This window comes from Diadema antillarum, unplaced genomic scaffold (assembly GCF_040938485.1).
Source record: "Diadema antillarum isolate AM-2024a unplaced genomic scaffold, OU_Dant_1.0 seq00000870_RagTag, whole genome shotgun sequence".
In the NCBI taxonomy this organism is placed as follows: domain Eukaryota; kingdom Metazoa; phylum Echinodermata; class Echinoidea; order Diadematoida; family Diadematidae; genus Diadema; species Diadema antillarum.
Genome location: NW_027271736.1, coordinates 354,133 through 426,221, shown reverse-complemented (window position 1 = coordinate 426,221; position 72,089 = coordinate 354,133). Strand labels below are relative to the sequence as shown.

Genomic DNA, 72,089 nt, shown 5'->3' with positions numbered 1-72,089 from the left:
TTAAATTGACCTTTAAAAGGGCGTAAATGGACGGGATAACCTATAGTTGTTATAATCGTGCAGGTGACATCCAGTGATCTTGTATAATATATAAACAAGCTCGTGTGAATTTTTGTTTCATATTGAATAATATGGAGTACATTGAACATTCATGACAAGATCCAAAGTTCTGTATTGAATTGACAGCAATGATGAAAGGTGTAAAAGCAAATGCACTATCAATGAAATTTTTATTAGAAACGGACAAAGCAATGGGAAAGTGCGTGAATCTCGAAATTCAACATGATTTCGTGAGACAATGAAGACGGACTTAGAAACAAGGTAACGAATCGACATTAAATTAGCTCTCATGATTATGAAAATAACATGTATATTGAAGGTTTATTGTCACCTCGTCTACAGCCACTTTGTCTATTTTCCAATTGGTCTACTGGCATATCGTCTATTACCGATTAGTCTAATACCCATTTGGTCTACATCTCGTTTTGTCCAGTACCCATATTGTCTAATAGCCACTTTGCCCACTACCCGTATTGTCTAATACCCAACTCGTCTAAGGAGCATTTCGTCTACAAATCAATTGATCTAATAGCCAAATCGTCTACACTCACAATGTCTATTTGCCATGTCGTCTAATATTTATTTTGTCTACTACTAGTTAGTCTACTCCCACCTCGTCTACAAGTCATTTAGTCTACATTCACTTTGTCTAGTTATCATATCGTCCAACCCTAGTTTGTCCATACCCAATATGGTCTATACCCATCTGGTCTACTCCTAACTCGTCTACTCCCAATTGGTCTACTCCCAACTGGTGTACTACCAACTGGTCTACTCCCAACTGGTCTACTCCCAATTGGTCTACTCCCAACTGGTGTACTACCAACTGGTCTACTCCCAACTGGTCTACTCCCAATTGGTCTACTCCCAACTGGTCTACTCCTAATTGGTCTACTCCCAATTGGTCTACTCCCAACTGGTCTACTCCCAACTGGTCTACTCCCAATAGGTCTACTCCCAATTGGTCTACTCCCAACTTGTCTACTCCCAATTGGTCTATACTCGTCTATACCCAATTGGTGTACTCCCAACTGATATAGTTTTACTCTCAACAATTTACCCAAACTGATCATTTCCATCTGGTCATGCTAATAATGAATATACCACTTTGTCTATTGTCCAGTCCGTCTCACTGTCATGAACTATTCATATTAAACCCTGCCCTTGATTAGCACAAAAATCAATATTAGACTATTCTAGTTGTTAATTATTCCGCACATGCTGAATATAAAGACATACTAATCAATAGTGAGACATGACTATCCAGTCTACATTCTGGCCGTAAAATAACTAAATAATGATAAACTAGCTCAGTTACAATCCTCCATCACAAACGAATTGTCAGTCATACGAAACAGAATTACATTTCGACCGACCACCCAGTCCACCCGTACCTCCGTGCGCATGCATGCCAGTTTGCAGGCACAAAACCCTTGTTGGTCGTAAAGGAGTCTGCGCCAAGACTACTATATGCACTGTCCCATAGGCCCTGTGTTGTAGCTTCTCCCAACAAGGGTTTGTACAACCTTTGGGTCCTTTTCATGTTTACAAGGCGGAGCTTCATTCTGAGAGGATTGTCATGGTAACCGTGATTGACATGTCCTATGGGGGCCTGTCTGGCTGACCCCCACTGAGATAAAGGTCAACCTGAGTAGAAAGCCAGATGGTGGTTTGAACTGTTATGTAACACCTCGGAATGTACTTTCTAGAGCAAGAAATGCTCCCTTCTGTTCTGTCTGCAATGAGTGACCACCTCCTTGCATGAGGAACCAAGGAACATATCCCTGCCATTCCCTTTCTGTTTATTCGTTTTCTTCTTTTCTCTCTTTTCAAGCTCTCACTAGATCTTTTTTCTTTCTGTCCGTCTGTCTTCTCTTCATAATTACTGAATCATGTCAAGACCAACATGATTTTTCCCTCTATTTTCACCTTTCTCTCAATAAATCTCTTTATGAAAGAAATACTAAAACAGGCCTAAATCATTCTCTGTTTTTGTACATTGAAAATGCACTCCCCATTTGCATTAATAGCTCAACAAGTTTGTAGGTGTTTTTTTTTCTATATCAGTCTACCTTACATGTATAGTTTTCTTGGCCTCTGGCGTACCACTTATACAATGTGTCATAAACTCCTTCTTTCATATTTCTATAATATTTCATGAAGGGCTATACATGCCTAAGTCTTAATCAAGATTGTACCTAACTATAACAAGCCTAAACTTTATCTGTTTAAGAAAAAAGATAATAGCTATAAATAAGCTTTTACATTAATTGTATGTGACATTTAATTGTGAATGCGAGTTTACTTATCGTCGGATGCCCGTGCATTGGCCGCTAACGCAATACAATTTGTATTGCGTTAGCGGCCAATGCACGGGCACCCGACGTTATGCATGGTGCCTGCTTATCACGCATTTCATCAAATTTGCCTTCTTGGAAGTTTGATGATAAATCTACTAAGGCTTATTCATCTACAGTAATAAATTACTATACTTTATGATTGGTGACTTTTCCCTTCAGGCCTACGTAATTTCTTGCTCGTGCTATTGCTAATGTGTTGTACAGGTACCAAAACAAAATCTCAACGAAATACTTACCAATAGGCCCATAACGAGCTGAGATATAAGATTAGCTAACCTGGATCAATCCATTCAAGTAAAAATCTGACACCAATGTCAAATTTATAATTGTCATGCATTCAAACTGTTTAGCTGAATTAGTCAATAAATATAGGCGTTCATGTATCTTACAAATATTGTGGATAATATTATAGAGCTTAATAACAAAGTTATGAATTTTTGAAGTTTAAACTTGCTCTTTATCTAACTTTCCTCAAACGGTCACTGATATGTTTATTGTTCTAATAATGTTGCTGAATTCTCTCAATCCACATGTATTTCATTGTGAACTTGACTTTTACGATTTCATCAAAATATTTCTTGCGATTGTTTGATATTTCAATTAAACAGTGTTATAAAGCCATGACCACATAACTGTAGTATGTTGTAATTTTTTGAAGAGTAACAGAAAAGAGATAAGATATGTTTTGATGATATCATAAAAGTAATGTGTACTGCGCAAGTTCACGTTGATATCATGTGGACTGAGAGAATTCAGCAACATTATTAGAACATATCAGTGACAGTTTGAGCAAAATTAGAAAAAGAAAAAGTTATGAATTTTTGAAGTTTCTATAGCCAGGTCAAAATATCAAGGTCCCACACATACTGTAATGTGGGCTACATTGCCAAGGAATATACGCCTTTTTTTTATTTTTTTTTTCCGAGAATATTACAGTTTAAAGAACAATAGCCTACCTACATTTCTTTCAAAAACAACAACAGAAGTTCATTGAAATGTAAACAAACAAGCAAAAATGTGTTGCTCAGAAAATAATGAGAATGTACCACAGAGGACTGGCAACAACAATACATGCAATACAGATTAGAACTATCACTAAATGTGATTAATACCCCATGGACCTCAACCTGAGGGAGTTAGCTCAATACACAATGTTTTTGTATGCTTTTTATCAGAAATAAAAAGTTGCTACCATGGCAATGCATTATTTAACATTGACAAAGATGTGTTTTTCAATATGCATATCTAAAATCTATAATGGTTCCCCAAAATGTGCCAAATCTAAAGCTATAGCAACATTCTCAAAACAGGAAAATAGCATTTTATAAGCAATAATGTTTTTGTATGATTGATTTTTATTCAAAAAGTTAATGATTTCTGTGGCAAATACTGTCTGTCCCTGACGAAAGAAGTGAATATTTTTTTAATGAAAAATGCCGTTACAATGGCAACACGGATTTGCCATACTCCAAAGAAAGAATTTAAGTATCAACATGCTATATAGTGGTCACATGTACCAAATATCAAGTCAAATGTTCAAAGACTGAGAAAGTAAGCTCTAGTAATATATATATATCTCATACACAATATTTGTTTGCACCTTTTATAGAAAAAAGATGTTGCCATGGGAACGCATTGTTTAATATTGACGAAAGAAATACTTTGAGTAATTGAATTTGTATTGGTATTATGTGTCAAATCTCAAGTCAAATCAGGCCTACAAACTGCTGGGTTTAGCTAAATCAACTAGCAATTTGTATGATGTTTAATTAAACAAATGCTGCTTTCACGTCAATACATTGACCAGCAATGACAAGATATGAAGTTTGCATGTCTTCACTTTACAGTAGCAGCCAAATATGCGAAATTTCAATTCTAATGCTCAATAACTGAGGGAGTTAGATCAATCCATCACATAATTCTGTAATTGTAAGAAAATACTCATGTCATGGCAACAGACAGACTGAAAACCACACACACACACACACACAAATGTCTTGCTAAAATGACATAGTAGGCCCTATTAACATGTAAGTAAGAGTGATCATTATAGTCTCTCAAATTGCAAATCAAATGTTCAAAATATGGGCAGTTTGTTCCACAAAGTTTCGTATGTTTTTTTTTTTTTTTTTAATGAAAATGCTGCTACCATGGCAAACACTGTTAACAATGACAAAAGCTAAAATTCTACAATGGCGGCCACAATGTCATGTGCCAAATTTCAAGTCTTTTCTATCGAGGGAGATAGATCAGTTCATGTGATTTTGTATTTATCCATAAAAATATTGTTTAATGGAAAGAGGCATATTGAAAATTCTGCATGTATTATATCTAAGTGTTGTGAAAAATAACATTACTATAGAGTGGTCATAATTCCCAAATTGCAACTAAAATGCTAAAATAAAACTGAGCAAAAAGTTTGATCCACAAAATTGTAAATGAGTCAAAAAATATGAATGATGTTGTAAATCATGGCAAAACATTGGACGACAGTGCCAAATATTACGTTGTTGCCAACATACTGCAGGCTCATTTCCAAAAAGCACTTAATTAGATTATTACATCTACGGCACAGTAGATTCAACTCATTTTGAGTGAACACATAACAACTAAGTATTAGCTCTTTCAGTGTTTTGCAATCAATAAAGATGGAAAACAATTGATCGCAACCAGCAAATGATTTTAACTAGTATAGAATAGAGAATTGCAATCAATTGCAAGTTATGATCAACTGCAGCATCCAGGAGATTTTACATTGATATCTATCAGTATCACAAGTTTTAAAAGATGTATGGATACATTCACTTTGGAAATGTATTGTTTTATCAGACCAATAAATAGGGAAGAATTTACCAAGAGTGAATTTGAAACACTGTCGGAACTTACATAAGGAGAGAGATCAAACTAGGGAGAGAAGTTAATATACAGAAGACCATCTCTGACTCCACTTATTAAAAATTCCTCATAGAAGTAGAAAACCTCTTAGAAGTAAAATGTGTTTCTGGGACTGGTTCCTGCATAGGCACAAGAACTGTTCTTTGCTTTTCGGCATTGATTTTTCCAAAATTAAGGTTTCATTCAGAACCTACACATAATGATATTAAAGGGTATTAGTTTTAGATTGTCATATAGGCCTAGGTTGGTACACTTACAATGAACCTAGGTTTGTGTTTATTTAAGGGCCCATGAGAACACAGTATACCAGCGAGAAAAAGAAAAAATGTAGGTGTTAAAGGATGGTAGTTTTGGTTGAGATGGTGATTCAGCTTTTGACTTTTTGCAAGATAGAAACTACTCGACATACTTTTATCAAACAGGAGTTAAAATTCTATTTGATGAAAGTCAGATTTGGAAATATCCAAAAACAAAGTAAAGCAAAGTGGTCCATATACAAGAAAATTCCCACATTTCATTAGGACCACTTTGTTTTGGGATATCTCAACCATCTCAAATTTGATTTTCGTCAAACAAAATTTAATTCCTCTTAATAGAATAGTATGTAGGCCTATGCTTTTGATAGTCATATAAGGGGAATCTCATTAATTGTTACAAAAAGTTGAAACATGCCTTGAAATCTTGTTCAGAAAATAAATAATGCCCCCAAATATCTCATTACATTTTAGTCATTTCATGGTTTACACGTGAATGAATCCACATTATTATGTCTGCATATGTTACTCCATGGTTTACAGAAGAGCCAGATACTGTATAAGGGGGAAAGATGACTGTAATGACTACTGTACTGACTACTGTCACCTAATACACCCCTTGGAATTTGGTGCACTGGTATCCATGGAGGAAGGGTTGTCTGACCAGTGTTGTTTTTATTTCACCCATGGACTGGTGATATCTGCCTAATCTGTTTCCCTAATTATCCAGTTATTGGGTGTTGCCAGACAAGTCCCAAGAGATGGTGATGGACATTGGAAAGCAACTAATCACATGGATAGAGGGTGGAGTTTGATTTTCACCGTGAGAAACTGTTTTTAGAAGTCTGTAGAAACCTTTGTTGGGAGAGGCTGCAGTGCAGTGGTGCGTGTATTAGTCTTGGCAAATGCAGACTCCTAATACGACCAACAAGGGTTTGTGCCTGCAAACTACATGCATGCAGCGATCTTGGCGGGATCCCGAATGAGGAATTATCGAGTAATTTGATTTTCATTGCGTTTGGTACACTAGTGAAGGTACTAACGATCCGCGCGATGTGGGCGTGTAGTTGGATGGATTGACACCGGATGCTCGCGTGTACTAGTAATGTGTTCCGTTTGTGTGTGTGTGTGTGTGTGTGTGTGTGTGTGTGTGTGCGTGTGTGTGTGTTTAGGTTTACATGTATGTAGTGCTGGGATGTGGTTACAGTAACTGTGAGAGAGATGCAGTAGGTTGTTTTCTATTTCACTGGGAAAAAAGAAACTGGATGAAGTAGACTTAAATAACAAAAAAAAATATATAACTAGTAGTAGACCAGTTGGGAGTAGTCTAGTTGGCAGTAGACGAGTTGGCAGTAGATGAGTTGGCAGTAGACGAGTTGGGTGTAGACCAGTTGGGTGTAGACTAGTTGGGAGTAGACCAGTTGGGATTAGACCACTTGGGTGTAGACGAGTTGGGAGTAGACCAATTGGGAGTAGACCAGTTGGGAGTAGACCAATTGGGTGTAGACCAGTTAGGAGTAGACCAATTGGGAGTAGACCAGTTGGCAGTAGACCAGTTGGGAGTAGACTGACTGGTTATTAGACTAATTGACTATTAGACAATGAGTTGTAGACCAATTGGCTATTAGACAAAATGAGCTGTAGACTATTTTATTCATAGACCTTATGATTAATAGACGAAATGGTCAATAGACATAATGGGTGTTAGACGAAATGTGACTTAGACAAATTGGACATTAGATAAAATGGCTAGTAGACGAAATGACAATTAGACTAATTGGCATATAGACAAAATGGTTGGTAGACGAGTTGGTAGTAGACGAAGTGGGTTTAGACGAGATGGCATTAGACTAGGTGGACAGTGGACAGGGTGGGTGTAGACGAGGTGCCAATTTACCATATTGAATATATATGATATTTTCGTAACAAAATAGAATCATTTCGTAACGAATGAACATTTTGTTATCGAAATGGCTATTACGTAACGAAATGACGATACACTTTCGTCAGAAAAATCATCATTTTGTAAGGGAACAGATCATGCAACGCTTGGCTGAAAAAGGTGCGGGGGGCAACTAATATAGCTGGTGCCACTTCCGGGTTTTATTTCGGCCACTCTTACATACACATGCCAAGTTTCATAAGGACACCTCAAACGGTTTTTAGTTACGCTGTCCGCAAAATTGATTAAGGACGGAAGGACGGACGAACGGACAAAACGAAAAAAAATAATGCCTCCGGCACCACTTCGTGGCGGAGGCAAAAAATAGATTTTAAAGCTTTTTTTTCTTAATTCTTGAGATCTTTCACCCCCCCCCCCCAAAAAAAAAAAAAAAAAACCAAAACAACATATCATCTGCGTATAAAAGAGGATGAACAGACTTATAAAGGTTGCAGTATGTCCTTGCACCAATAAGGAGTTTCTCATATGAGATGTCTTTCATACCCACTTAAGTCATTCTTCCGGTGGCTTTCTCTCCATTGTAACTTTAATACACAAGATTTCGCACAATTCGTAAAGTTGTACAATGACAGAAAGGACCTTTCCATTCACATGGCGATTGATCACTTTTGACCATAGACAGATAGAGAGGTTCTGTCTACAAAATCGAAAGCCTTTTTATAACTTGTGAATGCGCAATAAATTCGGTTTTTGTGTGTGTGTGTATGTGTGTGACTCAAATACCAATCTAAAATGGCATGCAGAGTTAATGCATGACATATAGAAGAATAATCTGTCTAGTTTCCGCGCCGCTGGAGGTTGATTTTCAGCATGCATAGGTGTACGTATAGGTGAAAATCACTGATCTCTATGGAAAGACAAGGTCATTGGTGGAAATATAGCTGTTTGCCGGAGGTCTGCGCTCTCAGAGTGCTTATCTAGTTCAATAAAATCATATCTTATTTTTATTTTTCTGTGCATATACAACATGGTACGAAAAATTTCCAAACGGCTTGAAGTATCTTCCATACGCCTACATCATTTAGTTGCAAATAAAATGAAATTATTAGCTTTCCCTTTGCTGGTTTTGATATTTTGCTCTGGTTCAGGAATCTACTTGTACGGGGAAATCGTATCCCAACATCGCAAGATAAGCTCTTTTACCTGAATGCTTCTAACATATATTAAGATAAAGGTATATTACCAGCTATTTCAGAACAGACAGTATACCAGTGTATCATGCGATATTTAGATTCTTCCTTTAATTCACAAACATTCATACACAAGAAACTGGGCGTTGCACTTGCTGGGCTAACAAGTGAGATTCAGGAGCAGGAGATCCCATTTGCTGTAGTATATATAGTACACTCAATGCTGCTAATGTGGGCGACGACAGAAGATCACTAAATATTTTAGTTGACTGATAAATAGAATGATTCGAACAAAGAGAACAGTCCACATCCATATCAATAGCTACCATTTTGCATGATTGTTGTGTGGGTTGTTCGTTTGTGCGTGCGTGCGCGTGTATCTGTATGTGTGTGCGCGCTCTCTCTCTCTCTCTCTTATGAGCTTGTATCTGTGTTTGCAAGAAGTATCCTGTGGTGTGCCTGGAGTGGGAAATGTTGATGAGGTAAGCGATGGGAGGGGTAATTTTCTATGGATTATGTACAGACATTGATTATGTATATCTTTTAAATGTATGTATACATATACATTAGCTTTTTGTTGGCCCCTGATCAATACTCAGTAATTGATTAAATTGTATAATCATTATTGCTGTGATATGAATGGAATTGATGTGTATTATATACACTGTTTGAACTGTGACGTATGTATAGCAACCAATACCTGTAAACAAAATGCTTAATCTGTAATCGAGTATGGGTGATGGAATCACTATATATATATATATATATATATATATATATATATATATGTATATATATATATATACATATATATCTTCTTCTTTTTTGAAACAAGAAGTCAAAGTCCACTTCATTTCGGGGAAATTACATAAGGGATGATGTTATTGCTTCACAAACCTTGGGGAATATGTTAGACTTTAGAAAGTCACAATTTTCTTCCCTTCGTTCAATTTAGTATAACTTGAACACAGGGTGTAGTTTCCGTTTCAGTGAAATTCGGTATTCGTATCGTTTCGCCCGAAAAACATATGGCTAATTATAAATTAGCTGCGATTAACCAAGGCAAGAGCTCGTCAATGTTGTGAAGAAGGCTGAGATGGCGAAACCGAATTGATGCCCTGCAAGCTCATTTCCTGTGATTCCGTATCCGTTTCTGCATCCTGCCTAAGAAAAACATCAAAGAAAATTTTGTTCTGTCAACGCTTGTTTAGTATGTCATTGTGGAATAGTGAAAGGCATGAACTTAACTGCAGAAAGTAGGGAAATGATTTTCGAGCAGCTGAAATATGAAAATATTGCCCAATATGCCCCAACCGAAGGGGGGGGGGGGTGGTACTCCCGGATCCGCCATGTACAAATCTGAAACTACAATCACCATTATACCATCTCATACCCCTAAATAAGTTCTATTGGGTCTAGTTACAGTGGAAAAGGTTTTTAAAGATTCTTTTATTTGGGGGCTTGAAGGACTTGGGTGGAGGAGCATGGTGCCCATTTGAAAAAAAAAAATTATCACGGTATCACGTAATGGACTGTACCTGCAAAGTTTTGGTGAAAATCAGTCATGTTTTTTAAAATTCAAATTCAGTTCAAATTTATTTCATATTTCCATTTTCTCAATGATGACATTACAAAATTATTGACAACAAAACAAGAGTACAAAATATATACAATCATGTCTTTTGATTGTAGAAGAAAAAGAAAAAGAAAATATACTTGACACAAATGTACATGGTCACATCGTATGAAAATGTCACTAGTAAGTATAAGAAATATGATGGGGCCTACATAAAAGCTTTAAAGCTTGTAAAACTGTAGGTTCCCGAGTTCATAGGCATATAATTTTACACGGAGAACGGATATGTTTGTCTTGACCAACTAAAATTACACCAGTACAAAAAAATAGATGAGTAATAAACTAATGAACCACATAGATATCGCACAAACCAGACTGCATACAAATCTCGCAGTGTTTGAATAACAAAAAAGCTGTATTATTAAAAGATGTATCGGTACCATGAAATCACTTAAGTAACTTGGTGCTGCGGACAAGGACAAAAGACTGGGAGCATAAAAAGGTTGCTAAAGGCTTGGTAGTGTGTATCCACTAAGTAATAACTGTTTTAATTTGCGTTTGAAGGTGAATAAAGATAAGGAAGAAGTGATATCTAGAGGGAGATCATTCCAATATCTGGGTCCAGTAAATATAATTGTCTTCTTTGCAAAAATAGTGCGAGTACGGGGAAGGTGATAGGCGTCACTCTGGCGAGTGGGATAACAGTGGATAGAACGATTCCTTTTGAACATGTGGATAAAAACAGATGGTAATTCATTAGTTGTTAGTTTATACATGAAAATTCCGAGATTATGATAAAATAAGTCTGAAATTTTCAGAATTCTGTTTTGATGGAAAAAACAATTGGTATGGGCAAAATATCCGGCTTGGTTTATGATTCTTATTGCACGCTTTTGAATACGGAGAAGGGAATCTAGTAATGAGTGAATTGCATTTCCCCACGCCAAAATTCCATAATTGAAGTGTGGAGATATTAAACAAGAATATATACTCTGCAAAATATGAACAGGAAAGAAATGTTTTAGCTTATTCAAAATCCCAATATTTCTAGACAAAATTTTACTTACAAAATTAACATGAGTTTTCCAGGATAATTCTTGGTCAATCCAAAGCCCTAAAAACTTTGTGTTATTAACCTGCTTTAAACATAAATCATTTATTTTGATATCATATGGAACAACATTCAAAGAATTACTAAATACCATATAATGAGTTTTTTCTATGTTCAAGGACAATTTGTTCGCATAAATCCAGGATTGCACGGACCTGAGCTCAGTATTCATCATATTTATTAATGCATTAGGGTCTCGATGTGAAAAAAACAAGCTTGTGTCATCGGCGAAACAAATGAATGACAAAATTTGCGATGATTTTGGAAGATCGTTTATGTATACTATAAATAAAAGTGGGCCCAAGAGGGAGCCCTGCGGGACTCCACAGGAAATAGGCTTTAATTGCGAATCATGGCTATTGATATTAACAAATTGCTTTCTTTCTGTTAAATAACTCTTAAACCATTCTAAGGGGGTACCGCGGATTCCATAGTGACACAATTCATAAAACAAGATTTCATGATCTATCGTGTCGAAAGCTTTCGAAAAATCAAGAAAAACTCCAATTGTATGTTCAAAACTATCTATAGCATGAGCTACCTTGTCTATGAAAGTAAGTAAAGCATGGGTTGTGTTGTAATGTTTTCTAAAACCAAACTGAGAATCCGACAGAATGTTATGATTTGTGAGAAACTTTAATAATCGTGTGTAAACCACCCTTTCGAGAATTTTAGAGATTGAAGTCAACAAAGAAATTGGTCGGTAATTATTCACCAAATCTTGCTGTCCCTTCTTAAAGATAGGGACAACTTTTGCGACCTTCATCTTATTGGGGACTTTGCCATTAAATAAGGATTGATTGAAAATGTATGTAAGAGGAGTAATGATTTCGTTTAAAACATTTTTTTAAAGAAAATTTGTAATTCCATCATATCCTGAACTTATTTTATCGTTCAAATTCTTAATAATATCTATAATTTCTTCTTCAGCAATAGGTTCAAAAAATATTGATTGAGAATTCCTATTACCTAAGTATCTATAAAATTCAGTTGATGATTTCGGAATTTTACTGGCAAGATGTGGACCAAGAGTTGCAAAATAATCATTGAAAGATTCCGCCATATTGACCTGGGGTGGTATTCTGAGGTCGTAATTAAGTCTGTAATTAACTTCGTGATTAAGTCGTGAAGTTAATAGGCCCTTAATCATGGGCAAAATCGGTATTCTGAGGACGTAATTAAGGTATGATTAAGTCCCCTGTAATTATCTTAGGTCCCTCCCATCTAATTGTTATTCCATCCAATCAGACGCGTTGTTAGAAGCCAAAATGATGATTACACGCGCAAATATGCCCTCAATGCGCGCTCCTCCACGCCCCCTGTAATTACAACCCAAGAGCTCCGTGCGCACACTCCGGTATTTGATTACAACCCCTCACCTACGCACGCGAAGATCTCAACCTCTTTGCTCACATAAAATGACAAAATTCCTCGAAGATCGGCTATATTTCTTTTTTTCTCTGAATTCTACGGATACCATGATAACAACATTCAACCGCTCCTCGGTTACCGAAGACGGTAAGCATCGTTGTGGCAGAGAAAACACGATGTATTGCGTGATATCGGAGTAGTTAATGACACTCTTTAGTATCATTAAGTTTTCCATTAACTTTCATACTTAATTACACCCTCAGAATACCGATTCGTAATTAACTCTGTGATTAAGTCCTCTCAGAGGTGCACGCGCATTGATACGCGCAAACGCGTAGGTCCTTCCCGCCAAACGCTTGTTGCTATGGTAGTTAATATACCCCCTACTTAATCATGCTCTCAGAATACCAATTCGGTAATTAAGTGCTAATCAGACACTTAATAAGCTCTCAGAATACGGCCCCCGAATCTGGCGGCCGTCCACTGAAATATATTTAGGAGGATCAGTATTGTGTCTATGTTTGAGCGCCTCATTAATCACCTTCCACGTACTCTTCACATCAGATTTATATTTAACAAACTGTCGGGAAAAATAATTTCGCTTGGCTATACGTATTATGGATGTCAATATATTCCGATAACGAACATATCTTAATTTGTTTAAAGGGGATGGATCTTTACGATACTTATGAAAAAAATTATTCTTGCGGTTAATGGACCTGAGAAGAGATTTTGTAACCCATGGTTGTCGTGGTACTTTTTTATAATTAGAATGGTGAGGTCTTCGGAGAGGAACACAAGAATCATAATTAGCAATCAAAATATTCATAAAATTTTCAAAGGCTAAATCAATGTCGCTTTGACTGTATACGGTGGACCAATCCTCTGAACTTAATTTCTCCCTAAGTTTATTAAGGTTGGATTCCGACATTACACGAATACCTGGGTTGTGGGTGTGAGAAGCATTAGCAGTCATAAAACTAGACACAAGGGCGTAAATTGGGAAATGATCAGTGACGTCAGAAACTATTATGCCAGATGTAATGTCAGAAAATGAATCATTTGCAAAAATGTTGTCAATAAGAGTAGATACATCATCAGTTATTCGAGTCGGTTTCCTTATAAGGGGAATAAATGATTTCGACAACATAAGATTAAGAAAATCTGCGCATAAGGGATTATCACTGTAATTAAGGAGATTGAGATTAAAATCACCCATGACAAAACATGTCTTACTGTCAAAGTAAGTGTTCGAGATAAGGCCGCAGAATAACTCTAAAAATTCAGCAGGGTTTGAGCTTGGGGGTCGATAAATCTCCCCAATTATGATATTACCTTTGTTTGAAGTTTTGACCTCGATAAATACACTCTCAAATGTATCTGACATCACGCTGTATTTTTCTAAGAAGACACAGTCTAAATTCTGTGACACATAAAATCCGACTCCCCCACCTTTCTTCCATGTTCTATTATTTGGTATGAGTTTAAAACCGTCTATAGTAAGCAGCGAAGAGGGTGATGTCTCCTTCAACCAAGTTTCACTAAGCCCGATAATATTATATTTGGATTTTAATATACTCACAAAAGAAAGAAATTGATCAAAGTTTTTATTTAAGCTTCTGATATTAAAATGTGAAATAAACAGTTGATTTGCGTGGGTATGAGTTAGTGAAGTAAACTCATCCTCTGTGTGGTAGTGAGTGAATACATTTTGGACTGCTGTATCGCTACAGTCAAAATCCAGTCTTAATTCAGGAGTTTGCATATTTAAGAAAGTGACGATGTCGGAATCCTCACCCTCTTCGCTGTCTACTGAAATTACTGGTGTCATATCAGCAAATGACTGAGGATAAAGGGTGGCAACTGATGCGGCATTCGAGTTTACAGTAGTATTTGAATTCATCATTGTGACTGATACAAGGCAGGTGAATATGAAGACAGGCTGTAAACAGGAAATAACTTCTTAAGAACACATCTGCTGCTTGGTTTTATAGGGAGACAAGTGGGAGAACATTCACCCTGATAATATATGGGAAAAGAATGTCCAATGGCCATACATAAAACAATGCATGCCAAAAATTCAAAGGTAACTGCACCAGTATAGTAAGTAGGGAATGAGGTTGTTGCTAGGCTATATGAGGCCAGAATTGCACTGAAGAGTTCAGAGAAGCGAATGCCAGAGCAAACAGACAACAAATAATTGGGGGTGAACAAAAACACCATAGCAACACATTTATGCCTACACAATGATAACAGTTTGCAGAGGGTAGGAGGCAAATTACGTAGAGGAGTCAGAAGCACCGGGATGACACATTTTTGCATAAACATTGATGACAAATCACTGAGAGGAGTCGGAAGTACCGTGGTAACACGTCTTTGCATGTACAATAACAAATAGCTGAGAACAGGTAGTGAATTGATTTGCGAGGTCAAAAACACCGGAATAATGCATTTTTGGATACACAAGGATGACAGATTGCTCAAAGCTGATGACAAATTGATAGCGGTCGAGAGCACCGGCATAACATATTTTTGCATACACAATAGGAAGTTCATTAACACTGTTATGTAAATTTTTGTGAATTTCGCCAGGAGAGAAAGCACAGTGAGCGTGCATAGAACAATGTAAAAAGGTATACCGAGTACTGGTTCTTTACATAGTGGATATGGTAATACAATTCTCAGTTCAAATCTAAACATACGAGTGGTTATACGTACGTTCATAAGTATGCACTTGGCACAATTGTGAAAAATCAAATTAATATAATATCCAGGTAAGACAGATTTTGATGTTGCGTACATGGAATGTATGTCAAGGCAAAATGCAAACACTGCTGAGCACATAACAAAATCTAAGTTGAAATGAAAATCAATCGCTGTGTCGTGTGCGTACTTAAAGCACACAGAAAGATACATAATCAATAAAAAATTACTTACATACATGTCTTCTTTAGACCGTTTTCTCCAGATGTTACCCGCAGCCACCCCTCCCTCCCTCACCCTTGACAAATCCCTTTGCAATCAAAGTACAGACATTATTGCGATTTACTTCTTTTCGCATTACGTGTAAATTATAATTTTGTTATCATTTTCATGGAATTGTGAAGAAAAAAGACAAAAGGTTATAATAGTTTCAGTCATAACACAGTACAGACTATTTCATGTCGGATATACTATAATCACAGATTGCGATAAAAAGCATATCACATTTTACATGTTTTTTCTCCAATAGCCGAGTATTGGGACATAATGGGAAAAAATAGAGGAATTAAGAAACATTCATTAAGAAACATTCTTCCTACCAGTAAACAGACCAAATCTGTTGAACAGTAAAAAGAAGCTGAACTGTGAGAATCTGGCCTGTATCAATTCCTCCCGCCCTCCCTCCAAGCTGTGTCACACTTCGGTAACGGATTTTTTTTAAGCTCTGTTGTTGTTGTTGGTGGTGGTGGTGGTTTTTTCTTTGTTTTGTTTTTTATAGAGAAGATTTTTCCCCGGGGGTGCAAAGGGGGAGGGGGTGGTGCCCATTTCAATCCTGTCATCTTAGGAATGTTATCTGCCAAGTTCGGTAAGAATGCATTTATGCGGTTTTCATTTAAAGGCTGAAAATGTTGAAAATGTAAGCACGTTCGACGAACAACAAATAATTGCAATAACTCGCTTTAGCTTTAAGCTCAGCTGAATTTTGAGAAAATATGCACGGATTGTCAGATTTTCAGTTAACTTCCCTAAAATATGTTCTTCTTATTTATTTATTTATTTTTTTTTTTTGCTTCACAGAATCCACGTGCATATGTTACGTAAAGCCTTCTTTGATAACATCTATACGACAGGGACAAAATCGGACAGGTACGGGGGTATGGAAGAATTACTTTACGACCAATTAATGTCTCCTATGTTTCAGATTTTCTTAGCCTTTGTTCTATATCATTATGATTATTGAATGCAATTCAACCACTACGTGCCCACAACAAATCAGCTCTCTTGGTCTTTCATATAGAAGCTGGGTACTATTAAAGTAACTACATGTGCTAATCTCATGATAATGAAAACCTGCATCAAGGAGTCGAAGTATGTTGCAAGATACATGTATTATAATACCCTAAAACAGGTACAAGCCACGAGACAGACATCCACGAGTCATACGACCAACGAGTCGTACAGACCATGATTTATACAGCCCGAGAGTCATACATCCCACGAGTCATACAGCCTATGAGTTCGACACTAAGCAAACAAGACCCACGAGACCGACACATTAAGCCCCGTTTTGTATATCTGTCGAACTCGAGGGCTGTTTTTACCTACTGTTGAACTCATTGGCCTTATTTGCCTAGTGTTGGTCTCGTGGGATGACCCCTCTAGAAACATGCACATTGCAACAGAAAAGAGTTTTGTTTAATGCAGATTTCTGCCATCAGTGATATCAAATTTCTGTTGTATCAGTTCAAAATATCATAATACAACCATAAAGTCAGTCACCACTACCACATCAAACTAAAGACCATTGCACAAGCCGACTTACTTTTTGATTTTTGAGATTATCACGATAGCTAAGATTATCACGATGGTCACAAGAGCAGCGCCAAGGGACCATGCCGATATGTTTGTTCTTCCAGTCTGCTTGAAGAGTGAAAATTTGATAACAAATAAATCAGTCAGCTTTCAAGGAAGACGTCAATATTTTTCTGTATAAGAATGCAGAGGACACGACACATGAAGGAATAGAACATCTCTATACATAGGATGAATTTATCAATATTTCCAACAACCGAGACGGAAAAAAAAATTGTCATAGATATTTCATTACTGTACCTATTCAATTTTATCAATTTAGTCCAGTCATCATTACTTTCTATCCAACAAGAGACTTACCAGATATAATCATGCAGATTTATCAATTCGAAAGAAATACATTATGCAGTGTGGATCGTAATAACATCTATGTACAATTAAGTTAGACAATCAAGAAAAGTAATGCATACTTTCCAAAGGTTGATAGAAAAAAACAGTATAACTGATGGGGGAAAATGGTCCATTGAAAAGCAGGGCTTGTAAAACGTGGATCACTTAAAAAGGAATTGATTTCAAGTATGCGTTGAATATGGAGAAAGAATATGTCTAATGTGTGATAAATGTGCTCTTACAAAAGATTCATCTCCTCCAGGGTCTGACAAGGTGGTCGGTTGTGGAGATGAAAAGAAAAGTATGGCTAGAGCATACGGAGAGAGGATCTTGTTTTGGGCCCGCTCGCTGAGTGTGGACAGACCTTGTCCTATATCGACGCTTCCGGCTAGGATGTTGTTACGGTATACTCTATAAGCATAGAACCCGACGTCTGTGTATTCTTGTCTAAACAGGAAATTGTGCATCATAAACTCAGAAATATCACGGACTTCATTTGACAAGGAATAATTATGATTAATGTGCTTGGGGAAACAGTGATAGCAATATCTTCAAGGAGAATGTTAATGGTGTTCTTAAACCCCGGTCACACAGCTTTATGGCTTAATCACGGCCAAAACACGTCAAAAAGTGGTATCCCGTGTTGTTCGCGTTGATGTCGAGTTTAAGACGAGCTACGGTTGATTTAAAGTCGTGACAGGACGCGGGGAAAAATCTGAACGGCGTCGGACGCGGTAAAAAGTTTCGAACTGCTCAAAATTTTATTCCGCGGACAACTACGGGCGGCACACGTGGTAAAGACGTGCAACAAACGTGAAACACACGTGATAATCCGTGTTCCGGCAGTGTTTAAAACTTGAGGAGACGCGGCAAAGACGCGAAAGTTTAGCGGTCTGTCACGGGCAGAGCACGGTCATCTGACGCGTGTTACGCGTTGGTATCATGGGAAATAGCGTGTGTTTAGCGGCTCATTGGTGACAAATGGATTTTTCAGCGTACACACACTATGCTGGACGTGGTTAGCCGTGCTTTAGGCAGTGCTTCAGCAGTGGAACAGCCGCCAACGGCCATACCCCGTACAAAGCACGGCCAAACCAAACGTGTCCAAAAAATTACCACTTACGACCACGTCCTCCAGATTTTCATAACTTTTTGTACGTGATTCGGGCGTGGAGTGCTGTGTGACCGGGGCTTAAATTCATGGTAACCTCTTCAGTCTTGCCACTACCCTACCTATTTCCGATATTTTGATATGCTTTTCCAATACACAATCATTGCATTGAGTCCTCATCCTCTTGATTTTATTTTTTATTTAGTTCGCTTTTTCTACTATATCCGCAACATGCACATATACCAGGCGGTTTGTCATGTAACCGTCTTCTGGAAGATCTCTTCGTCTCTCCAAATGCTGATCAGAGCCACAATCTCTTCTTGTTCCCAGTGCACGCAAAACTTTGCATGCATATAAAACATTCCTTACAAAGGAAACAGCGACAGGCCCAGTGAGTTGTCTTACTACATGTATATACTCCACCCTTATGACTGCTTCCCCCCCCCCCCCCCACAAAAAAAAGAAGTCACACATATTATTGCGATTTCACGCATTAAGTGTTATCTGCGGTGGCACTGCATGTGATAAATGAACAGATAAATGAGAAATCGCTAATTGGGTCGCGATCCTGATTCTGATTCGAAATAAACTGTAAAATTAATTGCAATGAGAATGGTGTTAGTCTGTACAACTTTGTTGCTAAAAAATGAAATAAATAGATATATGATATATATATATATATATATATATATATATATATATAATACTTATATACATGTTTACATTTTTGAAAGGTTCCCGATTGTTCCAACATGGATATGATAATGTGTATTGCAATGAATCACGTAACTGGATTTCCCTTCTTAATGAGATGATTACTCCCAAAGCTATGCTCTCAAAGACAATGAATTCATAGCGATTTACTCTCAAAATCCAATATGTGTTGTTGTTTTTTTGTCACATCCGTATTTACTTCAGAGGCTTCTTTTTTAGCTAAGCTTTTCATAAGATAATCTCAATTCTTAGAGTTACCTTTTTTCGAGAAACTATTGTTTATAGAAATTCTATGAGAATAAAAATTTGTGCTCTGAAACGCTTGACAGTAAATGAAGACAAATAGGTTTACTTTCCAGATGGTGTGTCTGGTGTCCAAACATTCAATGTTTTATCATGCTTGTTCTTGTACTCTGACCAAATCTTATGAACAAGGAGTCGCTTTAATGGACTCAAGCATTCAGTCACCTCCACAACAGAACACTCCATGCCGAAAGCATACGGAGCTTTTGCCAAGTCTCAAATGACCCTTTGTATCCACTTATCTACATGTTTTCTTTGTCCTTTTTTCCTTGGATACTGACAATTTTGAAGATGAATGAGAGTACGCAACAGTTGTTGACAACGTTGTCCACAACATTCAAATTTTTATGTTGTTTATCATATAGTTACATTTGGGCGTATCTTATTTACTATGAACTTTTTCTGACTGTTATTCTATGATTGTTCTATGATTGCATATTTTTTATCATTTCTATCACATATCAAAATACTGTTATACACAAATCAAATTACATCAAATAAAACTCGAAATAAACACACCAAATCAAAACAAATTGAAATGAAAGCAAATGCGATTATCCCGATATGTCAAGTGATTTTCCTGATGTCTATTACCCTTTCAAAAGTAATAAAAATATTGATATCATAAATCATAAAATGAAAACAAAAATAAATCTTACAGGCCCTCATGTGTCGAGAGTACCAGCAATTATTTACACGGCGCCTTATAAATGTAATTTTATTATCATCATCATTATTTAATCTAAGTACTATACCAAATCAAAAGAAAGTGAGATAAAAGCAAAAGTAGTTTTTGGATGAATTAAGTGGTTAAATCTATATAGTTTAAAAGCACATGAAGTTATTTTTTCAATCTCTGTGATTCTCCTGATAGCTTAAAAATAAAATATACTTACCCTGTGGATAGTATATGGAATGAAAAGTTATATAGCACTGCTTGCACCGAAGAGTCACTGACGTTCAATGCTCTGGCAACCAGATTACCGAGGCGACTGCTCAGACCGTCTACATTGTGAAGATGGTCTTTAAGTGGTATTGAGTAGTATATTCCTTTCAAGTCTGGGCAGTTGTGCACATGAGAAATAAAGAAGAATTAAAAAAAACAATGTTGCTTATCTCCCTGTAAGAGTTGACACAAAAATACTATCAACATTTTGACTTTTCACCTTGCTTCACAGTTTAACAAATCATATCAGGACAGAGGATTGTCTTACTGCAGTGTTCTTTTAAAAGGATGGTACAGTTTCGGTTGAGATTTAATGATCCAGGTTTCCAATGGTCTTGTAAGAATGATTCTTTAAGATAATGAGAAACCTCATATGCAATGTGAAGGATTCCTATAATTCTATGTGGAATTCAAAGTCTATCTGATTAAAATTGGTTTGACAATGGCATGCAAAACGAAGCGATCCTAAAAGGTGGGAACCAACTTTTATTAGAATCGATTTGTGTTACTTTGTGTTTGGACTTCTCATCCATTTCAAAACCAATTTTCATAGAATTAACTTTGAACAAACTCTTGGGATTGTAGATTGTGTGCTTTGTAAACTCTTATGAAATGGTTTCTCTCGGATCTCGCAAAATATTACAAGCTGAATCCTCATCAGGTATTCTCACCCAATACTATACCATCCCTTCAATTTCATGTTTGACCGTGTTCAACACTACTCAAGAATGTTCTCACAAACGACACGAAATAGTGAATAAAGATTTGTTTTAACATACTTTGTTTTTGGATATATTATCCATTTAAAAATCGATTTTCATAAGATTAACTTTGAACATCTCTTAGGTTTGTAGATTGTATGCTTTGTAAAATTTCATGACATGGTTTCTGAGAATCTCGCAAAATATTACAATCTGAATTCTCATCTCAACCAATACTATACCAATCGTTCAATTTCATGTTTGACCGTGTTCAACACTACTCAAGAATATTCTCACAAACAACACGGAATGGTGTATAAAGATTTGCTTGAGCATACCTTACCACGGCCATACCGGCAGTTTTGGGACAATGTCTGGAGAACAAAATTCCTCGCCTCGGGCAATAAAATACGGAAGCTTAAAAGTGCCAACCAGGTGACGAGATAAGAAGACGAGAAGACAGGTTAAATACCGAGAAGCCGAGTTATTGGAACTCGGCAAGTCGACATGTTTAGGTCAAGAAGACAAGAAGCCGAGTTGTTGAGTCGATTTGTATTGGACGAGAAGACGAGATGATGAGCTGTCGAAACTCGGCAAGTCGAGTTGCTTTGGACAAAAATACAAGATGACGAGTTCTTGGAGCTCGGCAAGTCGACTTGTTTGGGACAAGCAGACATGAACACGAGTTGTTGAAACTCGGAATATCGACTTGCTTGGTACGGAAGCTTTAAAGTGCCATTCGACTTGGAGACTTGGCGAGATAATTTATCTTGTCAAGTCAACATAATAGCGCTATCATGTTGACTTATCAACTTTATAAGTTGACATGGAGACAAAAATAATCATATCAAGTCGACATCTAAAAAGTTACATGTCGTCATGGTGAAATAAGGTATCTTGCCAAGTCAACATCGAAAAAAGTTACATGTCGTCATAGTGACATAGTATATCTTGCCAAGTCGACATCTAAAAAGTTACATGTCATCATGGTGCATAAGGCATCTTGCCAAGTCGACATCTGAAAAGTTACATGTCATCATGGCGACATAAGTTATCTATCCAAGCTGATATCTCAAAAGTTACATGTCGTCATGATGACATAAGGTATCTTGCCAAGTCGACATTTAAAAAGTTACATGTCGTCATGGTGACATAAGGTATGTTGCCAAGTTGACTTACAAAAAATTACATGTCGTCATGATGCATGGGTCATCAAGTCTCCATTGCATTCTCTGTACATAAGAATTTCCCATTTTCTAAATTTTCTTGAAAGGTACCTTTTTTTCTACCCTATACTCTAAGGAGTTGTTTGACAAAGAGTGACAACTGTTCTAAATATACTGAGAGTTTAAGATGCGAAAATACATACTCTGGAAAATGAGAAATTTTGTGTAAAATGTGAATGGAGAACTACTCTTAAAAATACTGTGATTTCATCAGCATTGCCATTTTGCATAACTGACAATGATGTACTAGATAATGTTAATGAGTGTAGTTTCCTTATTCACTCATGATTGGATCAATTATTCTTTTTTTTAATTCATTGTCTTCCATACAGTGTGTTCCTAAACAGGAAAGGCAAGTTCAAAAGTCAACTGAACAATACATAGTTGTTGTTTTTTCTTGTAATTTGTATAATGGAATAAAAAGTAGCTCTCCAGCTTTAATTTGACACCTTGCTTGCGTCAACGTTGACATGAGTTAGAGAGTTAGGGTTCTTTGAAACTTGGAAAAAGTAGATGTTGTATCATTTTCCTTCAAATAAACCTTACTCGATGTGTAACAAAACCCGTGGCAATGTTGACGCAAGCAAGGTGTCAAATTTAAATTAATGAGCTACTTTTTAATCCAGCACACAAATTACAAAAAAAACCTATGCATTTGTGATATAATTTACCTTTGAGGTTTGATTTCCCTTTTTTAGGAACACACTGTAGAAACACTGGACTGACTTGGGTGGAATTCCCCTTTTATCGAGGACTGCCACATAGGCATGAACTGGGAGATCATTATGCATTAATGCACCCCTTTCAGACACAAACTAAGGGTCTAAGGTAGCTAATGATACAAACTGCGAACAGACTGTATTTTCTGCTTGCAAAATGGGCAATCTCTTCCTTCATTCTCTTCAAGGAATGTGCTGCATGGAAGGCAGAGTGTGTGCCCACATGGAATGAAAAAGCTGTCTTTCTTTCTATCACAGCATATCCCACACAATCCTTATGATTCTTGCTTGATCAGGACCTACAAAAAGGGTGAGAGAAGATGAGGAGGAAGATGATCAAAATTAATACCATGGTATATATTTTACCAAAAAATGAATCAAAACCATCAAATATAACAAGTGAATGCGTGTGTGTGTGTGTCCGTCCATGCGTCCGTGCGTCTGTCCGTGTGTGCTCAAATGTTAGAAAATGCTACTTCTCCGTCATTTCATGGCCGATTTTGATTTTGATTGTTTTATCTGATAGGGCTTGGTGAGGACTTCCAAACGTCTGCACGAAATAGTAAAATTCATTAATTATGCAAATTCATGCAAATTTATTCAGCTTGGATAGATAACTTATGTCACCATGATGACATGTAACTTTTCAGATGTCGACTTAGCAAGATACGTTATGTAGGCATGACGACATGTAACTTTTTTAGATGTCGACTTGGCAAGATACATTACGTCACCATGACGACATGTAACTTTTTTCGATGTTGACTTGGCAAGATACATTATCTCACCATGACGACATGTAACTTTTTAGATGTGACTTGGCAAGATATGTTATGTTGCCATGACGACATTCAAATTTTTAGAAATCGACTTGACATGATAATTTTTGTCTCCATGTCAACTTATAAAGTTGTTAAGTCGACATGATAGAGCTATTATGTTGACTTGACGAGATAAATTATCTCGCCAAGTCTCCAAGTCGAATGGCACTTTAAAGCTTCCGTACAAAGTAACTCGACTTGCCGAGTTTCGACAGCTCATCATCTCGTCTTCTCGTCCAATACAAATCGACTCAACAACTCGGCTTCTTGTCTTCTTGACCTAAACAAGTCGACTTTCCGAGTTCCAATAATTCGACTTCTCGGTATTTAACCTGTCTTCTTGTCTTCTTATCTCGTCATCTGGTTGGCACTTTTAAGGTTCCGTAATAACACCACAGAAGAGAGCGAGGATACCGTTTTAACAGACACAAAAAGGCAGGTGTCCATAACAACCTACAAGTTCAGTGAGCGAACAGAGTGTGAGTACAGTCCAGGCATGTGATAACCGAGAGGTGTGTCATTCTCTTTGGACTACTGCACATGTCTTTTGAGTCTATCCTAGGAACATTACCGCAGAGTGTTTTAATATCGTGATAATTACCCAAACTTGCTAAATAGGGTAGACAATTTTGCAAAAGTAAAATACAATCCGACAATGTCCGAGTAGCATTTTGCGGGGACCCTTTTAACAGGTATGTTAAAAAAAGACAATAACAAAACGAAGCAAAAAACAAAACAAAGCAAAACAAAACAAGATTGCTAGGACTTTGTTGCGGTAACTCTGACTTTAGAGAAGATACGATTATAATGGACAAAAAAAAAACCCCAACAACACTGTACTGTCAGGTATTCCACAGGTTTGGTTTTCTTGTGATGAAGATAGATATAAATGGATGATAATACTACATTCATAACGACGCACCATCTCGTACAATTATTATTCTTCAATTCTGTAGTTGAATTGCGGTATTTACAAAAAACAACAACAAAAACAAACAAACCTAAAAAGCTAAGCAATGGTATATGTGTACTACTATATTACTCTTCGCCAAAATGTCACATGACTCACGCACATGCATACACGTGTACAAACACAATATGTAAAAACGCACACCACACACACTCACTCACACATATACACATACACATCTATAAACACAAAATTGATTTTCTATGCATACAAGTCCAAATATTCGTTAAAAAAAACACCCCAAAAACATAAAACATACACAACTGCACTTCCATACACGCACCTTAACTCATCCTCGCACTCAGGCATTTTCTATATACTCACCCCAACCCGCAGTAGAATTTAGTATTCATGAAAGGATTTGTAAACAGAAGTAGACCATAATATTATGTATTTTTCTCAGGGACTGTATTCTAAATCAAACTTTTAATTAAGATTGCGATTTCAGCATTGCACTTGAATCGTACTACTTTGTTCGAATAATCAACTTCATTACAATCGTTGATGCATTGCTTCTTATTATGCATACTACATTCACTGTTATGATTGGTAGAAATATATGATATATACATGCTGATTTATTTGTTAGTTTTTTTGGGGGGAGCTTGTTACGTTATAATTGTGAAAAATACAGAAAACGAATCAAATCTATCAAATCACATAACGAGGGGTGGAACACGAAGGAAGGATCCCCAGCACAAACACATTTGGCTCGAGATAATGCAAAAAAAACAACAACCCAAATCTTGTAAAACACAAGAGAAACGTAACTCTCCGGATCATTTCCGTCATAAGATTCTTGTCATCAAAGGGGAAGGGGGTTGCTCTATGAAATTGACCCAGTTGACCTAACCATGATCAATGCTCTTGACTTTCTACTCCAATCCACCCTTCCACACACACACAAATATATACCCCAAAATCCTGCCCTTGCTTTACTCGTAATCCTCAATTCATGAGTTTCTTACCCCGTCCATTAATGAACAATTGATCACATCCCCAACTTACGCTAATTTGTAATATCTCAGTGGTATAAACAAATTTTGTTTTCTAAACGTAACGCCCTTCGTTTATTATTCAAAAATATTCTTCACTTAAATACAGCACAACATTTTGAAGGCCATTTGACATTTTTCCCTCTTCTGCTAAGCACACCAATTCCAAGCATTTGACAGTTTAAGTGCAATATTCTAACAAAATTTGATGACAAACTGATTAAAGTGAAATTTTACATGTACATGTATTTATGCCTCCTGTAGAATGTTCACAAAATAAGATAAAAGAAAACGAATGGCATATGTCGCCGAAGTACCACAACCAAAAATAAACTAAAGTCTGTTTTCATAAGCAGTCATTTCTATAGTGAAGATTGCATTAAATTTATACAAAGAATCTAGATGAATTAACTTGAAAGGGATCGTACCGGTCTCACATCTCTGGCCAATAAAACCGGAAACACAATTGCAGCGAATGCCATTTTCGGAAGGTCGCTGAAGGCAGGAACCGTTGTTAAGACATGGAGAACTCTGGCAGAAATTGTCGACAGTTTCGCACAGGTCGCCTGTGTAACCTGGCCGACAGTGACAGCTGGCCAGCAAGAGAAAATGGTTGAAAATGTTAATCGATTATAGTACTGGGAAATATAAAGTCATCATTTTTGTAAGAAAACATAGTATAAAAAAATCGGTGACTATAATGGATTTAATGCCTTAGTCTTATAAGACTGCGAGTGAAGTAATATTCTATAATCACTCGTCTGTTACTCAAAACACATGGACAGCACAAACAAACGAAGATTTCTCATTTTATGTTATAATGTCTATTATGCAGCATGAAATTTAACACTGCGGATAACACTCTTCTCTTCTGTCTACGCATTGATTTCGACCAAAGAGATTGTCATACAACTGATAGAGGTCTCGTTCTTCACGCAGCGAGTACCGATGAAACAGGGGAGTGTTGCGACACGGATTGTCGCCCCTACACGGATTGTCGCCTCCTGCTCGGGGCGACAATCCGTGACGGGCTCTGGCGGCACGGATTGTCGCCCCGGTCACGGATTGTCGCCTAGCGACAATCCGTGACGCTTGTGCAGTTCCCAGTTTTTGACCTCGAAGGCGACAATCCGTGTTGGCAAAAAATTTGTTCAGACACGGATTGTCGCCCCGTCACGGATTGTCGCCCCGGGCTCGGGGTGGTTCCTCCTGTGTTAAGCTTTGGTGGGATGGGTATGACTGGTAAGTTATGGGTATGTGTGTGTGTGTGTGTGTGTGTGTGTGTGTGTGTGTATTGTGAGCTGCATGATATGTGATGTGTATGATTTGTTGTGTGTGTGTGTGTGTGTGTATGTGTGTGTGTGTTTGGAGTATAATAATACAATATGTAGAAACTGTGCATGTGTGGTGGTTGTATAGTGGTAGTGGTTTCTTTGTCTGTGTGTATACGTGTGCCTGTATGCTTACGTGTGTATGTGGAATATAGTGGCGCTACTGTGGCAATACAAACGCCTTCAGAGTGTATGAGCACGTGTTTAAAGAATTCACACCAGCGTTAATCTAAAAATAGTATGGTTGTGTCAACCAATATCAGCGGTGAGGCGGGCTAGGCGAGAGAGACCGAGAGAAGATACATACGAGGGAGGTACCCTCCCCAAATGTTATTTGTCTTTGTTCATTTTTCACTGCAGTCATTTTCTTCCATCAGTCATAAACTAGAACGTCCATACCACTATTCTTTGTCCCACAATAGGTTTGGCATGCTTTATGCATGAGCGAATAATTTCCACACGCCGTAAAAAATTTGTCAATCGTTAGTTGATTTTAGCACAAACGAACTGCCATTGCACACCGCTAATACATACGTAGTACAAACAAACACCAACAAACACTCAAACAAATCCTCATAATGCAAATAAACCAACTCAACACTTTTTTCCTTGATATTTATTGATTTCATTCAAATGATTCATAAATCGACCCATTCTGGGAGTAACATGAACAAAAAAAGTTACAAATGGCAATTCGAAAACACAAACAAATCCATTTGTCAATTTATACCACAAATAATCTCACTTCAACATAGATAACTCGATTATAGACCAACCCTACTAATAATTTCTTCACGAGAAAGTTTTGACATGTAGGGCCCTACCAAACCTAGGCCTATATTCCTTGAATATATTGCTTTGGATCATGTAACACCTTCTTACTTTAAAGGGCATATACATAAAGAACACAAATACATTACACAAATCAAGAATGAAATCAGTCATAAAAAAACCCCGACCACCCCCTCCCCTCCCCAACCGAAACAAATCTAGGGCCTACATCTATCCTAAATATTTAATCCTACCAACATCTGTCATACCATTTACAACTATCCTTCTTCAAATCCAATCCCCAACCCACCAACCCCTGATTAAACAAAACCTAAATCATCCCACACCCACATTCACCAACCCAAATACACACACACACACACACACACACACACACACGAAGGTTCGTTATTCTGAAGTTTCGTTTTTTCCGAGGCTTCATTTATCCGAAACACACAATTCCCTATACCTAGAGGTTCGTTGATCCAAAAATGGAATAATGAGCCTTCGGACGAATGAGCCTTCGGACGAATGAGCCTTCAGAATAACAAACTTTTGCAATAACGAAATGTAACCCCCTTCCCACATACCGACGCACACCCGAACCGATACCACATCCCTTCCTGATGAAACGATTTCCAAATGTTGATAACTAAGACATAATGGACCGTATGCAGAAAAGCAGCATCCGCCCGCACGCAAGCTCCACTCCGAATTCATATACAAATCTGCCAAACAAACTCATCAAATTCAAAGCTGCTGATAAAATCAATATCAACGTTTATGCCAGAAACAGCTTACTATGTATCCCTCCCCACGCACAGCTAAAAAACACATACGCAAAAAACTGACATAATAAACACATTCTTCCATCACACACACACACACACACACACACACACACACGCACGCACAAACGGACACTAAATTATCATGTGCACGCGCACATACACACTTCCTTGAAACCTCACCATTACTTTATACATGGCATGTTTGCATGGATGTAGCCATGTAAGTTATGTGTTAGTATTTCAATGATTATGTCCAGAACGATATTACAAAGCAAAATGTGCTTCGAGGGCGGGCGACAATCCGTGCCGCAAGCCCTCCTCACGGATTATCGCCAGGCGACAATCCGTGACGGGGGCGACAATCCGTGCCGCCAACGCCCGTCAAGGAATTGTCGCCCCGAGCAGGAGGCGACAATCCGTGTAGGGGCGACAATCCGTGTCGCAACAGGGGTCATTTGAACAGTGGTGCGCGCACACCAATGAGGTGTGCACACGAGGCAGTGTTTTGAAGCTGCCGCGAGTTGGCAAAAACATTTCGATTTTACGGAAAGTTTATATTGTCCGTATTTAGTTAGATTTTATTACTGACATGTTCAATAATTATGCTTTGATTAAAAAAGATTTGTTGTTATGTGCATAAAAGTATATATACGAGCCTTAACGTAAAGCCAGTATTGCTGAAAAGAGAAGGCATGACAATGAATCTTGAGTATAACAGGTACTTGTGTCACCTGTGACTTTTTCTCCTCGGATAAAAGTTTTGCTTTTCCAGCTCCGGAGACATTTTTTCACACATTGTATGCAGCGCTTAGACCCATCATGCTTATAATACATTCTGTCCTTTTTTCCCTTTGTACAATACGTGTACACGTATAATGCTATGTTACACATGCATAGATGATCTTGTGGGCATACAAAAATTTTGCATTTATCACGTATTAAACGTAGCCTACATAGAAATGATTAAATATGTCCTTCGATTTTTCGTGTGTTGTTGGGATCATTACCGAATGAACTGTAACATACATTGTATGTGTTTGTGAACATTATTTTCACTTTGTTAAATCAACAGATGGGTGGAGGTGCTGTGGCATACTGGATAACACTCCCGACTCCCGATCAGAGGACCAGGGTGCCATTTCATAAAAGTTGATATGATAGCAACTTTTCCTGGCATTTCAGCTTCCCATTGCAATAGCCAATCAGGAAGCTGGATTCTGGTCGTTACAATGGCAATTACCATTCCAGCAAGAGTTGTTATCATATCAAGTTTGGTTTTTTGGTTTTTTGTTTTTTTTTAAATAAATGAAATGGGGCCCAGAGTTCGAATCCCGCCCAATTCTTACGTCCTTGGACAAGATGTTTTTACCCACCATGTCCCTCTGGACCCAGGTGTAAGAATGGGTACTGACAAACTACACTAGGGTAATGATAATTGCAGGGCCCTGTGGTAGAGCAGTGGCAACACTGAAGGGGCTACGCTGGATAAATAAGACATTATGATGATGGTGATGATGGTGATGATGATGATGATGATGATAATCATTATTATTATTATTATTATATGTTGAAAGTAGTAAGATTTAGTGCAATGTATAAACTCTAATGCGATTGCCACTGGACCATTTACATGGAAATCTAAACATGGAAATCCGAACAGATTTAAAGTTATGTGTGCCACAACTCAAACGTATCAGAAGACATTTTTTTTCCTGACGCAGTAAACGACAAAATTTACCATAATCAAATTATGCAGATGAAATAAAAACCCAGCATTAGTGATTCAAAATGGTTCTTAAATGTGGGTTAGGGATAGAAACAGCCACTGCAAAAAAAAATATATAATAATTGGTAAAATCGATGTTAAGTATTGTTAAAAATACAAAACGTGAACAATAGCTTTAATAAAAATGCCTCCAGATTAGACCGTCTACAGTTACTTTATTTCAGAAAAAACTCCTTATATTTAGGGCTTTGTCTCAAAAATTTTATATAACAGGATAATGCCTGGATATTTTGTGGTACAACACACCTACACATTTGCATTCAATGTCATATCTTGAGTATTTTCAAATCACTGTTCCCAAAGGTAAACAGGAAGTCTTTACCACCAAGTATAGTTAGTAGCACCTCCCTGGAGATTTTCAAACAGGGGGTGAAACAAGTTGGGCTTCGTTAAGCCTCTCCTGGTTTTTTTTAGCAGCACATGGAATTTTTAGTGATCTTTTTACTTGCACTTTTCATCTGGTCACTTGACAAGTACACAAGTACGATAATACGCCAACTGCGGTCTGTATTTAAATGGAAAAAGAAGGAGGAGGAGGAGAAGAAGAAGATAGAAACATAATAGAATTCATAATAGAACTCACGAATAACATACACACACGCAAACACTGCAACAAATATAGTCAACACATTCAGACACGTGCACACACACTAACACCCACCTACGTACGTGGCGTACATGCACGCACACCAAATCATGTGTTTGAGTCCAGACATTTTTCAAGACAAAAACACCATGACGGACGACTGTACAAACAAGCTATTGTATAGGATCATCCCTCTAAATCCTGACGATATGCATATTGCATACGGTGACTTTGTACTGATAATCATGTTTAAGTGTGTTATGAATGTTGTATTTAGTGGTGTTGCTATCTTTAGGAGGCAAGTAATAGGACTAAGAAGCTAGTATTGAAACTAGCTCATTTCACCAAAACCGGAAAGTCATCGCTTATTCTAAAACATCAACAAGAGAAAGCAGACACACAAGAAAACAAAACACATTTCTTTCATTCTACAAGTTCTGAAAATCAAGGCATCATGCAGATAACAACGCTCGAAAAAAAAATACTGGACTAACGTTCAATTCGATTTTTGACATTTGAAAGGAACATTTTCGAAATACTAGTAAAGTAGACAAACGTTTAGTGCCCGAGCTGTACCAAACGCTCGAGCGATTTTCCCCACCTCTTTGCTAATGGCGGCGAGATGTTCAATTTAACCTGCTTTCATGTTCGCGCAGGTGCTCTATGAGTATACAATTTCTTTGGTTTCAACGTAATCATGAACTAAGGAAACTGGGGAAAAAGGTATGGCATTAACCTGAAGACTGTTCCGTTAATCTCACAGATTCCACCATTGTAACAGTCCTCAGTGAGACACGGACCGGTGTACACAGGGGATGTAGTTGGAACCACCAGGCAAGCGTAACTTCCGACCGTGTTGGAACACAGCCTCCCGGGAGGACAGACATTTTCAAACTCTTCACATTCATCAATGTCCTCATCGCAGTGTGAACCAGTAAAACCACTGGTACAGGAGCAGGTGTAACTTTGGAAACCATCGACGCATGTAGCGTTGTTGGTACATTGGTGGTAGAGACAGTCATTGTAATTCTCCTGGCAATTAACTCCTTGGAATCCAGAAACACAGGAACATAAGTATTGGTTTGGGAGGTTAAGACAATACCCTCCATTTTTGCAGGGTGCACTTAGGCACTCATTAATGTCTATCTCGCAGTTGTTGCCGGAGAATCCGTTGGGACACCAACATGTGTACCCATTCTCTACGTCAGCGCATATCCCACGATGCTGACAAGGGTTACTGATGCACTTCGAGGTGAAGGTTTGGCAATTGACTCCTTCGTATCCGTCTGTACACTCACAGAAATAAGCATTGACGTGATTGTGGCATGTCGCCCCGTTAAGACATGGCAAGCTCAAACACTCATTGATGTTTGTTTCGCAAGACGGCCCTGTGTACCCAACATCACAAAGACATATATACGTATCGATGCCATCAACACATGCAACAGAATTTTGGCAATTGTGGTTACCACAGTTATTGATATTTGTCTCACAATGTGTTCCTTCAAAGCCATTACTGCACCTACATTCGTAACTATTCAGAAGGTCGACGCAGAACCCTCCATTTCTGCATGGAAAGCTAAGACATTCATTGATATCTGTCTCGCAGAGAACTCCCATAATTCCCTCTGGACACCCACATGAATATGATTCCAGGCCGTTGATGCAAGTTCCATTGTTTTCACAAGGGATGCTTTGGCAGTTATCGGTCACGTGGTTGCAGTTTCGCCCTTCAAAGCCAAGAACACAACTGCATGAATAGCCATTTATAGCATCAGTACACGTTCCACCGTTTCTGCAAGGATTACTCATGCATTCGTTCACGTTTTCCTCACACAAGTAGCCCTCAAAACCGGGTGGGCAATCGCATGTGTAGGAAGCGATACCATCTACACAAAGTCCGCCATTCAGGCAAACATGATTGTCGCATTCATTAATATTCTCCTCGCAAACAAACCCAGAGAAACCAGGGACGCAGTTGCACTGGAAATTATTTACCAGATTAATGCACGTTGCTTGGTTCAGACATGGATCTGACCTGCACGTGTTAATGTCTACCTCGCAATTTTTCAATCTCCTGATGTTCCCATTATCATCAGGACACTGACAGACGTAGCTACTTACAGCGTCATGGCAAGTGGCACCATTTGTACATGGATTACTTGCACATTCATTTGTATCAATTGTACAGCTTGCACCTTCAAAACCATGGGCGCAGAGGCATCTTATGGTATCACCTAGAGACTGGCACGTAGCGCCATTTGCGCAGGGGTTAGAGTCACAAAGATGAATTTCACAATTCTGGCCAAAGTAACCATCGAGGCACTGGCAGTGGTAGTCGTTGAGTAGAGATGAGCTTGTCGAGCACATACCACCATTCTTGCAGGGCAGTGACAGGCACTCATCGATGTCTGACTCACATCTTGTACCTGCAAGAGTCACATAAAGAACTGTTAGGTGAAATGATACGATATACATTAATAGCAGAAGTATGTTGAAAATATCGGTTGAAAAAATTGTGAATCAATAGGTAAACATCAACATTGAGAGTGCTCATGTTAATATGTCATTCAAAGATTTCAATAATGCCAGCAGTTCTGAGTGCGTAAACATACAGCTAAAACATACAGCTACCTGTACTTCCAAGTGGACATTCGCAGCGATATCCATTCAACAAATCGACGCAATTTCCGTTATGCAGACAAGGTTGCGATGCACACTCGTCAGTCGGCACCTCACAATGCACACCGGTAAACCCCGGTTGGCACAGACAGACGTACAAATCTAAAATTTGTGACTGATCGCAGGTCCCTCCATTGACACAAGGGTAACTTTCACACTCGTTGACATCAGTCTGACATCGCGTTCCTGCGCATTGATCAGGGAAGGTAATTATTGGTAAAACACAAGAGACGTTTTGGGGAATGAGAAGTATTAGTATACAAATAATGACTGCTATGAGGGCCACAGTTAAAATTATGGGCCCAAGGTGATGAGGGCCCACATAATTCTAACTGTGCCCCGAATATCAAGTTGTCATTATTTGTTTTATAAACCGAAATTATAGATTCCGAAATATAGATACCGTAGCACTCGTAATCAACGCTGATCGACGGCGCGGCGGTTGTATCATTGGTGCGTACATTATGAGTGATCTATGTGTACGGGGTTGCGACTGCCTCCAAACCTATTTACAGGGCACATTTATTCAACTGTGCCCCGGGCACAGTAAATCAAGACGTCATTTTGATCAACAATGGGGCACAGCTATTTTCATGACTCCACTTTTAATCAATCAGATGAGAGGATTCTATCTATGAGGTATATAATACTATAATTAATGCTGTTGCACCTTTGAGAACACGTGATTGCAAACGTTATCTCATCTGTTCTTTTGTAATATGTATATGATATGAAAATAAGTTTGGACATATCTTAATGAAGACACGGTACTCTTGACAAAATATGGTACAGTCATATTTTAGAAATGTACCTGAAGTGCCCGGTGGACAGTTGCATAAAAAACCGTTGATGAGGTCTGTGCATATGCCACCATAGTCGCACGGATCGGACAAACATTCGTCAACGTTGACACTGCAGCGCTGTCCGTCGAAGCCCGGCTTGCACAAACAATCATAGAGGTTTAAGGAACTTGGACTAGTCTGGCAGGTTCCGCCATTAGTGCAGGGGAAACTCAAACACTCATCCAAGTCGATCTCACAACGAGCACCTGTGTAATAAAATAATTTATGTATTACATATTAGTATGTATGTGTGTGTAGGTATGTATTTAGCGGCTCAAATTAACACCTCACACTATTCAGCGGAAACTAATGCTTGGAAAATTATCCCTACGTAAGGTTATGATTTCTCCATGAGCGCGTTCATTTTTGTCATACAGGAAAATTTTATCATGTCCAGTGTCACTACTAGTCTCACTGTTCTTCACGAAAGTATTAATCATATTAAAAAGTAGCAACAAGAAACATACCATAAAGACGTCGTTCTTACAACCTAATCATGTCTTGTCAACAATGGACTGCTCTCTTGAAAATATAGCGATACGCAACAGAAACCCAGGTCTCAGGGTGTTTCGTCCAGACAACCCTCAATCCCCCCGGCCAGGGATTCAAGAGCCTTAATACAATAATGTGCATGGGACCAAGATTAACTCCTCCCCCGTATGAAAAAAAGGAAATAATGGTTCTGCCTCCCCTACACATATATCCACCCTCTTACCTCTAGTTCCAAGTGGACATGAACAAACAAAGGTATTCAAACTGTCTAAGCAGGAGCCACGATGTAGGCACGGATTGGAGTCACATTCGTTCTTCTCAGTTTCACAGTTGTTGCCCTCGTATCCAGCTGGACACGTGCAGGTATAAGAGTTCAAGACATGCGCGGTTGTTGCACACAAGCCTCCGTTTTGGCATGGCAAACTCGAACACTCGTCTCCGTCAATTTCGCAGTTCTGACCTTAAGATGGAAGAAAGAATACAAGTTCCCTATCAAAATGGAATCAGCTGTGATTCATAAGAACATGCAAACCGCATATAGTTCATCTGATGTACCATCCTACGATGAATGGCATTATCCCTAATAAATACTTCCATCATTGAAAGGTTGTGAAAATAGTTAATTAATGTATGTCATTAATAATGATGCTTTCTTGCAACTCATTTTGTTCCTGATCTCTTTTTAATTGCCATTTACGGAACCACGTATCCATAACAGGCCTTTGAAATAATGTTCTCCCTAATCACTGCTAATTTTGTGCAAAATCCCCGTGGATAACAAAGGCATTCAACATCAATTGCAGAAAACCCATGAAGTATTTTATCTGCAATTAATTTTCTCATTTTCTGACCACGTGCATATTTTTTTCCTCCGTAAAGTGGTCGCCTCATACCTGTTAACCATGGCGGACAATCACAGTGAACGCCATGATATCCAGACACACAGGAACAAATGTATCCATTGAGGAAGTCATAACACGTGCCGGAATTCCTGCAAGGATTACTGGAGCACTCGTTGATCTGCTGGTGACAGAACTGTCCACTGAAACCTGGTCCACAAAGGCACGTGTAAGTGTTGATCCCATCTATACACGTGGCACCATTCTGGCAGCCGTTGTTGGCACAGTCATCAACATTTACTTGGCATTGGTAACCCGCGAAACCGGACGGACAAAAACATGTGTAGGCGCCTGTAAGGTCTGTACACGTTCCGTTTTTTCTGCACGGAGAGCTTGCGCACTCGTCAATATCCGTCTCACAGTTCATCCCCACAAATCCATTGAGACACCTGCATTCATAGTTTGCCAGCCCGTTGACACACTGCGCCAAGTTTTGGCAAGGTGAACTGACACAGTTATCAAGAACATCAGTACAGAGAGAGCCCTCATACCCATTCGTGCAAATGCATGTGACGTTATTGTTACCATCGATGCAAGTTGCTCCATTACTGCATGGACTTGAACTGCATTCATCTACGTTTGATTGACAGTTGGGGCCAGTGAACCCCATCAGACAAATGCAAGTACATGAAGCAATACCGTCCACGGTCGTACCACCATTTAAACATAGATGGTCATGGCAGTCATTTATGTTGAACTGACAGAGATCACCTGTAAAACCTTGTAGACAGTTACAGCTAAAATTATTAGAAAGATTCACACAATGTGCTCCATTCTGACACTGACCGAACCGACACATGTTATTGTCCACCTCGCAGTGAATGCCTCCGTAGTCTTCTGAGCATTGACACAAGTAACCGTTAACAATGTCTCGGCATGTTGCAGCATTGAAGCACGGGTTACTTTCACATTCATCTATCTCGGCCTCACAGAAGATTCCCTCGTAACCAGGAGAGCAAACACAGTGCCTAACGCCCTCTAGAGCCTCACATGTTGCACCATTAGTACAAGGGTTGATATCGCAATCATGACTGCCACAGCTTACTCCTATAAAATCTGCCGGACAGTTGCACGTGTAAGTATTCAGAGCGTACGGAGTTGAACAAGTCCCACCGTTCATACAAGGGGATGAAATACATTCGTCAATGTCAGTTTCACATTGGGAACCTGCAGGTATAAGATAGGATAAGGACGAGTTTACCATAATTCATTGAAATCAATGATCTAAGAAAAAAAAAAGTTGGGATACCAGGACATTTCTACTACCCTTTAATTAATACGTGTGATATGATCAGACGAGTCATACTAGAATAAAATCCGAGTATATATATATATATATATACAAGGGCGTACCGAGGGGGGGTGTTTTGGGTGTTCAAACACCCCCCTTTGCCAAAAGGGGGGTGTTTAAGGTGTTCAAACACCCCCCTTGGGCAAAAGGGATGTGTTTGAGCTATTCAACACCCCTCTTCAGCAATGCTTAGATGTTGACAAATGAAACAAAAGCTGTCTTTACGGCTTTTATTTCCGTTTTGAATTCCGCCTTTCATTTCTTTTGCGTTCATTTTCTCTCTCTCTCTCTCTCTTCCTTGTTTTAATGTTTATGTGGATGATGATACATTATGGAGAACATTACATTATATCATACGCACTAAAGAACTCGTGTACAGTACGTGTTAATACTACGTTACTGCACCGCGCGCGAAGCTGACGCGCAAACAGTAGACATTCCCGATCCCTGCTTTGCTTTCTGACCGAATCGCGAAGATACATTGCGCATAATGTTCACTGTTTACCGGTCAAAGAGATTAAAATCTCTTTGTTACCGGTGTTATACCGTACGCGGTACCGTAAATTGTGTATGATGCATAATATTATGTGTGTACAATGCATGCTGCGCTGCAGCCTATTATAGGCACATTGCATGCTAAGTCGGTAGTATCAACTACCAACAGTGGCGTATCTGGGGGGGGGGGGCAAGGGGGCACGTGAAAAAAAAAACGAGAAAAAAGAAGAAGAAGAAGAAGAAGAAGAAGAAGAAGAAGAAAAAAACCTCGCCCGGACGGGGGGAAGGAGAATGGGGGGGGGGGGGGGGGCGCAGAAAACCAAATCAACAAGATAAAAACAAAACATGAATTCCATGAATTCCATGTTTTGTAACGCTGAAATATAAAAATTTTCGGCTCGCTCGCTGCGCCCGCTCGCCAAAATTTATCCAAAAAAAAAAATAAGAAGAACAAAACGTAATGATGACGTGGAAATATATAAATTTCGGCTCACTCACTCGTAGTAAGTAATTTTCCAAGTCCTTAGTTTGCTGGCATAAATCGTTATCTATGAAACCGTCACTATATCTTGATTAGAATTGTAAGATTTAATAACCAAAAAATGACAAGAATTCCATGTTTTTTAAGGTGAAATACAAAAATTGTCGGCTCGCTCGCTGCGCTCGCTCGCCAAAATTTATCAAAATTTATCAGATTTTATATCACCCTCAAAAAAACCCTTTTAAGTGCTCGAAAAAGCATATCAAGGGGACTTTTTTTAAGTCCCTACCGGGATGGGATTGGGGTTGAACACTGTTGGTATAAATCGTTATCTATAAGACCGTCACTACATCTTGATTAGAATTGTCATTCGAAGATTTAATAACCAAAAATGACAAGAATTCCATGTTTTGTAAGCTGAAATACAAAAATTTTCGGCTCGCTCGCTGCACTCGCTGGCCAAAATTCTTCAATATCTATTACATTTAAAACACCCTCAAAAGACCCCTTCTATAAGTGCTTGAAAAGCACATCATGTGGACTTTTTTTAAGTCCCTACCGGGATGGGGTAGGACACTGTTGGTACAAATCGTTATCTATAAGGCCGTCACTATGATTAGAATTGTAATTCGAAGATTTAATAACCAAAAATGACAAGAATTCCACGTTATGTATAAAGCTGAAATAAAAAAAAATTCGGCTCGCTTGCTGCGCTCGCTCGCCAAAATATATCAAAATTTAGGGTTGCCTATTACATTTAAATCACCCTCAAAAGACCCCTCTTAAGTGCTTCAAAAACCATATCATGAGGACTCTTTTAAAGTCCCTACCGGGATGGGGTTGGGGTTGAACACTTTTTCAGAAATTAGGGGCGCAATTTTCGCGCTTGCCACGGGCGCCGTTTTCCCTAGATACGCCACTGACTACCAAGTACAGTCAGTATATTAGTAGCCTACTGGAAGCAGCAAGCTCTGGAAGCTCTGGAAGTAGCAAGTTACTTGCTATACTCAATGTAACTGATTAGTAATAACACATGGACTTGGTAATCGACATGAAAGGATGATCAAGAAAAAAAGATATTTTTCTAAGATTTCTTTTAACCATATAATTAAAGAGGTATAACATTGTTCAAAAAGCCCGGAGACGACAAAAGATTGTGATTCAGCGTGATTCCTGGTTGGCATTTTGAATACAAGCAGGATGTGCGCAGTGTACTCAGAATATGAATGGCAAGAAGAGTCGCTGCAATGTTTGACCTGACTTGAATGACTTGACCTTGGCTATTTCCTAACTTTTCCATCTATATGAAACACACACACTCACAAACACAAACAAATTAGGGGATGCTCTATATAAAGTGCAGATTTTGGACATCCTTCTCCCGCTTGGTCACTTCGACGCCCCCTCGCTGGTCATACCTCCCCCAATCATGAACATTAACCGACACCCTTGACTACCAGTGGCGGATCCAGGGGGCGCCCGGGTGCCCCCTCCCTCCAATGCGAAAAAAATATAGCTACGACGGTAAAATGTCAAAATTTTCAAGCTCGCTCGCTTCGCTCGCTCGCATTTAACCGTTATAATATGCCATTCTCCTGATGTTACTGCCAGTAATTACCAGCAGTTGCGCCCGGTGCGCCCACCCCCCCCCCCCCGAATTTCCAAAGCGAAAAAATAAAGCTACAAACGGCAGTTTGGGGACTGTAAAATGTCAAAATTTTCAAGCTCGCTCGCTTCGCTCGCTCGCATTTAATCGTTATGCAATTCTCCTGATGTTGCTGTCAGTAATTGCCAGCAGTTGCGCCCGGTGCGCCCCTCCCCTTAATTTCTAAAGCGAAAAAATATAGCTCAAACGGCAGTTTTGGGACTGTAAAATGTCAAAATTTTCAAGCTCGCTCGCATTTAATCGTTATGCAATTCTCCTGATGTTGCTGTCAGTAATTGCCAGCAGTTGCGCCTGGTGCGCCCCCTCCCCTTAATTTCTAAAGCGAAAAAATATAGCTACAAACGGCAGTTTTGGGACTGTAAAATGTCAAAAATTTCAAGCTCGCTCGCTTCGCTCGCTCGCATTTAACCGTTATATGCCATTCTCCTGATGTTACTGCAAGTAATTGCCAGCAGTTGCGCCCGGTGCGCCCCCCCCCCCCAAATTTCCAAAGCGAAAAAATATAGCTACAAACGGCAGTTTGGGGACTGTAAAATGTCACAATTTTCAAGCTCGCTCGCTTCGCTCGCTCGCATTTAATCGTTATGCAATTCTCCTGATGTTGCTGTCAGTAATTGCCAGCAGTTGCGCCCGGTGCGCCCCCTCCCCTTAATTTCTAAAGTGAAAAAATATAGCTACAAACGGCAGTTTTGGGACTGTAAAATGTCACAATTTTCAAGCTCGCTCGCTTCGCTCGCTCGCATAATCGTTATGCAATTCTCCTGATGTTGCTGTCAGTAATTGCCAGCAGTTGCGCCCGGTGCGCCCCTCCCCTTAATTTCTAAAGCGAAAAAAATATAGCTACAAACGGCAGTTTTGGGACTGTAAAATGTCACAATTTTCAAGCTCGCTCGCTTCGCTCGCTCGCATTTAATCGTTATGCAATTCTCCTGATGTTGCTGTCAGTAATTGCCAGCAGTTGCGCCCGGTGCGCCCCCTCCCCTTAATTTCTAAAGCGAAAAAATATAGCTACAAACGGCAGTTTTGGGACTGTAAAATGTCAAAATTTTCAAGCTCGCTCACTTCGCTCGCTCGCATAATCGTTATGCAATTCTCCTGATGTTGCTGTCAGTAACTGCCAGCAGTTGCGCCCGGTGCGCCCCCTCCCCTTAATTTCTAAAGCGAAAAAATATAGCTACAAACGGCAGTTTTGGGACTGTAAAATGTCAAAATTTTCAAGCTCGCTCGCTTCGCTCGCTCGCATTTAATCGTTGTGCAATTCTCCTGATGTTGCTGTCAGTAATTGCCAGCAGTTGCGCCCGGTGCGCCCCCTCCCCTTAATTTCTAAAGCGAAAAAATATAGCTACAAACGGCAGTTTTGGGACTGTAAAATGTCAAAATTTTCAAGCTCGCTCGCTTCGCTCGCTCGCATTTTATCGTTATGCAATTCTCCTGATGTTGCTGTCAGTAATTGCCAGCAGTTGCGCCCGGTGCGCCCCCTCCCCTTAATTTCTAAGGCGAAAAATATAGCTGCAAACGGCAGTTTTGGGACTGTAAAATGTCACAATTTTCAAGCTCGCTCGCTTCGCTCGCTCGCATTTAATCGTTATGCAATTCTCCTGATGTTGCTGCCAGTAATTACCAGCAGTTGCGCCCGGTGCGCCCCCTCCCCTAAATTTCTAAAGCGAAAAAATATAGCTGCCAACGGCAGTTTGGGGACTTAAAATGTCAAAAATTTCAAGATCGCTCGCTTCGCTCGCTCGCATTTAATCGTTATGTCATTCTCCTGATGTTACTGCCAACAACTGCCAGCAGTTGCACCCGGTGCAACCCCCTTAATTTCCAAAGCAAATATATATATATATATATATATATATATATATATTATATATACATATATTATCATATATAGCTACAAACGGCAGTTTGGGGACTGAAAAATGTCAAAATTTTCAAGCTCGCTCGCTCCGCTCGCTCGCATTTTATTGTACAGTTATGCAATTCTGATGTTGCTTCCATGAGGTGCGCCCCCCCCCCCAATGTCTTGACCCACGGTACGCCACTGAACACCCCCCTCTAAAAAATCCTGGGTACGCCTATGTATATATATATATGTGTGTGTGTGTGTGTGTGTGTGTTTGTGGGTATGCATTATAAAAAATACCCCAACCTGTGCTTCCTGTAGGACAATGACAGAAGTAGCGGCCGACAAAATTTACGCAAAGTCCTCCTCGCTGGCACGGATTTGAAGCGCACTCATCGATGTCCGCCTCGCATCGTGTTCCTGTGAATCCCTCTGGACACGCACAACTAAAGACATTCAACTGCCATGGGAGCGTCCAGCACGTTCCACCGTTCAGGCATGGGCTACTTGAACACTCGTCTACGTCGACTGCGCAGTTGTCACCTGACAAAGTGTGATCCGAATCACCTTTAGATCTTACTCTGTGAGCATGTTAATTAAAGCATTACGTAACCGATAATGATCAATTTAGGTTGCTTTTCTTGTTGTTAAAGGGACTGTACAGTACTGGTTGAGGTGGGGATTCAGGTTTATAACATTAATAAGTGAGGAAAAGAGAAACCTCTTATGAAATATGAAAAAGCATGTAATTTTAAGAAGGATTCAACGTTTATTTGATGAAAATTGGTTTTCAAATGGCTGAGATATCCATAAAAGTGATGATAATAATAAAAGGCGACAGGCCACGCCTTTTATTATGATCTCTTTGTTTCACCTTGTTTTTGGATATCTCACCCATTTCAAAACCGATTGGTTTCTGAATATCTCGCAAAACATTAAAAGCTAAATCCTCACCTCAACCAGAACTGTACTCACCCTTTAAGATCTTTTCCATTGAGGTGATAGAGAAGGAGTGGAATCTCTTTCCAATTTGTGCAAACTGTACTGAATGCTAAGCATTCAACTGGCTTTGATGTTCCATGCTCCAAGCCTCTTTTCTACTGTGTTTTTTAACATGGAAACAGAGGACGCGGTTCACGATTTTTATAATTTCATGATGCATTTCACAGGAATTGTTGAAGTCTATTAATCCTAATATGTTGAAATCGTGGCGGAATTAATCCTTTCCGATTTTCTTCAAACCTTCACTATAAACACTTTTTTTTAAAGAGAATATTACTTCAAGAATAAAAAAATTAGCATTTAACCACCTTGCACTCATTTGTTCATAATTTTGTTTGCCAAGAGAAAAACCTGAATGTAAACTAACTCTTTCTGATTGTGTGATTGGCTAAATCATGTTTCGGATTGTTTAATGTATTTTTACAGTTAAAGACCCGGATTTTTTTGATGATATTTGTTCGCGTGTCATGCTCTCTGCACACTGAACAATTGCTGGGAAAAAAAAAGTTAAAAGGGACAGCGAGCTGCTGCTGCTCTGTTTGATGTGATTGAGGAATGGTGCATTCCTCAGCAGAAATATTGTCTTTTGTCAAAGCAATTCATTAACACCTGAAATAGAGTTTTCGGAGACAAGGGCACAAAGGAGCAGGAGAGATTCCAGTTTTTTCTCTTTCTCTAGCACCTCCTTGTCCTTTCCAAAACTTGTCCATCTTTGCATTCGTCGTTATTTTTTTTTAATGACTGCTACCTGTTACAAAAAATGTTAGTGAACTTCCTGCAATGTGATTATAAAAATCACTCTGGTCAAAACAAAAGGTTGAAAACATGACAAGACAGCACGTCCCATTGCCCCTTTACCAGGTTATACTTTTACATTTCAATAATTCAAGTGATTGTGATTCATATTGAGGTGTTTCCTCCGAAGAAGATTGGCCACTGGGCAGAAGCACATATAGCTGGGCACTTGACGAAAAACTTTCAGCCCGATGAAGCAATGGTCTGCTGATTTCTAGGAGGGGGACACCACTATCCCTCCCGACCAAGACCCCTGTCTGTTATACAAAGCTAAGACACCCAGTTGGTACTACAGCGACTACAACACGCAGGATTGAAGGGATAGGGAATATGAAAAGGGGATTCAGCTGATGTTGCGCCTCTACGCATCTTACTATCTGACCAAAATTAACTTCAAATATCATCTACTAAGCTAGAGAAAGCCAGCGAAAATGGGGTATAAAGATAAACAATTCCAAGTGCCAAGGTCCGACGTCCACAGACGACATGATGATTAATGCCCCCTGTAGACAACGCAGAAAACTTTGTATTCCTTTGTAGTGTGGTACCGTCAGTAACAGAGGATGTGAAGAGAGGCACTACTCTTGTCGCCAGGTCCTTTGGCAGACTAAAGGATGAACATCTGGACCAACGAGGACAACATCATATTTCTGAAAGTACTCAATTATACAAAACGCTTATAAGACCTATTGCAACATGAGGGGAAAAAGCTGGACATTGAGGAAAGCAGACAGGTACAGACTGAAGGTTTTCGTAATGAGATGCCTAAGTATTATTTCCGTGGTACAATTTTCGCCTTATGGGGGAAAAACCCCCATAAAGAACAGTGACAGAAGCCAACTCAAAATCACTACTATCGTAAACATTGAAGTAATTAAAGACAATACAAATGGTTTGGCCATTATTCAGATGTCGGAGAATCGTATGCCCCTGACGACATACAGGAACAACTTCCGATCTCCATAACCGCCTGGACGTCGGCCATTGCGCTGGAGTGACCAGATTAGAAGTGGAATACAGGATGCTGAGGAACTAGCCAGGGATAGAGACATATATGGGGGAGGATCACCCGAAGGAGTGCAAGAGGACACCACGTCCTGTGCAAGTAAGTCCAATGAATCAATTCAAATATACTCTCTCATTTTCAAAAGTTCGGAAAACACAGAGAAATACAGAAAATACTATTTCATATCAGAGAATAAGCTCATCTGTATTCTAAATTCAACTGAGATCGGTGTTAAACGTTTGTTTTTGATAGCGTCAACAGCTGAAAATTCCGCAGGTAAATACCGTGTATTGAGATCAAAGGTGTAACACAAATTTCAACTGTTTCATATCCCATTCTTTAAAGTTACATTATCATTATTTTATTATCAATATTCATCTGGCATTTCAACATATATTACAAAATAGAAAATCAAATTACATGATATGATATGATATGATATGAAACATATGGTGAGTCTAGGTGCCACTAGTTGCCAGCGGAGAAAAAGCAAACATAATCACCCAGGCTCGAGGCCTTCCTCCCCGACCAGTGCATGCACCCAGAAATGGCTATAATAGTGTTTATAAAAGCGTGACACATTCCCTTGAGGAAGAAGTAGAAGACTGAAGAAGGCATTTACTATCCACTTTGCTATGAATATTACGTACCTCTACTGCCTTGTAAGCAATGACACTGGAATCCGTTTATGAGATCGCTACAGATACCACTATTAAGACAAGGGTCGGAGCTGCACTCGTTCACGTCTATTTCACAGTTTGACCCAGTGAAACCTTGCTGACAGGTGCAGGAGTAGTGATCCAGCACTAAAGGGTCAGTGCTGCACGTACCACCATACTTGCAAGGAAAACTTTGACATTCATTTATATCCGTCCCACAAATTACCCCTGTAAAAATGAAAGCAAAGGCAAAGTGGTTACATCGTAGCACTCAAGTATGGTAATGGTAATGGTAAAGTATGGCAAAGAGATTAAATTGCTGAGTATTGATAGGTCTAATTCATCTTCAGAGTGTGTAGATAGGATCACCTGCGTTTCAACGAGTTGAGTACATGGCTCAAATCCGTGATTCTATTCGTGGCTCTTTCATCACATTTCAAGAATTTATCTGTTTATACGATTCTTTTTCTTTAAAGATTTGAGACGGTTTTTCTCCGCTATGATTATGTGCCATGTTGCTTGTCAAATTAAGGTACTATTCAAGGGTGGTCATTACATACACCTTTTATTATTGTTGATGCAAACAGAGCCTGTATTCTGATTTGAAAGGTGACTGTAATACAATTCAGATGATTTTGCTCTTTAAGCTCACCTGTTGAGTCAGAGGGACAAATGCACTCAAATCCGTTGACGAGGTTGCGACAAGTTCCTCCGCGCAGACATGGTGACGAGGAACATTCGTCTATGTCTAACTCGCAGTTGACGCCCGTGGAGCCACCTAGGCACTCACAGTGGTAATGGTTCAACATTTCTGGCGACGTCGAGCACGTGCCATTATGCTGGCACGGTTGGCTTGCACATTCATCGACATCTTGTTCACATTGGAGTCCTATTTGTGTGAAAAAAACAAAAACAAAAAAAAATATGGCCGCTTACTAGTGATCGCTGAATATGTGTGATTTACAAATAATATTAATGACATAATACTCGCAGATACCAGGAAGCTTCTACTTCGGCTGTGTCAGCACTGGGATTCTTGGTCCTGAGTTTATTGCAATGATCCACTTTTCAACCTTACAATGTCTGCATATGCGCTGATGGTCAATGCAGACCTTCTCTAGAAATTGATTTACAATAGTTACTGAAAGACTGGAGATACGGCCTCTTGACACTACGTTATGAATATAGGAATATCGGAATATACGGGTAAACATGTGTCTGTATTCTTTTAATCCAATTTCACAAAAGCTGCTAATGCAGCATTTACACACAAATTGCTGCTATCTTCTTTCCTGAATTATCAAACTGTTGTAAAAGAATTTTTCCATGTTTTGAAAGTTTGTGGTTCCATTGGTCATTACAGACCAGACTAGCGCTTACTGTGGACTGGCTCATATCAGAAGTCAACAACATTTGGTATACGATATCAATCCCTCTGACAGTATCGATTCGACTTCGTAACACGTTATTTGAAAAGGATATAATGATAATTGCCTTTGACATTTGATGATTACTTCATTTTAGAACACGCGAATGCTTCCACTAAGAAGACAGTGATGTAATTTTGAAGATGAAGAATTTCCCGAGTGAATGAAAGAATGCACACAAAACCGCATAGGCCCTACTCGTTGAATACAAATTAAACTCACTGACTCAACATACAAAATGTATTGAAACATCACCTACTACACTCATTCACAAAATACAGCCTCGAACACTATAAAGAACTGCGTTGGCATAAACGAGAAACCGTTAAACCTCTTAATTTGTAAAGACCCCTGTAATTCTTCTGGCGCTGTGACATAATGCACAAGACTCCCGGCTCCTAAGACAAAACATTTTTACCCACCATGTCTCTCTCGACGTAGGAGTATAAATAGGTAGTCTACTATTAGCAACGCTAGGGTGATAACGACAGGGCCCTCTGCTAGAGCAATGGTAATACAGAAGAGGCCATCATAGATCAGACCTTATTATTATTAACCTTGTAAACCAGGAGGACAAATGCACAGATAAGCGTTTGGGCCATCAGAGCAAGTGCCACCTCGCTGACAAGGGTCCGAGTCACACTCGTTGATCTTTCCCTCGCAGTTTACTCCTTGATATCCTGGATCACAAGAGCAGGTGTACAGGTCCAATACTCCATCGTAAGTGGAACAGGCGCCATGTACGCATGGGTTGCTCAAACACTCGTCAACGCCTGTCTCGCACATACTTCCTGAGAGACGAAAAACGTGTAATGAGTGCAAGCAATCTATGAAGTAATTGAAAGCGCGCTTGTTATTATAAACGTCATAAGTGGCCTTATAACTATATTTGTTTGATTGTTTTTTCCGAGAAATGCCAGGGGGTGATCAAAAGGAGCTAGTGCTCAAATGGTGGATTCCGAAGAAATACATAGGCACAAAGTCATTTAATGGTAACAATTATCGCTAACTAAATACGCCACAAGAAAGAGCGTTCGTAGATTTTGATATGTGTTGAACATGAACATTTAAAGAATAACGATTATCAATCATCTTTGTTATTAGTCACAATAAGCATTTCAACCGATGCGCTATGCCATCACTGAATATACACACGTTACCTTGGTTACTTACTTGTCTACTTTATCCTGAACTTTCATCTCATCAGGACTCGTCTGAGTCTTCACCCCACATGCCCTTCTAAGGGCCATCCTTCTCGACACGTCGGAAAATCTTTTTGTATTCTACACACCAACCCTGAAGGTATGTCATAAGCAAAATGTGACTACCTGGCTAGTACAGCAAAAGGCATTGTCATTGATCTAATATTGCAATGTGAAATCCATGGGGGTGATGCTGGGAACAGCTCGAAGCACTTCCCCAACCAAAGTACGGTGTCCCCACTTTCACTCGATGTGTTCTTACAGATTTAAGCATGCTTGAGGAGCCCAGCAGGGATGATATCTTCATCGCAACTGTAAGAATCGAACATCTTACTGTCAATTATATTTACAAACCTTCCAGTCCTATTTGACCTTCTCCACTCAAAATTCATTCCAATCAATCAAGAATTGCATGTCGGTGACTGCAACAGCCATTACTCTTCATGGGGTTATACCACACACAACGAGGCTGGGAAACAACTTCATGCATGGGTTTCAGCCTGTGACCAATTCCTTCTCCATGATGCCAAACAACTCGGCACCTTTCTTTCCAACCGTTGGAAGGATTACGAACCTGACCTCTGCTTCCTGTCCATTGGAGGCCATGTTCTTGGTTCTCGTAAATATACTTCCTCACTTCTCATAATCTTTATAGTCACGATCAAACGTGTTATTACGTGCGAAAATGACCTAAACTTGATATGACTACTGCCAGTTTCTTAGCTATATGAGTGCATCATTAAACCACAGTCTTAAATTCGATGCAGCTAAATATTGCTGTGTATGTGCTGTTCGCGCTGAATTTGTTTTTGCAATTTCGGCTTTTCATACGTAGGCTAGTGTTAGCGCATCTGCCATAGCGATGATTGTGTGTTAAATGTATGCGCGCGCGCAATATATAGTAGTGTGATTTTCGGCCTTCCATAATGGGCTAGAAAGATGGCGCACGAACCGACGGTTTGCTCGTTCGTGAGTCTAGCCAAAATGCAGAAAATGTGTAAGATTATCTCACGATAGTCACAGAATTCCGGGTGGAAGTTCTTCCTCGGATGGTTCTGCGTAAGTTTACAATTATTACGTTGTTCACAGTTCTTGATAAAAGAGAATCTTAAAGTGAAAACTAAGTTTCGGTAAGTGCTTGAGAACCCGTCTAGCACCATTTCATTTTTGCTTGCAATATATCGAAAGAGTCCACTAAGAAACTTACCTGGCTGACGCGGTTTGCCGGAATGATGAGTCGGTTTGGAGTATTTTGAGAAAAACAATAATAGTAGGAAAACCGACTTTTATTCCAGAAGGCTCCAGACTAACTCGGTCTCGGGAAAAATGCGACCCTACTTCAGACAATTCACACGCAGTAAGTGATCGCCATATTCTACTGGCCACTGCATAATACCAAATGAGGCCTAACTGAATGGACAGGAAAGTGCGTGCTAACGTAATCCTGTACAAAACAAAACAAAAATGACAGCGCGTGGTCCTCAGTTGCTGAGACACGCGGTCTTTGGAGTTTTTGTTGTTGTTTATCAAGCGCCTTTGATTGTTTTAGAGGTGATTGATAGGCGCACAGTAATTTTGCATGCGCGCAAAAGAGGTTTTTGATGCGCGCGTTGTAACAACTCGGACCATTACTGCGAGTAGCCAGAACACGAAGCGCTAGTTTATACAGGCCGCTCCCATAGGACAACACTGTACAATCAGAGGGACAACCATTACAACTCATCCCGCCGTCAAAGCGAAGCCGAGTTATCCCCGAGTCCGAGTTTAGCCTGACCCCGTTCGGGTAAGTACTGAGCAAAGAGATTATACCTATAGAGTAAGTAGTCGCCATACGCGTGCGTACAAATAGTGCGTCCAAAATTGAAGAGGGAGCGCACACTCAGCTCCTGGCACTGGATCTAAGTCTACGTTCAAGTCATATCTTCTCATATCATATCAGGAGTGATATGTTATTCTTCATTACACATTTTCATTTTCAGAATCACAATGTGGTTAATTGTTTAAATATTAGTTTCTACGATGATATCATATCATTTGAACCATTTGGTAGAGTCCAGACCTTTTTGTTGTTCGCAAAATAAACAGTGGGAACTTGGGTGTAGACTAGACAGTAGTTGAGCATTATGACGTTTGTTTCGCGTACATTCCCAATCACGCCATAAAATCAAACAACATCAGCACCATTATGACGCTTTAACATGACCATTGTGACGTCACACTAAAACAACGCAAGGTCACTGCGCCGAATATTCAAGTCGAGCGCATTAAACCAGAGCGGATTGATAGAGTTGCGACACCGGAAGTTCGCGCTGATTGGTCAATCCCTAAAAATAGTTCCCCCTGGTCGTATGATGTCGATAAGACTTTAGAAAACCGCGTACCCTATTATGACGCAAACAATGCATTTATTGTTATTTTGCTCCGTGGCTCGCGCAAAGTAGAGTTACGCGCTCGGCGCATGGGTTTTGCGCGAGAGTGCAAAATAGCTTCCCCTCGTCGTCATAACAACAGTAAAGACCCACAGCCCGGGATTTTGAATTACAACAACAATTGTAAAGGAGTGGGACTACATGATAACTCCGTCCTTACACTTTGACGTGCGCCCATCAACATCAGCCAGGAGCGTTAAAACAACTCTGAAAATATTTCATCCTTTCAGGTTGTTTGCATCCGTTTCCTTAACTTCGACAGTAAGTACTCCTTTCTCTACTTCATTAAGTTTACATGATTGCCGTAAAAACAGGACAATTTTCTCAACAAGTCACACTCCCGTCGCAAACAACAATGGTATCTCACACTGCCGCTGGGTCCGGGTACTGCGCGCCTATGTGAAAACCCTGTAGAAATAATTCGTCGACATCGACGACCACGGGGAACTATTTGACGTGACCTTTGTACCCCAGTGTCGCAACTCTATCTATCAACACGCTCTGCATTAAACAGTGCGCTGCCATCTACTGATTAATAACTGTACAGGATCCGTGCAATGGCGGCTCCCACAGCGCGAAATGGCAGCTCCCTCGCGCGGCTGCCTCCCCACTGGACTACGCCCTCTTGTGTTATAATCTCTTTGGTACTGAGACTGAACCTTTTTGGTTAATATTTCGCATTTTCGTTGTTACCCATCGAATATCTTGTAATAACCTCGTTATCCTGCACATTTCATAAGCATACGTTCACATTTGGGAGCGAAATTTGACAACTTTTGCAGGCGTACCAGAACTTTGTTTGGGCTTTAATGCCTTTTGTGTGTCCGGATATCATGAACGGTCTAGCGTAAGTGACGCTAGTGTAGGTTATGTACGGTGCATATTGATATAGCGTAGGATTGACAGCTTCGCATTGTGCATTGTACGTTGCGTGTAGAGTTACTGTAGTTGTAGCGTCGTAGATTCGCATTGGCTCTTTGTGTTATCACTTGGCCGTGAGCTGATATGATGTGTAGAGCAGTATTCAGAACTTGGTTTATATGGTGGTAATACATTCAGAATTAATTCACAACTCCTGTAAGACAGAATATGACAGTTAAGCAACTCAGTTTGTTGAGTAACATTGCCAGGTGAAGATTCAAAAGTAAATATGAGGTTGGATTTGATACTAGTAATGATAAAGACTAGTGATAATTTTGTTGTTTAGGCAGTTCCAGTCTAAATAATGCATTTAGACGTTAATACAAGTGTATGAATAAAAGACTGTCTTTTGTGTTTCGAGGTACGTGCTTTACGTATTACATTCATAAGTACATGTATGTGGTTTGATGTATATGGTAGCGTACAGGCTGAAATATTTCATTTTCATGTGATATGAAGTGTACGTTATTAAGGCATCTTAAGCAACTCTGGCTTAAGGGAAAGTATAATTTGCCTTGCTCAAATGTACGAAGGCAAGCGTAGTGCCACATATGTAGGCATATAATGTGTGATGTAAGTTATTTTGCATTTTCCATACAATTCTTTGCAACTTACTGTATTATTTCACAGCTTGGGACAGGATCGCAATCAGAATGCATCCAGAAGGGCTAAGCTTCTAGGCTTGGAAGATCACAAGTCTGTAAGTCCAGTGGCGTATCTAGGGAAAACGGCGCCCGGGGCAAGCGCGAAAATTGCGCCCCTAATTTCTGAGAAAGTGTTCAACCCCAACCCCATCCCGGTAGGGACTTTAAAGGACAAGTTCACCCTCATAAACATAAGGATTGAGAGAATGTAGCAATATTAGGAGAACACGTCATTGAAAGTTTGAGGAAAATCGGACAACCCGTTCAAAAGTTATGAATTTTTGAAGTTTTTGTGTAGTAACCGCTGGATGAGAAGACTACTGCAGTGTATGAATAACTTAGATGTCACATGCGTACAACAGTATAAGGAAAATATTAAGAGAATTTCACAAAATTCCATATGTTGAAAAAAGTGCATATTCCCTTGACTCGTTACCGACATATGTTAGGGGTAATATTATTCCCCCTGCTTTTAGAAAGAGACAAGTCAAGTGCTCTTTTATTATGGGAAAAAAAGTGAAATATGTTGAATTTTCTTTACATTTTCTTTATCCTGTTGTACGCATATGACTCACAAGCTGTAGTAGTCTCCTCATCCAGCGGTTCCAACACAAAAATTTTAAGAATTCATAACTTTTGCATCGATTGTCCAATTTTCCTCAAACTTTCACTGATGTGTTCTACTAATATTGTTGCATTTTCTCAATCCTTATGTTTATGAAGGTGAACTTGTCCTTTAAAGAAAGTCCGCATGATATGCGTTTTCAAGCACTTAAAAGGGGTCTTTTGAGGGTGATTTAAATGTAATGAATTTTGATAAATTTTGGCGAGCGAGCGCAGCGAGCGAGCCGAAAATTTTGGTATTTCAGCTTACAAAACATGGAATTCTTGTCATTTTTTGCTAATCAAATCTAACAATTCCAATCAAGATATAGTGACGGCCTTATAACGATTCATACCAAAAAACTGCATGAGGAATTTAAAAAGTACTCTAAATTAGTACGCGCGAGTTAGCCAAAATTTGTATATTTCCACGTGATCATCACGTTTTGTTCTTATCTCTTTTTTTTTTTTTTTGGATAAATTTTGGCGAGCGAGCGCAGCGAGCGAGCCGAAAATTTTTGTATTTCAGCTTACAACACATGGAATTCTTGTCATTTTTTGCTTATCAAATCTTACAATTCTAATCAAGATAAATTATAGTGACGACCTTATAGATAACGATTTGTATACCAACAAACTGAGGACTTACAATACTAGTACTCTAAATTAGTACGAGCGAGTGAGCCGAAATTTGTATATTTCCGCGTCATCATTACGTTTTGTTCTTATCTTTTCTGATTTTTTTTTGCGCCCCCCCTCCCATAATTATGTTCGAGACCGTTGGCGTCCTCTCTTGATCCAATCGGCGATCGCTTCAGAACGAATGAAATTGCAGCCGCTGCTCCGTGTAACATTCATCCTGCTAAATATAAAATGACATGTGTAAACACAATAGACATTGTCATTTTGTGCGCGTCATCGTCACGCTTTGTTCTTATCTTCTTCTCTTTTTTTTTTTGGATAAATTTTGGCGAGCGAGCGCAGCGAGCGAGCCGATTTTTTTTTTTTTTTTGTATTTCAGCTTACAAAACATTGAATTCTTGCTTATTTAATCTTACAATCCTAATCAAGATATAGTGACGGCCTTATAGATAACGATTTATACCAACAAACTGTGGACTTGAAAAAAATACTCTAAATTGTACGAGCGAGTGAGCCGAAATTTGCATATTTCCGCGTCATCATTACGTTTTCTTCTTATCTTGCTTGATTTTTTTTTTGCGCCCCCCCCCCGTATGTTTTAAACCGTTGGCGCCTTCTTTTGATCCAATTGGCGATCGCTTCAGAGCGAAAGAAATTGCAGCCGCTGCTCCGTGAAACATTTTGCCTGCTGAATATAAAATGACATGTGTGAACACAATAGGCATTGCCATTTTGTCCGCGTCATCATCACGTTTTGTTCTAACCTTCTTTATTTATATGAATTTTGGCGAGCGAACGCAGCGAGCGAGCCGAAAATTTTTGTATTTCAGCTGACAGAACATGGAATTCTTGTGTGAACACAATAAACATTGTCATTTTGTCCGCGTCATCATCATGTTTTGTTCTTATCTTGTTTGATTTGGTTTTCTGCCCCCCCCCCCCCCCGCCCTTCGGGGCGAGTTTTTTTTTCTTCTTCTTCTTTTCTTTTTTCTTTTTTCTTCTTCTTCTTCGTTTTTTTTTCCTTTTTTTTCTTTTTTTTTTCTTTTTTTGCGCCCCCAAGGAGTGGCGCCCGGGGCACGTGCCCCCCTTGCCCCCCCCCCCTAGATACGCCACTGTGTAAGTCTGGTATAGGGTCTTTACATGCATATCACGGCCTCTAAATACATGTATTATTTTTTTTGTAGACATTGCAATAGAACATGAATATTGCCACAGTGTCACCTACAAAGTGTAATAACATTGATACAGTGTAACAATGGATGGATAATGACATTATAAAGCTGCCATTTCATAATGTGTAGTGAATACATGCATGGATACAAAATGTGTACGTATAATGACGCAGTACAAGACAGTGTACTATTGTTTGTTCAGAAGAAGCAAACCTTTTTTTTGTGTGTGTGTTAATGGAGCATTATATCCATATGCATTCAATTTATTGTGATTCAAAGAAATGTATGTTTGATATGTTCATACAGTGTATCATTCATTGTTTCATTTGCAGTTTTACCGTTCGTTCATCACATACATGCGCACACGCACTTGGGCTTGCGCATGCACAGCAAGAAGGATAATTCAATAAAGACAAGAGTGCAACGTTCGACTCGACTGTCTGCAATTTTATTCTTGTTGTACATTGTGTGTACGGCGGTTAGCTGACTGGATAGGATCTAGTGCTACTGGTACCTAGAAATCTGAGGCCAGCATAGTGTATTTTAGTCGTATTTCACTGTTTATGACTTTTTGGGAACCCTTGTTCAGTATTGTAAAACATAGTTATACCATCATATATTTGCTGAGTGTGTGTTTTTTTCTTTTTTTTTTTTACTTTTTCCTTTAATTTGTAGCTAATGGGCAAGAAATATCCATGTACTTTGTGCTCTAAATGTGTCAAAAATAATCAAAAGGGTATTTTATGTACACATTGTGAAAGATGGGTGCATATTTCATGTGCAAGCATCCCTTTAAATGTCTACAACGATTTATCGGAACAGTTTTTGGACTAGAAGTGTCCAAAATGCTTGATGAAGCAATTACCTTTCTATGATGAGAAATGCATAAATGATTCAAATAGTGATGCAAAACGCAAGCCTCAAAGAGTAACAGATGGAAACGGTTTATATGGATGTGAATTCAAATTCAAGTCATTGTGTGAGAAAGGTTTGAAATGTATACAACTGAATGTTGTTAGTGTAATGAAAAATTTTGATGAGTTGAAATCTATCATCCTGCAAAATGATGTTTATGTTTGCGCTCTCAATGAAACCAGGTTGGATGAAGGGATTCAAGACAGTGAAATAGAAATCCCTGGACTCGATTATAAGAAAAGATGGAAACCGAAATGGTGGAGGTGGAGCCATTTATATTCGGAATAGTATTTGTTACAAAGTTTTGGAACACCGGTCTTTATTTGAGTTGGAAGCTATCTTAATTTCGATCGAATTGAGAAATTCTCAACCCATTCTTTTTTTGAATTGGTACAGGCCGCCTAACTCTGGACGTGCAGTCTTAGGTACGTACGAAGATTTGCTAGCATTCATGGGAAATTTCAACTGTCATTCCATTATCATGGGTGATACAAATTTTGATATTTATAAAAAACCTTTTTCTCCACATATAAGCAAATATAATCAGATAAATAATATTTACGGATTTTATCAATTAAATAGTACGAAATGCACCAGAGTTACTGAAGAGACAGCCACTCTTATTGATCATATGCTGACAAATAACACTGACTGTATAAAGACCTCAGGTGTTCTCGAGGTAAGCATGGGCGATCATTTCATGAACTATCTGATCTGGAAAACAAATAGCTTAATCACCCATGACCACAATTATGTAACCTTTAGAAAGTCAAAAAATATTGAGTGGAATATATTTCGTAAAGATCTCATGGAACAAGACTGGAATGAAATTGAAACTTGTTATAATTTGGAGGATGCTGTTAAGAAATGGGAAAAAAAAGGTATTATTAGTCACCAACAAGCACATGCCTATAAAGACAAAGCGTATGCGTAACAAATACTCTCCTTGGTTGAATGAATCGATTTTTGAATTGATGAGAGAAAGAGACAAGGTTAAGAAGAAAGCAATTAAACAAAAATGAACAGTTGTGGAATGAATATCGACGGCTGAGAAATAAAGTTACTGATGTTATAACGAAAATGAAAAACAGAATTACATCAATAAATTGTCTGAATGGAAGAAATTCAATTCAATTCAATTCAATTCATTTTATTTCCATGCTTCTCATTTATGGACATTATAACAGAAATCAAACAAGTTCTTTCACCTTGTAAACAATGTGCAAAACACATCAATAAATACATGGTGATAACACAGTAATTATATGTAATAACTGGTCAAATTCGAAATCGAGATGGGGTTGATCACAGAAAAGTATGGCGGGACCTACATGAAAGCAAGCTTTTTTTTTTGTTATTATTCATGGTTTATTGAAATCGTGACTCGCAGCAATATGGATTGCTGAATTGCTCACAATTGTACATAAAAGACATGATGTATACATGTGAATATAACAAACCTGTTTGTACTACAGATATAAACATGAAATTGCAATTCTTTATACATACACGGTAAAATGCATAAAATGTAATTCCGATAATTTGCTACAAGTAAAGTGCCTCTTGGTGCATTTCGAACAGCTGCTGAGGTGCCTAAAGGATGTGTTTTTAAACATCACATAATACTAAAGTGTATACGGTTATGTGTGTGTGCATTTAACGTGTGTGCATTTAGCGTGTGTGTATTCAAGCGTACAGTGTATTATGATTTGTTTGTTCAGTACTGAATTGCTCCCATTGTACTCGACGAACATGCATAGACCTACACAGAACATAAAACTCTTACTATCTTTTACATCTTTTACTATACAACGAATGCTATCACAAAAAAAACACAACCTTACATATATAAAACCAAATTGTTTAAAATATATAAAATTCAGATTCTTACCACAAGGAAATAACCTCTTGCTGTATATCAAACATGCGCTTGAGGGGAGTGTCTGTAAACATGTGTGTGTATAATGTGTATTGATGCGGGTGTGTGTATAATGTGTGTGTGTATGATGTACTCTGTATATGTGTAATGTGCATAAGTGTGTGTGTATTCAAATGTATGGTATTACATGTTTTACAGTGATAAAATCGCTGCAACTTTTCTAATTATACATGACGGACATGCAGTCATAAAAACATAACAAAATCGTCCATTATTCCACCACGAATATATCACCTGAAAACAGCAACAGTTCATTGCACACATAAAACGAAATTGTCAGAAAATATACAAAATTCAAATTCTTGTTTGGCTGTAAGCCCCGAGTAATCAGTGTTTGTGAAAAAGAAACGGAGAACGGATAGTAAATAAGACCAGATGATGTAAGGGTGCCAAGTAAGAAAAAAAAAACTAAAATGTGAACTATTACTGTGACCGAGCTATCATTGGTTTCAGGAGTACAACATGATTTCCATAATCATAAAGCCTGCTTTGGTATATACACTATAAACTGTTGTTGCATTAAAGCTATCGCCAGGATATGATCAGTAAGACACAAGAAGTAACATGTAACGTGTTGAATCCTGGAATGTTCTAAAATCTTTTCTGCCAAATCTAAAATCTTTTCTGCCAAATAACGGCACATCGTCTCATCATCTCTCTTGTGATGATGCATACAGTAAAGCCTCCGAATTTAATGAACACTTTGCCAGTGCTGCTATGAATTTGTTAAATGAACATCAGGCTGAGAAAACTGACGTGACCGAAGTAGATATTACTAGAGAATCCGTATGTTATGATAATATGGACACATTTACAGTTGTATCTGAAGCTCAGGTTATGAACGAAATCAACAAACTGAAAAATAAAAAATTGACTGGTATTGATGGTATATCGGTTGAGATTTTGAAAGTATGCGCTGATATATTGAATAAGTCTATGAAGTATTTGATAAGTAAATCCATTATTGAAGGAGTTGTCCCAGAGTCATGGAAAATAGCCAAGGTAATTTTGATATACAAAAAAGAGATAAGTCGAACCCTGATAATTACAGGCCAATTTCCCTGCTGCCTTGTATCTCGAAATTACTCGAGCGCATATTTTCGTTGCAATTATCACACCATCTTAAAGCGAACAATGTCTTAACACCGGTTCAGTCTGGATTCAGGGCAAATCATTCCACTGTAACTGCCCTTGTAAAGGTTACTGATGAATGGCTTTTGGCCATGGATGAAGGTGAATATACTGGGGCGATATTCGTCGACCTACGGAAAGCGTTTGACACTGTCGACCACAATGTAATGTTAGAAAAGTTGTCGAGAATTGGTATAAATGGAGGTACACTTCAATGGTTTAAGAGTTATCTGACGGGCAGGAGGATAGTGACTAAGGTCAACAACGCATTGTCTGATGAAATGTACTTAACTAATGGCGTGCCCCAGGGCTCTCTTCTTGGCCCTCTACTGTTTTGTGTTTTCATTAATGACCTGCCTCGTATTTTCCAGTCATGTCGTGTTCATCTTTATGCGGATGATACAGTCATTTACTACTCCAACAAAGATGTTAAAGTCTTGGAGTCCATTTTAAACAAAGAAATGCAAGTTTTGGATCAGTGGATGTCACAGAACAAACTATTGGTCAATTTTTCAAAGACCGTCAGTATGCTTTTTGGTACGAGATTTATGCTCTCAAGGTGTAATTCACTAGATGTAAAAATAAAGATTCGAAATGTTGAAATGGTAAAATATCTTGGAATTCATATCGGCGCTGAGTTGAAATGGAATATTCGTGTAGATGGAATGTGCCAGAAAATCAGTAGACTTATTGATTTTCTTGGAAGATTAAGATATATTGTAAATGAATCAAATTTGAATTTGATATATAAATCCGTGATTCTTCCACATTTTGATTACGCAAACGTTATCTGGTATTCCGCTCCATCACAAGGTTCTGTCAGCCCTTCAAAAGCTACAGAATAGAGCGGGTCGTATGATTATGAGAGTAAATCCATATTCTTTTCTTTCTACTCAACATATTCATGATATTTTGGGCTGGGAATCTCTTGACTACCGATATAAAAAGAATATGAGTATGATGATTTATAAGATATCGCAGAATTTTCTCCCTAATTACATGTCTGATAATATCTCTAGAAGATTTCTCAATTATTCACTTCGTTCAAATCAGAATTTTAGCCAAATTCTAATAACTGTTAAAGGACTTTTTTTTACAGGGGAATATCAATGTATAATCAATTGCCCAATGAAATTCGTAACGCATTAACTTTAAGATTTTTTCAAATGTTATTATCTGATTATTTAGATAGAGCATTATGGTAAAAAAGGGACTCAATGGAGTACCAAATGTCACAGCCATTTCTTTGGGGGGGGGGAGGGGGTATATTGCCTTTTCTTTTGTAAGTTTGTTCTCCTCCTCTTTTTCTTTTCCTTGCTCTGCTTTTCTCTACCTATTGACTCTCACTGTACCAGTTCGGTATATGATTTTCATTATTTTTTCTTATGTTTTGTATATACAGTGTATTATTCTTGTATTGTATTGTAAATTTGGGACCCTGTGGAAGAACAGACATATTTTGAAAATATGACTGAACAGGCAATCCCCCGTTTCTTCTGTACGTATATGCAATGTATATGCAACATGTAATGTGTGTATTTTTATATAAAGACGGAAATAAAAACAAACAACAACATCAACAACGACGCAGACATTGCTATGGATCTCCTTGATTTTCTCAAATTGCACGCACTCTAGTATAAAGTCATGGAATCTTCTCAAGAGCCATGGTGCAGCATCCGTTGTCCGGCATAAGCCACCATAGGTAACAGCCAATGCAGTTGCCTCTCGCCAACTTCTCAACTCCACGGAGGCACACCAAGAAGTCCATAATGATCTTTCAGCGACATACTCGTCCTCCCCGAAGAGCAGCCCGCTTGCCAAACCCTACACCAGAAGTGGATTTGACCTTTAATCCATCAAAGCAGGTAAACCAGCAGGAGCTGAATGGTATTTATTTTGAGTTTCTGAAGAACTTTGGCCATAATACTCGTGCCTGGCAGACTACTCTCCTACAGTTTTCTACTGCAGTATTGTCATTTCCAAGATCAGGATAGAGGACAAGAACATCGTCATTCTGAAACGTGGGAATCCTGTTGATGATCACGCAAGCTACCAGCTAATCTCTCTTCTCTGTACCTAATACAAGTTGTTTGAGCAACTCCTGGTAAGGCTCAGTTCCCTTGTAGAACCAGCCTTACTGAAGGAATAGACGTTTTCGACATCGTAGGAGCTGCAATATGACCAAGCCCTTGCACTTACTACCAACATCGAGGCTGACTGCCAACGTGGCCTCAAGACACGGGCTGCTCTGATTGACATGTCTTCGGCATATGCTACAGTGTGGAGATGTGGCCTCCTTCTTGGGGTCTGTCGCATCTTCAAGTGTTAGACAAATGTGAACCTCCTTGCCTCCATGTTGCTTTCAGGTCACACATGCTCAATCAGAACGCTGAATAATGGAATTCCCCAAAGATCTGTCCTGGTGCCAATGCTCTTTAAAATTGATGTGAGTGACATGTGTAGGACACCTTCAAGGAGATTTGCATGTGCAGATGATCTTGCTTTGGCCATTCAATCCACTGACTTTTGCAAACTCAACTCCACACTCACAGGGGACCTAAACAAGATGGCGGACTACCTCTCCTACTGGCGCCTCCCAACACTTTTAAGACCATAGTCACTATTTTCCACCTCAGCAACAGACAAGCTTGGTCTGAACTCAACTTGTCCTTCGTGGTAAGCAGATGAAGAATGAACCAAGACCAGGTTTAAGATCTTCTGCAAATTAGCAGTGAACAGCTGGGGCTCTGATGCGCATACACTCCGAACTGCAGATTTTACTCTCTTTTATATTCATCAGTTACGGAGTACTGTTCACCAGTTTTGGTGGGAGCTGGTACACCAAGCACATCGATACGATCTTCAACTCTACAGTGAGAATAATCTTTGGCACCCTTAACTCAACACCTACCTAGTGGCTGCTGACTTTATAACACATCACTCCTCTCCCCTACCACGTTAGCAGATGATCCGCAAGGCTGCCCTACTCTTCAACGCGAAGCCTGACTTTCCCATCCATGAGGATTTGAACAACCTTCCAAATATGCTACTCAAATCTCGCAGTCCTTTCCGGTAGTCAGTCCCTTCAAGAAGGCAATCAATCGGTTTAACTTAAACAAAGAATGGAAGAGATTATAGAAAGAATCTGAAATTCCCAATCAAGAACTCATCAAGGATCCCTCATCAAACCAGCTGGATTTTACCCTCAAAGGAAGCAGTCGGTGTCCCTTAGTAGGATCCGCAGTGCACAGCCCATGCCTAGACAGCCCACCACCCGCCTCATCGTTAGAAATTATTTGACAGTCCAGCCTGTGACTGTAGTTTTCCTGACCAGATTTTTTCTGCATGTTGTGCACGACTGCCCCTTCAGCTGCTATCGAGGTGGCATCGAGAGAATTAAAGACACAACAGACGACACCCTATAGGTTGGCTAGGCAGCCTGGACATATCACTCTACCTATGTATTTGTCATACGATAAGAAGAAGGAGAAACCACAGTACTGACAACAACTTCATATCTAAAAGAATGACATCAGTGCAGATTGATTACAATTCATTTTATTTAAAAAATGAACAAGTAATTCAAAATTGTTTGTAATCATATGCATGATTGGCATTGTGTCCACGGCAGGGAGTGAAACGCAGTTCCAACACAAATTGCCTATTGTATGCCCTGCGGAGAACGTCGAAGTACAGTATAGTGTATTAAACCAGTTTGGTTTCTCTCTCTCTCTCTCTCTTGCATGTGAGTGTGTGTGTTTAGTTTTGTTTTCTCACGAAGTTTTTGATCACTGTACACGACGAATTAATCTAGCTTTATGCTTCTTATGTTTCTCAGTGACAGAAAATAGGAAGTTCACAATGATAACTATGTTTTCATCTCAACAGCAGTATTCATTCTTATAATACAAGAAACCAACAAAATTTTCATCCTCCCCTTTATCGAACCGAATTAGCCAAGTCAACAATTTTTTATCAAGGTCCCATTTTGTGGAATACTTTACCAAAAGAACTGAAAACCTACAAATCATTACAGCAGTTCAGAAACAATTTTAGGCGCACTTTCCGTATGTAATAGCAACATGGTTTTGTATATTCTGCCAGTATTTTACTCTCTTCTTTTTCCTTCTTCATCCTGCTTTGATTGTGCACCATTTGTGTTCTATATATTTTGTATCTATATATTGTAAGTTGAGAAAGTCTTGTATTTACTTTGGGGCCTATTCCCAACAAGCCTGAAAGGCTTTAATTGGTCCCCCGCAATGAATATGTTTATACTATGACTTGAAATGTAATGATTGTTGTTTTTAATGTGGAAATAAATGAAATGAAATGAAATGAAATGAAAATGAAATAATACAAAATTCTGTCGTATGCATCAGCCTCCGTACATATATAGCTGCCTCCACTCCCATCCCCTCCTCCTCCCACACACACACACACACCGCAAAGATGAACTTAACACTTTTATTGCAGTCATTTGCTATGAGAAGCTTACTTTTATCAGGTTCCCTCCATTTAATGCTGGTTTGTCTTAGAATGATTTTTTTTTTTGTCTTATCCTCTGCACTATCGATCCAGTCATAACTGTTGACAAAACTTATAATGACGTGAGGTAGGAACAATTGGCGACTAGTCTTCATTGCTCTCAGATTTTCTCTTTTTCTCTTCTCTTACAGCCAATGCCACCATAATTTTTATAGACGGCAATGGACCACGTATGTCGTTAAAAATATCATCCCACATTTCTGCCGCAATAGTTTAATCAAAGGACAAATTATTTTGACACATAGCGGGCAGATAAACTTGATAAATTCTTGGGTATTGGGCAAAGTTTTACTGTTTTCTTCATTTACCTGTTGTTCCGGGAAGACAGTTGCAGCGAAAGGCGTCGTGAAGATCAACACAGGTCCCGTCGTTCAAGCATGGATCGGAGTGACATTCAGTAGTTTCCTAACAGAAAGCAAATGGGTTAGTTGCCGATACAGTTTACCTGTCACTACTCTAAACACTCATTTTTGCTCTTCACAGCTTGACTTCTTTGGAGAATATTCCAAGGCACCAATGGTCGTGTTTCCTCAACTCCTTGTAATCCGATTCCTTTTTACCCATTCACTCATTTTTTACTTCCTCTGTTTCTCCCCAACGCTTTAGCGAAGATTTTTTTTCAGGTTTACTCCTCTTTCTTCCAATGAAACGTAATTGTGTTTCTATTTACCTCTTCCCCTTACCAGATACACCCCAAAGCGTTAGTTTGCTCCCCCCACCCCCACCACCACCAAAGCGGGTAACTCCTGGTTGATCTCTGTCTACATAGACTAACCCCCGTTTCTTATCACGAATTTCTCTCTGCGCGGGAAACTAACATGCTCCTATATACTTAAGTACATGCTACTTGCTACTTGTTCGTATAGGGCCTATAGACTTTGCAGATTTGAAATGTGCAAAACGCCATGTACATTAGAAGTCCGTCAGACATGCGATCCGCTTGTTTTTCAGTGGACTAAAATTTAGTCATGGATTAAAAATTGATGAAAATTTTTATCGATCTTTTTATACTTTGATTCTCGTCATCCTGATCTAGCTGACCTGACTTTACAGTTTTCTCCTCTTCTATTCAAAATCTGTGTTCTTCGTTTTTATATCAATATTATTCTTTTGCAACTGACTGTCAAATTCCCTACATTAACGCAAATATGCACACATTAATCAGTGTTTTAGTTGTAGGGCCTATATATCCATAAAAACAATCATGGGCATATGTATACTCGGACAGGATTCGAACCTACGATATCCTGATCGTCGGACAGGTGTCTTATCCACTATAGAACACCAAGCTTCTGTTCGACTGCCAGTGCTGGTCTGTGTAGCGTGCAGCAGGTAATGAGCATTAATTCAACTTAACAAAATTTCTACGTCGAGCTATTCATTAAATTGATTATGTATGCAGTACCTTTTGCAGCCTATACGAATTGGAACAAGCACTAACTGTCAGGCCGAAGCTCGGTAGTCTAGTAAACACAGGACTGTTGTCCGGTGATTACTAGGTCGTAGTTTCGAATCCTGCCGGAGCATGCGTATCCGTGAATTTTTATCATTGTTACTACTAATACCCCTTCCACTGATTGATTCGGGGCGCATTTACGTCGAGGTAGGACAATTTTGTCAATCAATGCAACTAGACGCAAATGTCAATGATTTAGATAAAATATTCTTTTACTGCGTCCCTTCTACCTCGTCAACAACCTTCGCTCTCCATTGCTTTTATCTTATATAAAGATTTGTTCTTCATTCTTCTCAACTATCTGCATGACATCTCTAACCTGGTTGCAGTCGGGTCCCTCGTAGCCAGCGAGACATATCTTCGCCCCAGTGATGTCATCGCAGTCGTAGTGGCCCAAGTTATCGTTCCGAGCCAAGCAGTACACGCTGCAACCTGCCGACGTGTCGTAATAGTGCTGTTCGCAGTAAACCTTCACAGATACTGTTATGCTTTTTATTAGAAAGACAAAACCAGAACAAAACAAAACAATAACAGAAGAACTACGGGAATACATTGAAAACCTCTGTCAACTTTGAGTGGAATTAGATTATTATTCTCAGATATGGTATAGATGTGACGTGAAGAAGAGGTTTTGCTCACTTGGCTTCTCCGTTGCCCTGGTTCAAATCTAGAGTCCTCGTCTCAGCCAGCGCGGCCGATCGGAATGGTTGGTACAAGTTGCCTTTGAAGTTGTAGCCGATTTGGTCGATCACATTATAGCTATTCAAATGATCCAAGTCAAGGACTTCTATGTTTGCTTTAAATCCGTTCTGTGGTTTGGTAACGTAATAATGTGAATAGAATTTTGATTGGTGGAGACAGATAACATTGGATAGACAGATAGACAAATGAATGAAAACATGATGGCAGAGATGAAGAAATTATTATTCGTGCATATACACTGAACTTTTATATAAACATACCAAATGCACATTATCAATATAGAGTCAAACCTGATTACGCTGAATCAAGCTCATTTATGGCTGTATGCAGGAATAAACTTGGCAAGAATAATCATTATGTTCAATTTTTTTCTTTTTTTTTTTTGGGGGGGGGGAGGCACACAAGTCAGGATGGGGGGAGAGATACCCCCTCCCAGCTTTTGCATTTTTAGAAAGCTAATTTAACTACCGAGTGCATATATATTGGGTTGAATATCCGGAAAATCGTCACTAAAAAGTAAAAAAGTTAATATTCATGGACTGGCTGCATTGTATTCGTTTCATCTTTTTCTGCGTCTGCGTACTTACTGTGTACTAAATCTATGGAGATCGACCGATTCAGAAGGGTGTGGGCGAAAGTATCCCATCCCACATGAGGTAGCTTTTGTATTTTCATAGTTGAAATGCAACAATCTGTTGCACACTGGGAGGTTTAAGAAAATGCTCTACGAAAAATTAAAAAGTAAAGGAAAGATAAAGAATCAATAGCGAATCGTGGAGGGGGGGGGGGGGGGAAGTGAACCCTGTGCGGGCCAGCGCTCCACTTCAATCTTCTTTTTGAATAAAAGAAATAAAAAATCAATGAAAAGCGGAACGGTGCACCCTCTTTCGTTTTTTACAGAAATCATCTTTGTCAGCGGATTGTAGTGTCACCAGAAAATTGCGCTGAAGCCGTTTTGTTTTGTTTGTTTTTTGTTTGTCTGTTTGTTTGTTTTTGCTTGTCAGCCGATGAAACCCGGAAGCGGAAAAAGAATTTTTTGTGCCCCCTTCCTTTACAGAATTCCTGGATCCCTCACTGAGAATTACATTACGATAATGTCATATTACCGAATTTTATGAGTGTAATTAGGCATTTGAAGCAAAAATTTGACAGTAAATCAACCTGCTGCAACGAACGTAAACGGCGTTTTAGCGATTGAATCAAAAGACATATTTTTCTTACCTGCCAGGAATTGATGGAGAGTTCAAGAGGATTGTAGACCGTGTCAGATAACATCACCGGAAAATCAAAGTCGTCATTGTCGACAAATATGATGTCGGTCTCGGGTTTGCCGTAAGGACAGAAGCTCTGAGTGAATGTGCTGTAAGCGATATTGATATATTGCACATTTAAGCCAGAAAAGTTCTCTGAGAGCGCAGACCTCCGCCAAGCATGCAGCTCATTTCCACCACTGATCTTGTTCTTCCATAGAGATATCAGTGATTTCCACCCATACGTATAGCACTGTGTGCTGAAAGTCGCCCGATTTCATCTAAAAATCATCTAAAATTTCATTTTATCTTTAGTACTGCACTGTGCTTAATGATCTTTGCTCGTCATCCTCGTCAAAATCTTTGACGTTCATATCTACCCTAACACAATCCTTAAGTTCAAGAGAACGAAACTTTATAAAGCTTCCCGGGCTATGGAGAGAGTGGGACTGAAGGATAACCACTGTAATCAAATGGGTTAACCTCGGGGATCACTTTTGACGCTGAGACGTAAGTGGGGTGACCAGTGTGGCCAACAGTAATAAAACCCTAACGGATAAATGTTGATGACATTATTGCGATTATTGTATTTGTTTTGGCCGAGTGAAAAGTGTGATAGTTTATATGTTGTCAACATATACCCAGTAACATATTCTTTTGCAAGAATTCATACTGAGACATATTTTGGAAAGAATCGACTGTTTGCATGCAAACCATGAGTAAGGACTTTACATGAGCGATATGACATTGATCACCATGTGGCTATCACACTGTTAATGGTTTTATCCTTAATCTATATTTCTCCACCCTTGTTATCATGTCAGTGCTTTTATGTTACACCACATCCTCAAATTCACATACCAAGAAGTTATATGTATGATAACGTTGAGCAACTGATAGTTTAACTATACATATTACATTTACAAACACAAACACAAACAAACAACAACCACTTCCCCATCCCAAGATCACTTGCCTTCCAACTTCCGAGAAGCACAGGCGGAAATAGTTGTCACAAGAGTTACAGAAAAATGGGTCGCAACAACCACCGTCTAATTTTGTGTGATTTGGATTGGAATACGTCTCAAGTTGAAAGGAGACTTTGACCACACAAGTCACCTGGGAAGAAATAGAGGAACAATGTTAGAAAATCTGGACAAAAGTAACGCCGGATTCTAAACTACAACAAACCTAAAAGTAGATATGGATGTCCAATTTTCGATCATAGGTTATAGGTGTTACAAAAAAACATTTCCCACTTTTGATCCTTAACAGTTCAAAAACTATATATCAGATAACACTGACACTGGTATGAGCAATAGCTGAATAGTGTACAATTTTGTTGCAGGTAATGTAAAGATGATAGCATTTATCAGTTTCATTAAATTCAAGATTTATTTTTAAATTAGGACTCAGATTCTGCTCTGTTTTCAATCGTCTGTGTAAAATTTTAATTTTGCTCAGGGGCTGATTGGTGTGTATGGGAGTGTATGGATAACTAATGATCCTGAACAATGACCAGGATTGGAGTGTTCTATTACATAATGCCATCATGCGATATTCCACTATCACAGGTAGTCTTTATGCCCCAGTCACATAGACATCCCGGATCACCCCCGGACCATCCCGAATCTGATCCGGGGAGGGATCCGTGTTGACGCCGGGAGGCCAACACGGCAACTTTTGGAGGTCAAAAACATCCGGCGTCATCCGGGGATTGCCGTGTTGGCAGAGCAATCCGGGGTGGTCCGTGTGGCTGCCGTGTAGCTGCCGTGTTGATCCGTGTAGCTGCCGTGTTGATCCGTGTAGATGCCGTGTTTGTCCGTGTAGACGCCGCGCTCTTCCGGCCTTATCCGTGTAGCTGCCGTGTTGATACCGTGTGTACAGTCATACCAAAATCCCGGATCTCGCCGGATCTCCCCGGACGTCCCCGGATCACCGTGTAGATCCTTGAGCATCCGTGTTTATATGTGACTCGGGCATTATTCATCCTGACATGTGCTTACGTTTTTCCATGTGCATGCGTTTTACCCTTTGCTATGAATTCAGACTAGCAGTGCCCAGGGCAATCCATCATGAATTATTAATAAAGCATTCATGTGCCTTGCAGAAAGAGTCCGGAGTCAGCAGAGCTCTGAAAAGGTGGTATTCGTGGTATTCATATCTATTGTTCAGGGTCATTGTAAGCACACACTCAAATACACATCATTGGTCTTTGTGTAAAGTTCTTTTTTTTTATAGAGGGTTCAAATTTGACCAAAATCTGGAACTCTACTTTTTGATTAATCATGGATTTAACGAAACTGAGTCATGTTTTCACATTCAAATCACCTCCAACTAAATTGTACACTATCAGCTATTACTCATATCAATGACAGTATTATCTGATCTATAGTTTTCGAACTATTAAGGATCAAAAGTGGGAAATGCTTTTCGTAACACCTAGTATATCTTTTTGTTTTATTAAAGTAAATGACGTACACTCTTTCCCTATCGAATCCTGAAGAATTTCCTGCATAACTGTGCAAATAAGTAGTGGAAGAACTTCACATCCTTGTCTATGACCTATAGATGGTCCAAGGTGCTAGATAGCACAAAACACTCAGCTTTTTATGAGAGCGCCGAATATCAGTTGGAGACAGCAAAAAAAACGAAAGGGGAAATCCATGAACGCATTTCTCTTATTTCTTACAATTTTCTTACTACGTTCTTCTAAGTTCAAGAACGAAATTGGCAGGTCAATATTTTCTGCCTTGAAACTACCTTTCTCATACAGAGGAAGAATGAAATCGTATGAAAAACTATACTAGCCTGCATTGAACAAAATAACTTAAAGATTTGCCAACGTGTAAACATTGCTGATGGAAAGAGATATTTTGCATATAATGGCGTTGTGCATAATACTGATCTCGGATGCGTCCGTCAAGTAATAGAACTATCATATCAACTTTTTTCGTTTTCAGCAGAGCATCTAAAACACACACGCACGTATGCAAAAAAAACAAACAAACAAAAACAAAAACCGCAGGTTATCAAGTTATCAAGTGACGAAGCATTGACCATTTTCATCAGAGTCAAAACCTTAGTTTTTCCAAGAACCTCGTTACAGCAGTCAAATCAAATAAAACAAAATTTGTAATTTAAGGGACGATACGCATTTAAGCTCTGTGAACTGTCTGCTGAACATGACCCTTAATGTCACAGGCACCTGATTGTTATTGGAGTGTGGGTAATCCTCATTACCTGAGCAACGAATGGGGAAATTTGTCACTTTGGAGTGGGATTATCAAAACATGAGCCCCCCCCCCCCCCCTCCCACAAAAAAAAAAAAAAATCTTTTCAAGTGGTACATAAAAATGCAGTCGTCGTTGATTTTTATATTGGTAAACTGTGTAATAGAACCATAATCGATAACTGATTTAGCCTTTGACAATTTTTATGAATATTTCAATTGTTAATTATGATTCTTATGTTCCTCTCTGAAGACCTCACCATTCTAATCATTAGAGAGTAGTACCACGGCAACCATGGGTTACAAAATCTCTTCTCGGGTCCATTAACCGCAAAAATAAACTTTTTCATAAGTATCGTAAAGATCCATCGCCTTTTAAACAAATTAATATTCGTTATCGGAACATACTGACATCTTTAATACGTATAGTTTTTCGAGGCAGTTTGTTAAATATAAATCTGATGTGAAGAGTACGTGGAAGGTGATTAATGAGGCGTTCAAACACAAATATTATACCGATCCTCCCAAATATATTTCAGCGGACGGCCGCCAGATTAACGACCCTGTCATTATGGCGGAATCTTTCAATGATTTTTTTGCAAGTCTTGGTCCACATCTTGCCGGTAAAATCCCGAGATCATCAACTGAATTTTATAAATATTTAGGTAATAGGAATTCTCAATAAATATTTTTTGGACCTATTGTTGAAGAAAAAAATTATAGATATCAAGAATTTTGAACGATAAAAAAGTTCAGGATATAATGGAATTACAAATATTCTTTTAAAAAATGTTTTAAGGGAAATTGTTTCTCCTCTTACATATATTCTTAATCAATCTTTATTTAATGGCAAAGTCCCCAATAAGATGAAAGTCGCAAAAGTTGTCCCTATCTTTAAGAAGGGACAGAAAGATTTAATGAATAATTACCGACCAATTTCTTTGTTGACTTCAATCTCTAAAATTTTTGAAAGGGAGGTTTACGGACGATTATCAAAATTTCTCACAAATCATAACATTTTATCTGATTCTCAGTTTGGTTTCAGAAAACATTACAACACAATCCATGCGTTAGCTACTTACTTTTATAGACAAGGTAGCTCATGCTATAGATAATTTTGAACATACATTTGGAGTTTTTCTTGATTTTCCTAAAGCTTTCGATACGATATATCACGAAATTTGTTTTATAAATTGTGTCATTGTGGAATCCGCGGGACGCCCTTAGAATGGTTTAAGAGTCATTTAACAGAAAGAAAGCAATTTTTTTAATATTAACGGCCATGATTCGCAATTAAAACCTATCTCATGTGGAGTCCCACATGACTCCCCCTTGGGGCCCACTTTTATTTATTTAATACATAAACGATCTTCCAAAATCATCGCAAATTTTATCATTCATTTGTTTTGCCGATGACACAAGCTTGTTTTTTTTTTTCACATCGAGACCCTAATGCATTAATCAATATGATGAATACTGAGCTCAGGTCTGTGCAATCCCGGATTTATGCGAACTAATTATCCTTTGAACATAGAAAAAAACTCATGAGTATTCAGTAATTCTTTTAATGTTGTCCCATATGATATCAAAATGAATGATTTATGTTTAAAGCAGGTTAATAACACTAAGTTTTTAGGGCTTTGGATGGACCGAGAATTATCCTGGAAAACTCACATTAATTTTGTAAGTAACATTTTGTCCAGAAATATCGGAATTTTGAATAAGCTTAAACATTTCTTTCCTGTTTATATTTTCCAGAGTACATATTCTTCTTTAATATCTCTACACTTCAATTATGGAATGTTGGTGTGGGGAAATGCAATTCACTCATTATTAGATTCCCTTCTCCGTATTCAAAGCGTGCAATAAAAATCATAAACCACGCCGGATATTTTGCTCATACCAACTGCTTTTTTTTTTCATCAAAACAGAATTCTGAAAATTCCAGACCTATTCTGTTATAATCTCGGAATTTGCTGTATAAACTAACAACTGCTGAATGAATAATCTGTTTTTTATCCACATGTTCAAAAGGAATCGCTCTATCCACTGTTATCCCACTCGCCAGAGTGACGCCTATCACCTTCCCCCGTACTCGCACTATTTTTGCAAAGAAAACAATTATATTTACTGGACCCAGATATTATAATGACCTCCCTCAAGATATCACTTCTTCCTTATCTTTATTCACCTTCAAACGCAAATTAAAACAGCTATTACTTAGTGGATACACACTACAAAGTTTTTTAGCAACTTCCCAGTCTTTTGTCCTTGTCCGCAGCACCAAGTTATATAATGGTACCTATAAATCTTTTAATATTTAG

The 72,089-nt window shown here is 38.9% G+C and overlaps 1 protein-coding gene across 1 annotated transcript; it reads right to left on the bottom strand.

Moving 5' to 3' along the window:
- Positions 1–32,098: 32,098 nt before the first annotated feature.
- On the bottom strand, positions 32,099–70,179 carry LOC139740627 (uncharacterized). The gene is made up of 15 exons (XM_071651211.1): positions 70,174–70,179; positions 67,510–67,652; positions 66,505–66,643; positions 65,221–65,390; positions 64,901–65,069; positions 63,434–63,530; positions 47,534–47,767; positions 46,202–46,438; positions 45,541–45,777; positions 42,394–42,630; positions 36,306–37,478; positions 35,636–35,872; positions 34,890–35,126; positions 34,031–34,264; positions 32,099–33,825 (listed from the first exon to the last, which is right to left on the bottom strand). Exons 1-15 carry the CDS (start codon positions 70,177–70,179, stop codon positions 32,099–32,101), a joined length of 5,277 nt encoding a protein of 1,758 aa, XP_071507312.1.
- Positions 70,180–72,089: the final 1,910 nt, after the last annotated feature.

What these genes read in the sequence shown, in the direction of transcription:
- LOC139740627 (XM_071651211.1), bottom strand. An exon ending in AGGGACCCGACTGCAACCAG is followed by an intron (nt 63,531 to 64,900) that starts GTTAGAGATGTC and finishes GCTTTCTGTTAG; the next exon opens with GAAACTACTGAATGTCACTC. An exon ending in TTGTCCTACAGGAAGCACAG is followed by an intron (nt 37,479 to 42,393) that starts GTTGGGGTATTT and finishes TTATACCTGCAG; the next exon opens with GTTCCCAATGTGAAACTGAC.